This window comes from Chanos chanos, chromosome 7 (assembly GCF_902362185.1).
Source record: "Chanos chanos chromosome 7, fChaCha1.1, whole genome shotgun sequence".
Lineage (NCBI taxonomy): Eukaryota > Metazoa > Chordata > Actinopteri > Gonorynchiformes > Chanidae > Chanos > Chanos chanos.
In genome coordinates this window covers 37,201,997-37,274,085 of record NC_044501.1, presented here as the reverse complement: position 1 = coordinate 37,274,085, position 72,089 = coordinate 37,201,997, and the positions used below count along the sequence as shown (strand labels likewise).

At 39.0% G+C, this 72,089-nt stretch overlaps 2 protein-coding genes across 2 annotated transcripts; both read right to left on the bottom strand.

The window, feature by feature from the left end:
• Positions 1-5,889: 5,889 nt before the first annotated feature.
• On the bottom strand, positions 5,890-13,193 carry LOC115816315 (butyrophilin subfamily 1 member A1-like). The gene is made up of 5 exons (XM_030779273.1): positions 13,133-13,193; positions 11,328-11,675; positions 10,960-11,235; positions 7,349-7,372; positions 5,890-6,428 (listed from the first exon to the last, which is right to left on the bottom strand). Exons 1-5 carry the CDS (start codon positions 13,191-13,193, stop codon positions 5,890-5,892), a joined length of 1,248 nt encoding a protein of 415 aa, XP_030635133.1.
• A 16,544-nt stretch (positions 13,194-29,737) lies between these two features.
• Positions 29,738-50,521, bottom strand: LOC115816314 (butyrophilin subfamily 1 member A1-like). Its single transcript, XM_030779272.1, has 9 exons — positions 50,421-50,521; positions 46,531-46,693; positions 45,309-45,384; positions 35,850-36,197; positions 35,474-35,749; positions 33,086-33,193; positions 32,752-32,775; positions 31,295-31,324; positions 29,738-30,282 (listed from the first exon to the last, which is right to left on the bottom strand). Exons 1-9 carry the CDS (start codon positions 50,519-50,521, stop codon positions 29,738-29,740), a joined length of 1,671 nt encoding a protein of 556 aa, XP_030635132.1.
• Between the last annotated feature and the right edge of the window lie 21,568 nt (positions 50,522-72,089).

Below are 72,089 nucleotides of genomic sequence, written 5' to 3'. Positions count from 1 at the left end.
AGTGAATAGTGATACAGGTGTTACAGGTGTTATAGTGTTACAGTGTTTTTGCTGTAAGTATGTTTTTTGTTTATTTAATTCTGTATTGGTGTTGGGAACATGATGGTGGAAATAATTTGAGTGAACAGGTTACGTATGTGTTCCTCATAGCTAATGGGGGATGCACACTTTGACTTTTTACCACACACACGCGCGCGCGCACACACACACACCCCACCACAAGAGGTTATTTACAGTAATGATAAATTCTCTTATATCTCATTTGGACCGTTTTACCTCTATATGAAATATGTTAATAGAGCTGATTTGCCATTTCATCTACTGACATTAAACTGTGACTCCATCCACTTTTACAATAGGATGTAGATTTACCTTTTTGGATCTTCTTGGCAGAGTTTGTGAACAGACATACATCAGCAGACACTACTGACACGATTGAGTTCTGACACAGAACTACTATGCTGCACATCTACAGCACATTTCATTATTTCAGTTTTCTAGGGCCTTGTTACTCTTCAAGGTTCCTGGAAACCTCTTGGTGTTATCTTATGTTACACTGAGACACACAAAATTTGGCCACATGAATCTGTTTAATAATACTCACCTGCACGAATCCTCTTATACTCTGAAAGGACTAAACAAAACAAGACAAAACAGAACAAAAAAACTTGTTTAAGTTCCATTATCCACTATGTTATTCATGTTACTAAAAACTCTCTCTTGGCAGGATTCATCAATCCCATTTATAATACATTAAAAAACAACATTATGTAATCATGCTCATATTCATATGTTGGATGGTAAGGTGATATCTGTCTTGATCAGTGCATAAAAAGGCTCCATTTCTCTCATACTCTTCTCACACCTCTGTCTTCATACATGAAATAAAGACAACAGGGCTTCCTACTGTGAATAACTAGTCATGTCCTCATAGTCATGTCATGTAATCGACTGCTCTGGTCTACACGAAAAGGTTTCATCATTTTAGCTGTAACAAAAGCCTCACTCTCATCAAACCTCTGCCCAGATAAAGGACATGAGGAGGACTGGGCTTCCTGTTTCAGTCAAAAAAGGTAAGTATTCAATTCAGAACAAACATAAAGGTTGAGCATCCCAAATTCGAAAATTCAAAATCCGAAACCTTTTTTAGCGCCAACATGATGCCATTTTTTGTTTCATATTTTCATATTTTTTTAGTGCTTATGTGTGAATAAGTGTAAAAAAAAATGATTGTTTATCAGTAGCATATAAATGTAGAGTCAGGAATGAAGGTGATGCCAAACAACCACATATTGTCCACATGGGCAGCTGAGGTTGTGACACCATAGCTTTCTGATGGTTCGGTGTAAACAAATTTTGTTTCCTGCACAAAATTATTAAAAAGTTTCATGCACAAAATCATTAAATATATTGTTTAAGTCAGGGCTTCAAAAAACATTTTTTTTCCAGACAGTTTGGTGAGAGCAGAATCAGTATGTTTCTAGTTTTTCACTCCACCTTAAAATTATCGTTCCTGAACCGGTTGGAACCAAATGACATATCGGTTAATATCGTTCTATGTAGGGCATGTGACATGACAATATATATCTTTTGGGCAGTGTAAAAATGTCTGTCTGATAGATATTTTACTCCGTAGTCTCTGGTTGCAAATACCACACGTGGAGACCACACGACATTTCATTTTCACACTATATCACCGCCTGCCGCCGGAAAATTTATGTCCACTATCCGAAGATGTGAGTGACATTCAGAGGAAGACAGGAAGTAAAGTCCGCACCAAAGTTATTGCAAGCAGAAATATTTTAATTTGTTGCAATAAATGAGAGAGTGAAAAAAATTATGTTTAACCGGTTATCATTATTTCAAATAAATGTTTTTGTTCCAAAACATTAAAAAAATATAAAGTTTCTGGTTTTGTTTTTGTTCCTAGCGCAATATCGATTGTTTCTGGTTTTCGTTTTTGTTCATTGAACCGGTTCAAAGCCTCGGTATAAATGACCTTCAAGCTATGTGTACAAGGTGTATATGAAACATAAATAGTTTTTGTGTTTTCATGTGGGTCCCATCCCCAAGATATCTTATTATGTATACGCAAATATTCCAAAATTTGAAAAAATCCAAAAATCCGAATCTCTCTTCATTCATGATGGGTCATACCATCCCCTTCCACAAATGAAGGTATTGGACCCCAGTGACACCTAAAACTACACATCTGTATCCCTCCTTCCATTTTAACCAAAGATACTTACATAGCTAGTACTCCACCAGTTGTCCTCTTACCACTCATACAATTAACTTTAAGACATTAGTCAGTCTACATAACTGACTGCTTCATAGAGACTGATCTCTTCACTTTTACTGAAACAGTTTTCACACCAAGAGAGGTCTCATCTTCTGTCCTACAGCAACTCCCTACTCTTTTTCCCACAGCACTGAGAGGATGTCTGTCTGTCTGTCTATCAGACAGACCCACATGGATATATAACCATTGTCTTAAATATGACCTGGACAAGACAGAGATACTATTCCTGCTCATATAAATGATTCCACTGCAGGACCTCTCCACTGATGGACACTACGCATTTTACACACCACCAACAATCTCACAGTTGTCCTTTATACCCAGCTGAAGGTTTCTGAGCAAATCACTGGCAACGACAGTCTGATTGCTGCATTCTCTTCTCTCTCAGTACAATATTGTAGGACTACCTGGACCTACTATTCTCTAGATAACACATTATTGCCCAGAATAATCTATATGAACATTACTGTTGATCTGCACATGTGACATTTTCTAATGTTATCTCAAAGGCTGAAAGAAAATGACAAGCGCATGAAATATTATTCACGCAATGTTGTCATACAGAACTATTAATTAATCCTGTTCATAACTGAATAAAACTGTTGTTGACTGATGTTGTATGTTGCTGACTGTATATTCTTTTGCATGGTAAAGGGCGCTTTGTTGTGGTCTCACTGATGGGTCAAACACTGACCATGATCACATGATCAAAATAAGTTTATGAGCAATTATGGGCAGTAATGATGTCTGGTTGTTGTTCTTTTACTTCTCCTCTGGCACACTGCAACAAAGCCAGCAACACAAATTCTTCTCTCTCTCCCTCTCTGTTCCTTCCATATTACTTCGGAATTTTATTGTAGGATTCAATAAATTCACATATGTAACATGTTAGCAACTAAAGAAAACAATGCTGTTAATAAAACATCGAGGTTGAAGGATGTTTTCATCAACATCAATTTCCTCAGCATTTATGGTTGTCATTTTAATGATATAAGAATGGAGCCGATTACAGAACTGTTTCATTCTACTATTAAATCTTTACAATAATATTTAACACCTAACTGACACCAGACTCGACATATTAGTGCAACAAACCCCCTACCATTTGTTCACTAGTTGATAACGATCAATCACAATGAAGACCAGATCACCCCAGAGGTTAGTTTCCTGTGAGAATGGAATTCAGACTGTGCCACAGCTCCCATTTGCATCACTCCACTCGTGCACAAGCTATATAGAACAAAAGATAATTAAACTAACCTGTACAACATTAAGGAATAATCATGCGTATTGAACGTAATCAATGATATAGCAGTAAATGAGTTACAGGGTTTTTGGATAAACACTGGTTATATTATTAATGCTGTTAGTGTTCAGAGTGCTGAGTTATAAATAGAGATTTTCAGAATAACTGTGATTTCATTGGGTTCAGGTTCTTGAATAAGGTTATGGTTGCTGCTAAGTGATATTAGTATTAAGTCTAATTTTCACAGTGAACTATTAACCAGAACTTCTCTATACCATTGTAACAACAGTATTATAATGTCAGTTATTTCAGTGGAAATTGAAATTTTATGACTGGTATCTTGAACAAAACTCTATACACTGTCCACATTAGTCTCTGTGGATAAAAGCATCTAACTGACTTTTTAACCACCACAATACTACATTGTCCCCCCATCCTCCCCTGTTACAAACCCTCCCTCACTGAGTCTGTGGTGCATCATTGTAACAGACACAGGTGCACTGGCATGAACTGGCATCCTGGTGTCTGTGTCTGATTGGCTGGACTGTACAGCAGGCAGGACTATTGAGGTAATAGTGTAGGAATGCTAGTTTTCTCCCAGATCAGCTGATCACAGAGAGATAGTGGTTGGCACAAACAAAAATTGACAACATTTCTGGATTTGGAAACCAGTGTTTGTAGGCTTGATCTAAATTGTTGTATTGCTTATTTCAAACACAATGACAATCTCTGTTTAAATACTCTCACAAGTCATTTCTTACAATGGTGCTGTTTTCTGCTCAGATAACAGATTATGTCATCATTATGATGTAGTTTCTGCAATCTGAAACTTGCTCCCCCTACCTTCAGCTTTGTTCCCTGCTATTCTCTCCTCTATGGACAATCAGCATCTTATCAACAGACAGCAAACACATCATTTTCCTCATTCCACTTTGTTCCGAGATTACAAATACAGAGTATATGATTATTTATGCGTTGGTTTGCAGTTATTGCAGCTATGTGTGCTCATCGTACATTTTTATCATTTTCTCCTATAGACATCACATTCTGGAACAGAAAGACAGGACTTCTTACTCCTTCAGTTAAGACAAGAGTGCATGCTGCCATTGAAGCTCACTCTGTGCTGCAGTTGCAGCCAGCCCAATGCCTCACCAAGAGCTAAGTGTGAAACTGTTATGTGGCCATCATGGTTTGAGAAGAAACACGTCACTCAAAAATGATGTGATAATAAACACATTGTTAGACTTCTTTTAGTATGTCCAGTTTTAATTGTAATGAGTCAAATGTTCTGATAACAGGAAGAGGGAATAACAGTGAAGTATTTATTTGTTTGAATACATTTTTGGAAAAGTATAAGAATCAAAAGTGTCTGTTGCTCATCACATCTCAGTTGAACACTAACATGTAACATATAGAGACAGGTCATTTCATCTTGTCTCGTTGTTACACTGGCACTTAGAAGGTGAATAAACTAAGACAAGGGACTGATAGAGATATATTGCTGTTTAGCCCTACAAGCCTGTACTTCATCAATTCAGATATTTGTTTCCTTATTTACTCTAATAAACCCATTTAAAGGATGACTTAATAAAGGACCTGCTATATTATATGAGGATGAAATTGAGAGAGGCACAATTTTATTAAAAGTATTGCATCATTTAGTCAGTCATATGTGACAGATATGATTGTAAGAATATTTGCACTTTGTATGAATAAATGAATATGAATGCAATTTATATTGATAAAACAGTACTGTAACCTTGCTGGTAGATTGAGAGAGAGAGAGACAGACAGACAGACAGACAGACAGACAGACAAAGAGAGACAGAAGCTTGTGCTGTTAGACCCTATACCAAGACCTCTATACCAGACAAATAAAACACCATCAAACAACATTAAACATTACCCATAAACTTCAACACCATCTACCAGCATATAGTCTTACAGGCCCATAAAGCTATGTCTGGGATCCAGGGCCTTCAGATACATGATTATTCATATCAGTGAGCACTGTTATCTTGATCCCCTGTATTAGGCAGAGTTGACAAGACATTGAGGACTTTGTTGCAGTTTCAGAGGCAAAATCTACATATTAATTTTTGCTCTGTGGTAACCTTTGATCTCATTTAAAACAGAAAAAGACCATTTGCTCAATTTACCCTCTATTCTTGCAGAGAAACATTTCTTGAGAATTTCTGACAACACTTAAAAAACATTTTAACATTAGACATTCACAAAAGATTGGGAAAAAATTGCAGCACATGATTTCAGATTCACATTTACATTTTAATATTCTGCTGCTTGGAATTCAGGGGCCTAACTAAAACAACTTGTTGAAAACTCACTTATTGTGATTGACAATGGTGATGATCAGAGGAGCTGACTTTTTACCCTTATCGCTAGAATAGGGACTGAAGAATGGATAGAGTTTTTCAGTGAAAGTCTGACCAGTGAAAGAGCAGATATGAGACCTGGCCTCCACATCATAAAAGGAGACCACACCCTCCTCATAATCCACAAACACCCCCACCGTCTGGAGTGTTTGGGAAAGGGCAGAGTGACCATCAATACCCCTATACACTTTACCTTTCCACAGCCACACTGTCCAAAATCCATGCTTAGGGCACAGTGTAATGCACTTCTTCCTGTTTACTGATTCTTTGACCACTCCTAAATCCCACTCAGTCTTCCCACTGACCTGCACCTCATAGTAAAATTTCCCTGAGGAGAACCCCTCCTTTCCCAGGACACCAAAACAATAATCAAACCTCTCTGGATTGTTAGAGAGAACCTGTTTTGTGTCTCCAAGTTGCACTTGCTTCCTATCATCAGACAGGATGAGGTTTGGATGTGCTGTATCAGGATCCAGAGTCACATTCACTGTGGAAATGTAGAGAATATTGATTTAAATGTATGTGTTAATATTTATCAACTTTATTTTATGGTTTTATCTTGATTAAGATGATCTCTGATCTCCCACAAAGTATTTAGTACAGAAAACCAGTGTGTATTGTTAACCCTGTGTGGTGATAATGACATAGTGAGGCAGACTAGACTTATAAACTTATAAACTGCTGGTAGCAGGTATGCATCCCAAGCATGATCATTGTTGATGTGTTTGTGAGTTAGATACTGAAACCCATAGTATCTCCAGAGGTGTGTGTGTGTGACATAGACAGTTATAATCATAAGGTGCTTTGGTTAAGCTTGTCAGCTGTAGAACTGGAACTGGACCATTAGACATGATCAGCTTTTACATCCAGTGTGGAAAATGTAGACAATGCTGGTTTAAACATATTATCACTTATAGTTAGTGATTATGTAGGTTAATAATTCTTTGAATCAGACTGTTTTGACTAAACCATTAAAGCGCTGATTGCGTGGGTGTGCAGTTCACTATTGAACAGATTAACACTAGACATCGACGAGATCAGTAAAAATATCCCCATATGATATAAACACATTGTGTTTCTATATTAGAGATACAGAATGTTGAATAAATGAGTAAGAAATTACCTGCATATTTTCTTTGTGTCCTGTTAAACTCTGAAAACAGATAATAATCAGTATTTGCAGTGTTATTTAAGGATTTTATGTCTTTGATAAACACTATCTATTGTTATAGGTGTAACTCTTTTTGTGCACTAATGACTAGATGAATAAAACTTTTACCTGATTCATTGTAAAAAGTAATTTCATTTGAACAAATGAATGCATGTTGCACAGTAGCTTGATATCCCCACTCACATGTGAGCATACTCATACAAAGTTATAAAAAACTGGACCATAAAGAACCTCACCTTCATCAATGTGCCTCTCTTTCTCTGAAGATGGAAGAGAAAAACATATTAACATATCAACAAAAACAAAAACATTTTAACATATCATTCACATTCTCCAGCTCATTCGAGTGGATAGTGAGGTTTCTGACATAAGACTGTGTCCTTATTTCATTATTCTGATCTGACAGCACTGACACACTAGTTCATGAAATTTCTGTTAGTAAAAACACTCTGTTAATATGCTAAGAATTTAAATGTCATGCTGCTCTCTTACAAATAAATGCCACATTCATCTGTAACTGAATCTTACTAAATCCCTGTGGAGTGTAATTACACAGAGAAACAGAAAAAATACACTAGTACAGAAATGTACCTTTGAGTTGAAGAAAACTCCAGATAATCTTCAACAATACAATAACAATAACTAAAACCAAAACTGAAATCCAGATGATATGACTCCTCCAGAGTTGGAAAACATTACCTGAAATGCAAAAGCAAATGAGGTTATGAAGATTTACATTATCTACATGTTAGTTTGTACTAGATATATTTTTCCACATAAACAGATAACTATACAAGGAACATATTTCAGTTTCTGAATTAAATGTTCAGTTCAGGAGTTCTTTGAGATTAGCTTTTGACCTATCAAAGGAGGTTTTAAAATATATCCAATTGTGAGCAACTGTCACACCCCAGCTTCTCACTCCAACCCAACCCCACGCCAAGGTGACGTTTACATAGCCCATTAGGACTATCAAAAAAGTGTCCACCAATTTACACTGCATGCCCATGAGATAATGTGAGGTTGCCATTCAAAAGGACCACGATCCCAAAAAATATAAACTGAAGATGACATTCTCATCAAAAACAAACTTGTTGCAACAATATGCAAATCTATTCCCACAAGATACAGAATAATTAGAATAGGATAGTAAAGCATGGCTGTGAACTAAGGACAAAATAACAAGAGGAAACCTGTGGAATAAGGACAAAATAATAAGAAAAAAACCTTTCCATAGAGGACAAAATAATAATAATAATTAAAAAACAAGTCAATTTTCACATCTATGCCAGAATAACAATATACCCACTATGCAGCCTTTTAGCTTATTGTTAAAAAGGAAAAAATTCCTATCTACTTAAATTAATTAATACATGCCAAAACAAGCAGCAAGATTCACAAAGTCAGGGGCAGCTGCTGTAAACACAGTTCTACCCATGGTTTGTACAAAATTAATCGTCAAATCTGAAACAATTTTAGTGCGGATCACATTCAAGAGTTCAAGACATGTTATTAAATTATTAGGTGTTATTATCATCTCTGTTTCCCAAAGGTTCTTTATACCCTTTTGATGTAAAATTCACACACATAAGCTATGTCTAATTGTACTAGGAATAGATGTGAATTATCTTCAGACAACCAGGAAAATGTTAAGGTGTCCTTCCTCATTTGGATATTCCTGATAGTTACTGTATTATGAAAATTGAATCTTTGAATGTGGATGGGATTACTGTCAGGGAACAAGTTCTACAAATTATAGGCTTATAACAGGACAGTAATGTAAATCAGAATAAGTTATTGAAATCAAAACACATTTTCTCAATGTATTCTTGATAAGACTGAAGTTTTACACAGGGTTTAGGAAATCCTCATGAATAGCAGTTGTCTGAGCAGCTGACTTTGACAGGTTTAACAGCTTTTGGGCAGCATGGGAAAGGTATCCATAGAAGCTAAGAAGGGTTTTGAGGCTTTGTACAAGGTTTTATGGAAAATGTAACCTTTTCAAGTTTTATGCACTGTAGTATCTCCTGGAACCACCTGTCGTGTGTAGCTGGAGAGGCATGTTTCCATTTAAATGGAATGAGCTGCCTGTCCAGCTAAGCAATGAAGACAACAATACGTTGTATAGCTGGAGGTGCACTGCACTCAGAAGGGATCCTACACAAGTTAACAAGGGTATAAGAATCCATGGCACTGTTAAAGGCATTCTTTAGGGCATCAAATACTTTAGACCAGAATTCTCTTTCATTGTACCAGGTCATGCTGAGCACATATAGAAGAGAAGTGCACAAGATCAAGTATCTAAGCCCATTTGTCTTCAGATATCGTAATTCCCAGGTCCTGCTTCCATGTGATTTTTAAGGGTACAGCAGTATCTGGGATTAATGAGTTAATGGACTCATAGATAAGTGAGAAAGGCTGCTTTTCAGCTATCATAAAAAGAGAAGAGGGAATCAATTTTGAAGTTGGAAGGCCGATTGGGAAACAGGAGAAACTAAATGTGTGTTAAACGCCTGATCTGAAAGAAGCAAAAAAGGATATATTGGAAGGACTGAATTTAGCAGAGACATCAGCAAAATAAGAGAAAACCTCATTCTTAATGAGACCTTAGTTGGTCTAAATGCAAAAAAAAACAAACAAACAAAAAAAAAACTAGCCAAATAGCTAAATGCTCAATGGCAAGGGAACATAATAAGGTAGAAAGAGAACAGCCTTGGCATGTGCCACGGTGGAGTGGGAAGGGTGCTGATTGTATGCGATAAAATCTTTTTGGTTGGAGAGATTAAAGCAGATAGCATCTGTAGCAGACAGTGGAACAGGATGTTGGCTAGGATTTTAAGGCTGACATTTAGAAGGGAGATCATGCTGAAGTCCCTGGAAGTGGTAGACACCGCGTCTCTGGTGCCAACGTCCTTTCTAACATGTTTGGCTGACTTAGATGGCATAGCGCCACGTATACGATTTTAGTAATGCTTTTTTGTCCAGCTGATGGGGTTTAAAGAAAAAACAAAGAGCTTTAAAAATATTTTTAAAAGACATGTCATGGGAACATGACGCAGCGACATCTAGTCCTCAGAACCAGAAATCAACCTGACACTCAAAATCAGCATTTCTGATGAAAAAAAAGAGCAGTTCAATCGTAAGTGGTTTGCAAAAAAAAGAACTGTTAGCTGTTAAGACGGCTGTACATTTAAGATTCAAAATTGCTAGAACTGATGATGGGAGCTCCTCTGCCAGCACATTTATTCTGATGCTGTTATTGTTTTGTAGGTAAGCCATTGCTTCCCTGACTTGAAGAAACATCACTCAATCTTCAACAAATCTGTCTCAAGCCAACTATTAGTTCAGTCACTCTACCTCCATGATTTTAAAGAAGGCCTGTAGTCCAGTGTGCAATTTACATTACCGAAGCATTGTTCCTTTCAACTCTGTCATTCCTTGTTACTGTGTACCACTTCGCCTGGTTATTCGATATCTGCACTTTGATCTCCACTATGGATGTGGTATTCTCCCTATATTGCTGCTTCCTACTCATTGTGAACTTCAGCCTGTTCTATCAATCTCTGATTTTAGATTGTGTTTTGGATTAATTGATTCCTCTGTAATAAACTCTGTGAGTGTGCACTTGAGCCCTGACTCTGTCATTACAAAATACTCAAAGTACCTCTCCATTCGATGCCCAAAGGTGGTCAAAGAAGGACTTAAACTGTAAGCAAGTAAAGCAAGAGGTAACTGAAAATGGTCTCATCTTTCCCAATTTCCCATCCAGAGTCTGGTCAATGGCTTCTTCAAGAAAAAGTAATCTCTGGATGAAGCAAAATCCTCTTTTTAAAACTGAGTTACTTACTTGATATAACAATCTCTGACTCCTTCATATGATCTGTCAGGATTACTCTGCAGTAGAACCTGTTGATGTTAGTGTCTTGCACAGTGACATGTTTTTTAACATGGAATCTTTCTGTGTCTCTGAGTGTCTCTGTATCTTCAGCAGGGAGAAGGTTTCCATCACTGTCCAGCCACAGAACCTCAGGTTCAGGGTTCCAGCTTTTAATTTCACACAGTAGACTCAGTCCCCCATCTTTTCTATAGCCCTCTATAGAGATCACTGGGTAGGTTCCCACAGCTATTGAAAGCAAAAATTGTCAGGAATCATTGTCAGGAACAAGCATTAAAAATAATGGAACTAATCCATTTTTAAATAAATGTGTCTCTGACCTGAAACACTGATTTTAAAGGAAATATCATCAATCCAGTCTTTAGACTGTACAACACATCTGTATTCTCCTTCATCAGTAGTTTTCGCTCTGGAGAGTTTTAATGAAGCGTTGCCTTTCTGCAGTTCCTCTTTAAACAGTGATGTCCTCCCTCTGTAAGACTGAATCTGATCTTTACTCTCCACTCCACCCTCATAAAAATGCAACAGTAAATCTGATGTATGGAGCCTAAACCACTCCACTGTCATGTCCACAGCACTGATGTTGGGTTTGAGAGAACATGGCAGAATCACATCTTCACCAGCTCCAACAACAAGAGGACCATCTGGACCAACAACATGAAACTGATCTGGAATCAGAAGTACAAAGTTCAAAAATAGATTCCTCATTAAAACTAATGAGCTAATCAGACTAACTTGTACAAAACACATGTCTTTGGTGGGTATGTTTACCTGATTTGGACACTGCAATACAGTGAAGGCAGAGGAAAACTGCAAATGGTGACTTCATTCCTGAAAAAAATGGTTTCATAAAAAGCAACTAAATTTGCAGGTTACCCAAATAAAATACTTAAATATGTCAAATGTACTTTCTGTTTCAAACATAGTTACATCACGTTCCTGCACCCACCATTATCTCAACCCAAATTCTCAGTCTCAGCCTTTTCCTGAGTTTAATGCTTAAAGTGTTTGTGGTATTTGTTGAACATATTGACAAAACTTGTAGGCACAATGACTATTAGATTTTACAGTAAAGAAAATTATTACAATTTTTAAACAACGTCCATTTTTTTTTACAAGAATATGTTGTTCTGTTGTTGTATTGTCAAAAGTAAAAGGTCAACAGCTTATTTGACAGGTTTACAAAGTGCCTCAAAACTTTCAAACTGCTGAGTAGAGCAATAGAATAAACATGACAGATGTTCTAATTTAGCAGAACACTGAATATATTTTCTCAAAAACTACAGTTAAACACAATGAAACAGAATCAAATGTACCAAATACATCGGGTCTCACATATAGACCTAAAACATACTAACACAAAAAGCAAAGAGAAAGGGTGAAAGGAAGAGGTATAAATGTCTCAGTGAAGGTTTACCTGATCTGGACAGAGCCGTGCAATGAAGCAACACAGAAACAGACAAGTTTATAGAAAAAGAAAAAAAAAACTAAAAACTTGAAACGGAGAAAAAGCACAGACTTAAATTTGCATTCCCACTCGCTTCTACACTCTTCTACAAAACAAAGAGACACAGAGCACGATTTCATTTTCACTGTTTCATAATGCTGCTCAACCTGTAGAACCTGTTAGTACATTGATTTTACCATATGCAAACACACAGACACGTTAACATTGGCACATAGACTAAGTAGTAATATAAGCACATTCAACAAGTGTGTGACAACATGAACTATTTCAATGATTTTTTCAAACAATAAATTAATGTCCTTTGCTATTAATTCCCTAAGGACTGTCCTCTGATAGTTCACAATTTGCAAGCGCGTCGATATATTTACATGAAAAAACATGCACCCACCTACACACTGGCACACATTCAACAGTGTGTGATAAGATGAATTCTCTTTCTGTTCTTTCATGTCTGACCTTGTTCACCGTCTCTCCTGTAGGCATGGACATACCTGTAGTATCACTATGAGTAGAAACATTTAAACATTACCAATGAAATTAAATCATACTTCATTTTCTGAAGACTGATGGTGTACACAGTACAATGTAAGTAATAATGGGGTCATGCTACAAAATATTCCAGATCTTTACTGTAAATACTTCCCCTTGTGTTGTTACCTTGCCGTGGTGGGGAGGCTTGTGTGCCTCCATGACTGAAGACTATACCAGTGGGGGTCATAACCCCAGCAGGTCCAACCAAGCCCAGCAGGTTTCAGAGTAGAGGCCCGATGAAAAACAGCACCTGAGGGTTGGGTGTGGGGCTAACAACTCCACCCCGTAAAATACCATTGTGTTACAGAAACTGCGACAAATGCCAACTGTAAAACGAAACCACGGGCCCCACAGTGCACTTGAGCCAACCCACTGGCCATATGACCACTCCTGATGAAAACCTTCAACAAGAGGTGAGTAGTGTGATGGATAGTCTACTTGGGCCCAAAACAAAGATCCGCCTAGGCACATGGAATGTCCACACCATGTATGAGACATCTAAACTAGCCCAGGTCATCAGTAAGATGAAAAGGTAAAGACTGGATATTTTAGGAATTACTGAATGTTGATGGACTGGTTCTCTACACCAAGCAACCAGCGATGGATCAGTTATCCTCCACTCAGGGCACGAAGACAAGCACATACATAGAGTGACTCTTATAGTCTCCAAAGAAAAGACGAAAACCTTGGTAGAATGGGAACCTGTAAGAGACAGAAAGATCAGAGCTTGCTTCAATTCCAAACGCTGTAAACTGACCATCGTACAATGCTATACTCAGACAGAAGAAGCTGAGAAAGAGGACAAGGATGACTGGTATGAAGAGTTACAACGAACTGTCTCAAAGGTCCTTCAAAATGATATGCTGCTGATCATAGGTGACATGCACACCAAGATTGGAACTGATAATGAAAACTGTGACAGAACTATAGGGAGCCATGGCAGTGGTGTGAGGAACAACAATGGTGAGCGTCTTGTTGACTTTTACCTCGAAAATAACTGCGAAATTGGTGGTACCATCCTCTCACATAAGTATATCCACAAACTTGCTTGGAGGCCACCTGATGGTCTTACAACTAACCAGATTGACCACATCTTAATCAATAGGAAGTGGCGCAGGTATCTTCAAGATGTTAGAGCTTGTTGTGGTGCGGATGACAACAGTGACCACTATCTGGTGACAGCTAACATCAAGCTGAAACTCCGGAAAGTAAAACAGCAGGGCCTACGCAGATGACAATTTGACATCGGCAAACTGAAATGCTAGAATATCAGCAAACAGTTCGTGCTGGAGCTGAGAAATTGCTTTGGTGCTCTTGGTGCTCTGGCTGATTCAACTGATGAGGACCCTGATATTCACACCAAATGGGAAACCATCAAGAACACCTATGTTGAGACAGCAACCAAGGTTCTAGGCTACAGTGAAAAGAAAACCAAAGAGTGGCTGACACCTGACACTTGGCAGAAAATAGAACGAAGAAAACAACTCAAGGCCAAGATGCTGAACACCAAGTCACTTAGGCTCCAGAAACAAGCCCAGGAAGCCTAGAAGACGAAGGATAAGGAGGTCAAAAAGAATGCAAGGAATGACAAAAGGCCCTTTGCTGAGATGTTTGCTTGCAAAGCAGGACGGGCAGCTGCAAGAGGCAAAATGAGTGTTGTATACAAACTCACCAAACAACTCTGTGGCAAGAACATCAGCCAGTCTGCTCCGGTTAAAGATGGTAACAGAGGGTGAGCAGGCAGCGAGAGCACTTTTGTGAAGTCCTCAACTGCCCTGAACCAGAACATCCTGCTAACCCTACACCTGCAGGTAACATATTCAACATCAACACCAGCCCCTCAACTGAAACAGAGGTAAAGAGTGCCCTTAAAGCAACCAAGAATAGGAAAGCTGCAGGCATTGATGACACTCATGCCGAGATGCTGAAGGCTGATCTCAACACCTCGGTCAAGGTTCTCACAGACCTGTTCAGAAACATCTGGGACAGAAATGTAATTCCTGAGGACTGGGCCAAAGGTCTGATGGCCAAAATCCCAAAGAAAGGTCATCTACAAAATTGCAACAACTGGTGAGGCATCACAATACTATCCATACCATCCAAGGTCTTTTACAGAGTCTTGTTTGGCAGAATTGACAAGGTGATTGACACCAAACTGAGGCAGGAACAGGCAGGCTTCAGGAAAGAAGAGAGCACACAGACGAGATGTTTGCGCTAAGGAACATCATTGAACAATGTCTGGAGTGGAACAATCCATTATACATCAGCTTCATCGACTTCCAGAAAGCTTTTGATAGCGTACACCGTGACATCCTGTGGAAGATTGTGCAATCATATGGAATGCCCCCAAAGATGACTGCATTAATGAAGAAGTTTTACAGCTAATTTGAGTGTAGTGTCATGGTAAATGGCAACCTCACTAATTGGTTCCTCATGGAATCCAGTGTACGCCAGGGATGTATCATCTTCCCCATACTCTTCCTGATTGCCACTGACTGGACCATGTGAAAGACCACCTCAGACAAGCCCAGAGGCATCCAGTGGACTCTCTAGGAGATCTTGATTATGCTGATGACCTGTTTATTCTCTCCACAAATCACACTCACCTGCAATAGAAAACAGACAGGACTAATAGATTTGCCAAACAGATGGGTTTGAATATCAATATCTCCAAAACCCAAGTGATTTGCAAGCCAAAGGCCTGAGTTCTTTTCTAACGGTGGATCTCTCCTAATTCTTATAGTCAGTAAGTTTAATGATTGACTGAATTAAATAAATTACACTAAGAGTTACAGCATTCCTGTTTATGTGGCGAAACATATAAATTCATCATTTCAATATTTCAACACCTTGCAAGATATCAAAAATCCCTCGGCAATTTAAAATCTGCAACATCTTGACATCATTTATAGCAAATTTGAAATGGATCCAATGAACCGTCTAGGAGGAGAATGTCAAAATGTAATGTGTCAAAATGCGCAAAATCCAAAATAGCTCACTTCCTGTTGGGAATGGCTAATAAAACGTAATTGCAAATTTGTTCGTCTTGGGGAGACCCACATGCCTACAAAATGTGGTGCATGTAGGTGAAACTACATGCCAGGCACAATACTCAATGCCATATGGGGCACTATGGAGTCCCCGGGTCACACTCGGGGCCAAGCCTCCATCTCTGAGTATCTGTCACAAGCACTGATGTGTGTACCGAATTTCAGGAGTACACACATCAGCCGGTCATTATCTAAAAATAAATCCCTTCAGGACACAACAAGCATCTGTTCCTCCTGTCGGGATTTATTTTTCTTTATTATACGGCTTTGTTGAATACTCGATTTTGATTGGTCAGTTAAGGCATTCTACGGTCTGTTATTTCTGTAGCCGTGTAATAAGCGGGATAATGTACAACGAGCCGGTCATTATCGCGAAATTAAGCCCTTCAGGGTGATTCAAGACTCTCCGCTTTGCGCCGGGGTCCTGCATCACCCTGTCGGGGTTAATTTCGCGATAATGACCGGCTCGCTGTACATTATCCCTTACATAATGACCAGCTGACTATACATTATCCCTTACATATGATCTTCATGGAGCAATACACCACTGAATCCAGTTGACCGCCGCTGTGTGCAAACCCTTGTCGTACCAGAGCAGTAAAACTTCCCCATTCATTTTCATTTCAAAATAAGCGATTAAAAACGCCAATAAAAAAAAAGACTGGACCGATCAAAGAAACAGAAGTCAACAATCATAATACTTAAAAACAAGAGCAAATTGTCAGCAATCACATTAATAACTAAAAAACAAATGGTATTGTTAAAACCAAAAACACATTAAGAGAGTTTCATTACATTGGTTTTACATCATATCCCTTCGGCTCGCTGCTTGCCTCACACAACCTTCCTACAAAATACCAAACATGCATTTAAACCAATCATTATGACAAGAGCTAAACGCTGTGTTGAGTCGTGTTTTTTCCCGCTGGGTCCTAGTGTCTCCCGGTTATATTCAAAACAGCAATTTTAAAAAAATGAGTGGACTTCACATTAGTTTGTTTTAAGATGTCACAAATGCAGATTTAATTGTCGCATGTGTTATTTAAATGAGGACTTCTTTTTTTCCACGGATTTAAACACATTTTGTGCAGGAGCTCAGCAGAATAAACCTTACTCAGTAGCCATCTTGAAACCCCCTCGGTTAAAGCGGTTATTATCGTATGCACAGTTAAAACAACAATGTAAAAAATCAAACATTAGTAGAACGGATCGGGCAGTGTTGTAAAAGAGAATACAGACAGATTCAAAAATATCAGTAGAACAATTGAGAAAGGATACTCAGGGGAATGAGAATCTGATATGTTGACGAACTTTATATTAATTTATACAGGTTACTCCTGCTACATATAGCCTACACAACAAGGCAAAAGAAAGCCAGACTCCTGTCATACAAGCCAGACATGTCTGCATCTCTGTAAAACAATTTGGTAAGAAGATGTCTTTATGAGACAGAGAGTGAATCCCCACTACAAAACAATATGGTCATCTCTACCCTCTCCAAACTCATAAATGAGCGAGCAGACTCTATTGAAAAGCTGATAAGTGAAAACTCCAAGAAAATTGATGAAAACTGATGAAGGGTTGAAGAAAATGCTGGACTTTGTGTGCAGTGAAATTAAGGATATACAGAAGAAAATGGAGAATGTTGATACTTGTGTCAAAGAGGAAGAACATAAAATGGCCAAACTTCAAATGTGGGTATGTGAGTTTGAGTCCTATTCAAGAAGGTTGAATCTGAAACGTGAAGGATAAGGTTATAGAGATGCATCAGAACGTTCTCCCAGAGACAACAGTCACACCTGTTGATGCTGTCAACGTTGCACATCGCCTTGGGAAACAGATATAAACCAACTCCAAATCAAGAGCTATTATCATTCGTTTTTCTCAGAGGTCATACAGAGATGCCATTTGGAAATCTGCCAAAAACCACCCTTTCATGCATGAAAACGAGCTCTGCTTTGCTGAAGATCTATCTCAACCTGTCAGGGAGACAAAACTGAAGCTGTGGCCTGTGGTAAAGAAGGCACGAAGTGAGGGAAAGGCTGCATATTATGTCGGAGCACGGGCTTTCATCAATGGACAGGAAAATACATGAGGTGTATGTGAAATGATAAAGCAAATAAGGCGTCATGCTATGTAACCAGGTTTAGTTTCCAGGTTCTTTAATATTGATCTGCATTATCGTGATTGACATTGTGTCATTGAGAGGCCTGAGACTAGATCATTTTCTTTTTCTCATTTTACATTTATTAACTCCATTCCACTAAGAATCATTTGGACGATATGTCCTCTGTGTTATAAAGACTGGCAACTGGCACCCTTTTTGTTACAAGTGTTTAATGAGAGTATTTTAGCAAATGCCTTACCTTGGAGTATGATTCAAGGTTTAGTTACACTATTTCCAAAACCTCACAAAGATTTACTTTATATTGACAACTGGTGCCCTATTTGCATGTTAAATAATGACTATAAAATTTTGGCTCTTGTCCTTGCTAAAACAATCAAAGTTGTACTGGATTCTATAATTGATGAAGCGCAATCAGGGTTCATGCAGGCATATTTCTAACAATATAAGACTAGTCTTAGATTTACTTGATTATTCACATTTAATTCCAGGAAACAGTTTTATATATAGGCCTTTGATAGTATTGAGGATAATTTTCTTCACCATTCACTAAGGAAGTTTGGTTTTGGAGACTTCTTCTGTAATGCCATTAAAACCCTGTGCAATAATGCCAATTGCTCTATTAAGCTTAAATATGGGTCATCAGCAAGATTTGAAGTGCAACATGACATCTGGCAAGGATGCCAAATATCTCCTTATCTTTTTTTACTTGCTGCCCAACTAAGGCTTCTGGTTTTCGCCTTAATCTTAAAAAATGTGAATTGTTAGCCATAAGAGAGTGTAATATTGACTCAGTCTCCAATATTCCTGTAAAGAATTCTGTTACCTATTTAGGTATCATTGTAGTTAATAATGAGTCCCTGAGATGTCTTAATAACTTTAACCCCATCATTGAAAAAAACAAAAAAGAAGTTCAATCAACGGCTTTTACAAGATTTATACTTAAGGGGTAGGGTTCTACTTTCAAAGGCTGAGGGGCTATCTAGATTAACATATGCAGCACTGTATCTCCATGTTGATCATCATATATGTAAAACCATAGACAAAATCTTGTGTGATTTTGTATGGAAAAACCACACTCATTACTTGAAAAAAAAAAGTTTTAATGAACGAGTACAGTAGGGGTGGCCTTAATTTTCTGGACTTCACCACATTAAATTTTACTTTCAAAATCAATTGGATCAAATGTTACTTCAAGTGTCCGACCTCCTTGTGGAATTTTGTTCCCCATATTGTCTTCTCCTCAGTTATGGTCTCAATTTTTTGTTGCTATGTATTTAGAATGTTGATAAAATTCCCATCAAACTTTCATCATTCCATAAACAAATGCTACTGGCATGGTCTTTAATTTACAAACATAACTTTAGTCCCCACAGATTTTATATATAGAATAATAGATATGTCCTATATAAAAATAAGTCCATTATTCTTTCAACAGTGGTTTAATAATAATATTATATTACTGAGTCAGTTATTTAACCAAGATGGTCAGCTCTGTAATTATACTGAATTTATTCAGCAACATGGAATCCCTGTTCCTCCAAAGGAATTCTCAATTGTCTTTGACGCTGTCTCCTCAGGTGTTATTTCACTATTTAAAGGTTTTAAAGCAAACAGTGATCACCCTGTATTGGTTGATGCAACTGAAACAAGTGTGGGTAAAACCTGTTTTTCATTGCATAGTAAGAGTAAAAATAAGGCAAGTTGGCAACTTTTTCCACAAGAAGTCATCAATACACCTTCTTCCTTATCATTTTGGTCCAGTTTTGCTGGAGGGATTTGTTGGGACAAAGTTTGACTATTGCCACAGCAGTTTTTTTTTAACAAAGTTAAAGAGATATCATTTAAAATGCCTCACAGGTTTTATCCAACTAAACATCACTTACAGAAATTCAAGAAAGACACTGATGTAAGTTGTACTTTTTGTGCGGAGCACAGAGAAACGCTGGTACATTTGTTTTGGTTTTGCCCGCATACAAAACAACTCTGGAGTAAATTGTCCTGCTTTATTGCTGATCATATCTAACCTAATTTTACTTTGCTTTGAAAAAATGTTTTGTTTGGTTTCGTTGATTATGACAGGAATCTCAGCTCTTGTTTTTATGTGATTAATTTGATTATTATTTTGGTCAAATATTATATTCCTGAGTCAAAATTCTTAAACAAAAAGCCAAACTTTGCAGAGCTGACTGTAAACCTCAAACAGTACATTTCTTCTGTATCTGAATGCTCTAACAGAAAAGCTGTTGAAACGTATAACTCATTTAAGCTTTACAACACATTTGTGTAACTTTGTATTCTTGTTGTTATTGTTGTTTATTTACTTATTTATTTTATTTAATTTTTATATATTAGTCCCCTGGTGTATTTAGACTAGTTATATACTCAAGCTGTTGCTCAATAAAGTTAAAAAAAAAATAACTGCTTTTAACTTTTTGACTTTTTTTGACACCTGACTCTACTTGACACTCCCTTTTGGCTGGACAGTGGTTAAGTGTGGCTGTGTAGCTGTACTCTTGAGGCTAATATAATCTAATCTAATAAACAATAACTTTGTGTGTCAATAAATGTATATCATTTAAGTGTTGGTGTATGTCACATTTGTCTTTGATGATGTATGAAAATACGACTAAAACTTCTGATTTATTCTATGCCACTGCAGTTATCAAATCCTTAGGTAATCGATGTGTTTGATTAAGGTAACTGTTTGGTTGTTGAGAACACTTGCAATCCCCAATCGGTAAAGCTATGGTTATCTTCTGCTCACCTTGTGTAATTGGTGATGCATTAGCTAAGTGTCTTGCTCTGTAGTCCTGTTATTTTTCGCTGTTAGCAGAGGGATAGCAACAGACATATTTTAGAGATATAGTGGGTCTAAAGTCTATACAGAGATGACACACACATGCATTTTATTGAACAGAATCGAAGGTGGGTCAAGCAGTTAATTAACTACCATGGGCATTTTTTTTTATTGATTTTCCAAAATCCCATTACTCATAGGGATTTTTTTTAACAAACCGGAACTTGCAAAAATGCTAATCTGCAGCATACAAAATGATGACTGTCAATTGCTCACTCTATAACACATAGCTATAGAAACCATATCTGTGCTATGACAAGCATTAAATACCTTTAAACAGACTCTTGCTGGGATATGCCAGTTGTCTCCAGTTAAAATGTTCACACATGCATGATACAAATCGCGTAGGAATAAATTGGTTTTCTGATTAAGTAGTTACGTGCATGTGCAGAATAGAACTCGCTGTCTCCCATCTGTCAAGTGTGCAGGTTCATCGCCGTAAAATGTTTACACATGCGTGGTACAAATTGTGCAGGAATAAGTTGTGTTTCCGATTACGTCATTACGTGCATGTGCAGAACTGATCGTGCTTTCAGGTATGGATCGTGGACTTACAGCCCCTTTCCTGAGCCGTTGTTCTGAAAATTTGTCCTACCTATCGAGCGGTCCTACTGCACATGCACACAACACAGTTACATCATGTGATTTGGGTTTAGCGGGAAACCCATCATTTTATCCTACTTGGCGGAGGGCTACTCGTTAGAAGGTTACTTGTAGGTTTATGTTGGTAGCACTTTCTGATAAAGGATAAATAAATAAATGAATAAATAAATAAAATTCTGGTAAATAATTCAGACTATCAGAACATTCTATAGTTATATCCTGGTGGTCTTTCTACAATGGAGTATTAAGGCGACAATGAGAGGAAAAAAATCTGAGATTTCGAGAACGAGTTGTAATATTACATGAAAGAAGTTTTTTGAGAAAAATATTATATTGAGAAATATTATGAGAATAAAGTCATCATTTCCAGGAAAAAAGTCATAATATTATGGGAATAAAGTAATTTTACGAGAAACGTCATAATATTATGAGAATAAAGTCGTAATTTTAGGCTATATTTTATTTTAGAGGGGAGGTATCAGCAGCAGTCTGCTGCCTGCGTTAAAATGAGGAATATGGAGCATCTTGTGAAGTTATACTTTTAGTATAGTTTTCACAAATAACGAAATATTTAATCATCTGGCACATCAGCACCACATATCGTAAGTATCAGGGCTTTGAAACGATTGTTTAAGAAAATGTGTCTATTCCGAAGAAAGAACTGTAAATAAACTGTGTATATCCCTGTGTCTAAACACAATCAACTATGTAAATTCCTCTCGCCCATTTTACTGTTGGTTGGTAATATATTTTCTTTAAAATTACATGTTTTTTTTTCTTGAGTTTCTACAATTTAATTTACATGGCTCTGGTAGGAAATTTCAATAGGCTAAAGTAGGAATAATCATCAGAACACCATTTCTCAATATGTGTTCTTCTCTGTACTTGCGTTCTCGTGGACTTGTGAAATGTCATCAGTCAGGGCCGAAGTACTATTCCATCTCAAAGTTCACATCTAGCCAAGAAGAGATCAAATACCTGGATTCGTGGGTTTTATCAAGGATGCATCAAGAGATGACTTATGTGGATTGGGGCTGAGCCGTTGAGAGAGAGAGTTGCAACACTCCCATAGGGGACCATTGTAAAAAATGGCAGACACAATTCTGGCCAATTTCCAGGTCATGGGGACGGTGAATAGTTCCATACATTGACATTCACGGCATAGAACCACATGCATTTTCATTGCTAGCCAAGCGCTTCCAGCGGTAAGTTGATAAAATAACACAATTTTTTAAACATTTAATGCATTATCTGTCATTAATATAGTAAATATTGTTTTTTTGTACGTGCTCTGCATAAACTGTTAATGTTTATCTTAATTTATAGTTATAACCAAAGTTAGCTTAGCCAGCTATCGAGGGTAACATTTCCATTTCACTACCATGTTAGTACACCTGATTAAAATTAATGTGGCTAATGTAATTTGGCCAAACTGATATTAGCTAGTTAGCTTGTTAGTTGTAGACAAACTGAGGAAAAACAAGAATGTGTTCTTGATGAAATACATTTTATGGACATAGCCTATTTGTTGATTGCCAATTAATTTGTAGTGAACATCACACACGGTGGGAGAGGCTACCCTGACATAAGAGATCATTGCGGGATGCAATCTTTGTGAATAAGTAGGGCTTATTTACTCTGATATTTACTTTGTCCAGTATGGATAGTTCAAAAAGGCACCTAGGTTCATTATACTATGAGAGAGGAGATGTGGTTCCATCCATAAAATATTTTTTTATTAACAGAGTTAATGATCAAAGATAGAAAACAATTAAATAAAAATGGGAAAGTTATAAAAATAACATACAAACGTGTATTAATAAAAGCTACAAAACACACAGTAAAACAAAGCAATGGCGAAGCTGGCAGAGCAATGAATAGACAGAGCAAGTGCATCCATGGCAACGAGCAAGGTGCTTGGTAGTGGCATGGTTGTCATAGCCGTAGGTGCTGGAGGAGATTTGGTCTTCGTTGTCTTTCTGCTCTAACTCTTGCTTCCAAGATACCCACATTCAATTGACTTTTCCCCCCTTGCAGCTCTGATATTCTTGGACTCTAACCGTAACCTAAGCCTGATGTACCTGGTGGTAATTTTGTTTTTCAGATCGTGGAATGAGGGAAGCCTGCTATCCAGGAGCAAGGCCTCTCTTTCCAGCAATGCCATTGTATTGGGGAAGCTCTTGTCCTTGCCCGAAACAGCTGCTCTACTTTACAGACAAGGTCAAAGCCCTCACCTGATGGCTGGTAAAGAGCACCCCTCTTGAACTCTTTCATTCGCAGTAAAATACTGCGCTCTCCATCAGGATTCTCACTTGTCTGTAATTGCAACCCGGCATTTCTCACAAACTGCAGAGTTGCTGATGACTTTCTTAACAATGTATCCTGCAAGGTGGTACAGAACACAGGTGTCTGTTTTTGTCAATTCAGGTGCTGCTCTTGACTCCATCAGATCCTCCACTCTAAGGCCTGGGCTACAGAAGCTTTCATTTGTGTCCAAGAAGTCCACTAAATGGTTGCCATCATCCTCCTGGTGGCCTCCAGTTTTTACTGTCGACAGGAACTGTCCAACAGTAATTGCTCGCAGTGCATAACTGAACTCAACTGGAGTTGGGACAGGATTCCTCTTTGTTACACAGCTGAAGGTGTTTTCCTGGCAGTCTCATGTGAATCTGCTTATCAACACAAACTTGTGTCCCTGGCTCAGCATGTCTTGCTGGATTTCCAGTTTTGTCGATGTAGCCATCACCACTCCGGTTTGTACTGGTTTCCACCTTCCCTGACAACAGATCCTCAGGCTACGAAATAAATGGATCATATCCTGTAGGAAGCTGATGGCCTTTTTCTTCTGGTTTGAACTTGCTCAGGGCTGTGACGACATGGCATGAGGACATAAGGTCAAACCAGTGGTCAACCTGCTCTAGGAACCAAGGTACGATTGGGGGCGTTGTTCCTCTTCCACCAGGTACCTCACTTGTTGCCTTGCTGAAGACATGCATCGCAGAGCTCACCTTCATTTCTTCAAAGTGGCTGGGCTAAAGTATGTTCCTGGACAGATTTGGAGCAATTTTTAAAGTCATCCCCTCTTGAAATGTTACCAGATCCTGTAATGGACCAATGGAAACTTCACTGGAGGTAAGTTTCTCCTTTTCAACCACATCTGGTGGAACCATGAAAATCTGTCCATGGACCAGGGCACTTTTCACATTCTTTACCAGATGTGGGACACCTGGCATGAAGTCTAGCCTCCTGTGTCATTGGACTGGATGTGGGACCGATGTTTGATTGTAGTCCATTCCAAAGGACTTCCACGTCGCTCTGTTAGGGCTGCCCATGTCTGTCGTGACACTCACCACGTGAAGCCCTACAGAGGCTGCTGTTTCTATTATGTTATGTATGATTGGCCGATATACTGCCCCATCAGTGGAATTACCACTGTAGTGGTATGCTACTATCTGTTTCCACCGTGTGGTGATTCCTGCCAGCGTAAAGACAGGCACGGGTTGCAGCTCCTGTGTCACCAGGTAGCGTCACATCCCCATACAGCCTCCCTGTCCCCATGTGCAGTTCCACACTCGGGGTGATGGCCATCTCATCCAGAGTAAGTACACACTCCCTCTCCATCTTTGTCAGACCATCTGCCTTCACCTTCAGCATCTCAAACACCTCCCCTAATGCCCCTGGCTCCAGCTTAATGTGGTGCATCCTCCATTGTATTGTTCTTATATCCGGTAGTGGAATTTGCATTTCCTGTAGTGTTTTGTAGCCTGTTGTGCCCGTAGTGAAGTGGATTTTTTTACAGTTTCATATCCCCACCGCATCCCTCTTTTATTCTTTAGTCCAATTGCTTGGATTTGATCTTTTGTTAAAATTGCTGCAAATTTCTTTTGAATCATAATGTTTTTCTGCCTTAGTGCTGCATTCATTCTTTTCTGTTGTTTCAGTGCTCTCTCTGCTCTTCTTCTCATTGCTTTCTCAATTTTGAGTTCTTCCTTCAGATCTTCCTGACTAACTCCTGGCTGACTGGCTCCTGGATCACTGACTACATGCTCACTGACTACATGCTCCCTGGCTCCTGGCATATCTCTCTCAGCCATCTCACAATAACCACAATCTGTGCCCTCTTGACACAGTTTTCTGTTATTGTAGTCTCTTGTGAGTGTCAGGCAGAGGAATGGTCTGCTGACAATTGCTAACCATTTTTTCTTCTATCTTTTTCCTTTAGGAAGCCATACATCCACATGCCTTTCTCCAACCAACTGGTGCATCCAAATGCCGCACAGCCAACCATGGTATGACAATTGATCTATAAAATGTTAGATGTAGTCATTGTTGTAATACCTCGGATAATAGTGCAAACCACAGAGAGCAGGTGACAGCCTCTTCCTATCCACTCATGTCTCCCTGACTTAGATTAGGTGAGAGGCCTTACAACGTATAGGCAGTAAGTGTAAAGGCAGTTAATAATACATACAAATGGTTTAATATTTTAATATTTATCGTTTGATATTGCTTACGCTGCTGTCTTATAGAGAACTTGACAGCGCATGGTTTGTTTGGAACTATTGAAGGTGTACATGAACCACGTGATCCCCTGGCGGCGAGATCAATCAGTGTCTCTCTTTCAACGGCTCTGGACTTGGGGAGTCAAGTTTCCCAGAATGCATTTCACCCAAATTTCACAAAATATCTGCAATCGAGGCGGGCGAGCTACCACATAACTGTAAGTTTCGTATTACGACTGTTGTTCTGTCACCAAATGTAGTTTTTAAGATTTTTCAGGCGAGAAATTAATATTTCAGAATTCAAATAAGTATTGGCAGTACCTCCTTGAAAGTCCTAAATGTTTGGCGATGTGACATCTTGTGACAGAGGGCTCTGTCTCAGGCCGCGGGTAGCGTCTTTTCCCCACAAACTAGCCACTTCCCTCAGTTGTACTTTGTTTGTTCGTGTTCATGTCCTGTTACGTGTACGCCATTCATATCTATAATACACATATTCCGATAACATAATGCGTTAGCTTCGAGGGTGCACACTCGAAGCGCGCAGCAGGGTACCCGGTTTCATACACACAAACATATCCAATTCACGTTCACAATCTTACAGGTTAAAACACCCCACAAACACCCTAAATTACACCTAAATGTTTGTTAGCGTCTTTACTGTTGTTTGTTATACCGTTACCGTCTTTATCATGTTACAAACACGCACAATTACTCATTGAAATGTTTGGTCCCGTCTTTATTGTACTTAGCGTTTGGTTTAAATGTCTTTTGTTTTGTTATGGGATTTTGTTCGTTGTTTTGTCTTCCTCCGTTCCTCGTTTCTTCTCTCCGTGTGTCTGTTTGTCTGTACTACAGCGGGGTACCACTACCGGTGCAGGGGAGGACCAAACAGAACTGCAGAAACACGAGTTCATTTATTTGGGTTAGCTGGAGTGGCGCATGCGTGATACCCACGGCGGAAGGGGCCACTCCAGCGAAAAGGGGTTTTTCGTTCAAATGTGATGATCGGCTGTTACTAGCCACAAAGGGTACAAGTTGAAACATTATTGTAGAGTGTATATTTGTGTTGGTGATTATGTGTATGTATTGGAGGGGATAATTAAGGGCTATCTTATTTTAACTTAACAGAACGAATGTGGTATGTTCTGGGGGAGGGGCTTAGAGTACAAAGGGGGGTTTTTTTCATCATTGTAGGTTGAGGGAGTCAGGAGAGTGACAGAGTGTAGCTGTGGAGAATTGAAGTGAGTGTGAAAGTGAAATTGAAAGTGAAAGTAGCGATTTGTTTGTTTACTGGTTTATTTATTTGTTTACCTATATATTTTTTTGTTTTTGTTTTTTGTAAATATATATACATTTTTTTGTTTCCTGTAAATATTTGACATTTTGGACATTTTTCTTCACTTTTCTTCACTTTGGTTGGAACTGGGTTTTTTTTTTGCACTGTAAATAAAACACCTTGCACCTACGTGCTATTTGCGGCGGAGCCATTTTTTTTGTTTATTTTTGGTGCATTTTTGGGCAACCCGAACCCCTGTTCGGCTTCACCCTGCCACACATCTACTAGCGAACCGAGCTAGCTAGCTCCAGAGCCTCTAACCAGCAAGAACGCGGCTGTTTCAAATGCAGTTTGAGCGTACTGCATCTTCCAACGTCATCGGGAGTCCAGACTCCCGTGTTGAACTCGCAAGCTCGAACTCCCAAGAACGGGAGCTGGTGAAAGTTGGTAGCCGTTGGTTGTCAAGTTAATTGGTTACGTCACATCTCGTCCCCTTTCTTTAAAGTTCAAAGAAAACCCGTTCGCCTGGAACGTATGCCTCAGTTTGCCAAATTCGAACGCACTTCTGGTGACGAGTGTGGTACGTTGAAATACGAGCTCCGGTCATTGTAAATAGTTTTTAATTATCTTATAATTGATGGTATTCTATTTGTATGCACAGGAGCCGGAGACGTGCTGTATTATTGTACTGTACATTGACAACCTAAAGCTGTTTTATTGCTTAGTACGTTGAACTGTATTGCCTTTGAGATGTATTTTTAGCCAGCTAAGTGGCTGTATTCTGAACATTGCCAGGTAATTTGCACAAGTTTTGGCTCCTTTCTAGCTCATACCATGGCAGCCGAGGGACCACCAAGATGGGGATATCTAGGCACATTCACAGATGCATTCTCCTTCCTGAGTGTGTATGTGTTTTGGGATGAAAGTGCTGTCTGTGGATCACTTGTTGCTTGTCACAGCATCTCCCTCTTCTGCACCGGCAGGTAGTGACAGTAGCATATTTCCTCTCTCACATTCAAACATTTAATTCTTCATTATTTTTCAATCTCTAGTGTTCTCTTAATACTTGCCTTTTGACTGTGTTTAGCCTGCTAGAAGTTAATAAAGAAAGCCACTGTTTCTTTGTGGAGAGTTGTGTGTTTGGCCGTATATTCAACTATTATTTGCATATTTCAACACATTTATACATATTGTAAAACTGCAGTTAGATTCTTATTAAGTTTGTTAGAGGACACTGCTGCTCTCTCTCTCCTGGATGCTTTAATAAGTGTCTACAGGAAGTGCTCTCCGGTCAAGATGAGAGTTCATGGTGCCATTGTATGTAGTTTGCAGCCAGCACAATGCTTCACCAAGCACCAGCTATGAAGCCATTATGGATAAAGAAGAAAAAGTAAACCAAAAAAAAAAGAAAAAGTGATCAGCCCTTGTGATAACAAACATATTGTTACACAATTCAGATCTTCCGCATTTCATTTTTATTGAATTAAAAGTTCTGTTAACACAAAAAGGGAGTTACATGACAGGGAGTTGTAACATAATAATGTAATATGAGGATATTTGATAATATAAGAACAAGATATTAGTTTGCATGCTTGTAAAAGCCAGTTGAACATGTTTTGGGGTATGTGTGAGAAAAACAGAATGGGAATTAAAAAGGAACATTACTGGACATCTCATTTAGACACTAACATGTAACACATAAAGACAGGTCATGTCATCTTGTATCTTTGCTGCACTGGCACTGTGAAGGTGAATAAACCAAGACAAGGCAGTGATGGAGATACACTACTGTTCAACTCTGTCAGCGCAAACTTCATCAACTCAGATTTATGTTTTCTTATAAGAATTTTCTTGTAAGATTTACTGTATATACTAATGAACCCATTTAAAAGATCAGCTGTAAGAGAAGCTGCCATAGTAATGAACATGATATTGAAGGAAGCACAATTTTATTAGAAGGATTGCATCATTTAGACAATCACATGTTACAGATATGATTATTTGAGGTTAATAATTACTCATGAAATTTCATGTAAATTGGGTTATGTGACAATATACTACTGCAATGTGACTGGTGGGAGTGGGTAGGGGGGCAGAGAGAGAGAGAGAGAGAGAGACAGAGAGGCTTTTTAGAATTTCTAAAAAAAAAAAAGAAAAAAATTCTAATACTTTTCAACCATTGATCATAATAATAATAATAATAAAAAAACAATAAAAAAGAGAAAAATGAAGAACTTCACAGCAATACAATATTTACATTTTATCACTCTTTTCTGTGTAATTTGAAGAGTAGAATAAAGAGATTCACTGAGAATTCATTCAATTTGATTTACAGGGGTGATGATCAGAGGAGCAGAGTTCTTACCTTCAAAACTACTACAGGGACTGAAGTATGGATAGAGTTTCCCAGTGAAAGTCTGACCAGTAAAAGAGTAGATGTGAGACCTGGTCTCCACATCATAAAAGGAGACCAGACCCTCCTTATAATCCACAAACACCCCCACCTTCTGGGGTTTCTGTTTCAGAGAGAGGACAGGAGGACCAGCAAAGGCCTTATATCGAGTCCCATTCCACAGACACATAACCCAGTATCCATTTGTAGGGCTCAGTGCAATATACCTCTTCCTATTAACAGACTCTCTGACCACTCCTAAATACCACTCAGCCTTACTACTGACCTGTACCTCATAGTAAAATCGCCCTGAGGAGAACCCCTCCTTTCCCAGGACACTCAACTGGACTTTAAATCTCTTTGGGTTGTTAGGGAGGATCTGTGGTGTGAATCCATATGTCACTTGTTGTCCATCATCAGATAAGATTAGGTTTGGATGAGCTGTATCAGGATCCAGAGTCACAGCCACTGTGGAAATACAGAGAATGTTGTTTTACATGTGTGTGTTAGTGGAGCAGATTAGTAAACTAATGGTTGTAGGTTAGAATCCCAAGCATGATGGCTCATTGCCAGTTAGACACTGAAACCCCACGGTTACTTCAGAGGCGTGTGTATGACATGGAAAGTCATAACCATAAGTGGCTTTGGTTAAGCTGTACAATTGGAACTGGACCATGAGACATATTAGATTAGATTAGATTCAACTTTGTCATTGTGCAGAGTACAGGTACAAAGCTAATGAAATGCAGTAATATAAGTTCAGTTCCTAAATCCACTGTGTAAAATGTAGATAATATTGATTTAATCATGTGCTGTCACATTATAGATTATGCTTATGGAGGCTAACAACAGTTTGATTCTGGCAGTGTTTGATTGAGACAATAAAACATTGATTACTCTGTGTGACATGGTATTGTTAACCTAACATCTCACACATCCACACTTACAGGATCACATGATAAGATCAGTAAAAATATTGCTGGATGATATAAAATAATATAGAACTTCTGTATCGGTTGTTGGATTTTCTTGTGATTTTACAAGTAAACAAACCGGAGCAAAAGCGCACTTGGAGAAAAGCTTTATTTGGTGGTGGTGGAACCCGGCAGCAAGTCAGCTTGCGCCGCAGCTTAACTCAGAGAACTGTTACCGTGATCGGCCTTTTATACCATGAAGCAGACAGACAATAGGTTTACAACGTCGCTTGATGCAAATCAGAATCTAGGTGTTAATGCTAAATTCCCCTTTCGTCTGTGATGGCTGACATTCGCCCATTACCGGTTGTATTTTGCCTTAATCAATTGCTCTTGGCTGCAACAGTAACGCGGCGCCAAAGGTGTGAAGCTTACTCTGTATCTATGGTAATAAGACCATCAGGTTAAACAGTTCTCCTATCATGAACCATGTCTGTTCAGATGTCACTATAATCTTACATGGTGATATACAATCTTATTAATGATTCAAAATAATAGGGACTCACTTGCATATTTTCTTTTTGTCCTTTTAAACTCTGAAAACAGATAATGAACATTGTGAGTGTTGTGTCATGTATTGTATGTCTGTAATAGTATTATGTCATATGCATATGATTGACAGATTATTGTTCTAAACGTGACTCTTGTTGGGCAGTGTTGGGGAGATTAATAAAACTCATTAACATGAACAGCAAGATGTTTGTTTTCTAAGAGAAATTAGATCTAAATGAGCTGATTAGTGACACCATGGGATTCACCATGAAAATGAAGAATAAATCCAACTAATAGTCATAGAGTAAGTATCTGTTATGAGTGTATTGAAATCACTGAAGTGTACGCAAATTAAGAAATTAATATGTATCAGTATATAACTAGAAAGTACTGGCAGTAGTACTGTGTAAGAATCAAAGGGTCTGAAAATGTATCCAAAGGTTCTGTAGTCTTATATAACTTTTACAGATATGTTATGGAGAGGCCTCATCATCCCCCTTTCAAGTTAGTTTTCCCTGATCTGTCCAAAGCTGTTACTTTCTTTGCTTCCCACTCTCTTCCTCCCAGTTAACTGAGGAGATATCTTTCTGTCTGTCTGTCTGATTTATCCACATAGCTGACCAACTGTCACCTTAACCATGACCTGGACAGGACAGAGTTCACCTGCTTTCCCATTAAATCCACTCTGCTGCAGGACCTCTCCATACAGAAAAAGTATTCCTCCCATATCATCAGGAATCTCAGAGCTGATAATGTTTCACTGCTATGATAAGCATTAGCTGCTTCCTCCTCAACATCAGGAGGTTCTGGTCATTAGCGATTAATCACATCACCCGGCTCCTAAAACAATCAGTAATGCTCTGTAGACTAGACTACTGCAGGTAATGGGAGGTGATATAACTCTATTGTAATATGGTAGCATTATTAATGTGACTGTCTGTGAATTGCCCAAATTCTCCCTCACTGTCCCTCTGCTCTGATCATTCCACATGTCTTCTCTGTTTTTGCACCAATCCACAACATAGAAAAAATAATCATTACAATCTTCTTTACAAACATACAACATGCCAATAAAGGGACGAATAAGATTTGTCCTCCTCCCCCTATGGCAACAAATTACACATAGCGTTTAGTGAACTGCAGTAAACCAGACTACAGGCACTGACAACTGATGTTTACTGGTTTAATTTTAGTGGGATTTACTGAGTCGGAACTGTGAGGTACTAATAGTAAAAAGGTTTATTCTTCTGAAAAGAAAAAACATCAGATATTGAGTAATTCACCTGCCCAGACATCTCAACTGAGAGAAGCAACCCCCCCACCTCCTCCCCCAAGCTTAATTTATTCTTATCATGCTGAAGTTTGAAAGTGAAGAACATAATAATGAATATTCAAATCTATTTTTAGTTAGATAAATGAGAGTCATTAAAGCTGATACAGCATCACACAACAGAACTAAAAATAACCTCACCTTCATCAATTTGCCTCTCTTTCTCTGAAAATGTAAAAACACATATTGAGTATTAGCATATTGTCCACATCAGCAAATACTTTTCAGTGCAGTAAAGTTTACAGCATATAACTGTGTGCTAATTTTATTATTCTGATCTGGCAGGATAGACACACCGGTTCATGAGACAGTTGTAAAAACAGTACAGAACTGATAGTTGACGCTACTAATATAACAATAATTTAAACGTCATACTTCTCTATAACAAAAAAAGAAAAAACTCAAGGTGTAAATATGTTCTGGGTAACCCAATTATACAGAACTGTTAAGAAAAGACACAAATACACAAATTTACCTTTGATTTTAAGAGAACTGCAGACAATAATAATTAATCCAGTAATAATAACTGAAGCTAAAACTGAAATCCAGATCATACGACTTCTCCAGGTATGAAAAACTTGACCTGAAAGACAAAAGCAAATGAGATTTACTTTGCTGAGACTTACCAATCTTTCAAATCTTAGATTGTCATAAATATATTTTTCACATGAACAGTTCAACATATAAATGACAACAATGGAATCAGGGTTCTCTAAGTGATAACATGAATCTCTGATCTATTAAGGGACATTTAAAATATTTACAAATGTGTGCACTATACTCTCAGTGTTACATTATGACATTCTCAATTAAAATAGTATTTAGGAATAGCCCATCAGGATTGTCAGGTCTGTCACACCAGTGCACCATGTTAATTTCAGAGAATGTTTAAAACACAAAAGTAAAAGGATGCTGTGTAACCTCTTGAGGCATTGGTTCAAAGAGGTACATTGGACAATATTTCATCTAGATGGCCATTACCTAAAAAACAAACAGTACCTTAGCTCAAGCAGCCTGGCTTAAAAATCAAATGACTGATGATATTTCCTTTGACTTAATGCTAGGAATGAAGTGTAGAGACAGGTTCAAGTGACCAGTGTTAAGCCATAGCTACATGACTTACCTGCACCAACTTAAAGAGACTTCATCAAGAAAGTGCATGCCCATAAGATAATATGATGTGGCCACAAGAAAGGACAACGTTCATCCCCCAAAATTAAAGTTTGGTCATGAATTAAAGATCATGTCGCTGAAATACATAAGTTAAAGCATGCACAGCAATTGATCTTGTAGCAATATACTGTGTGACCCAGACGTAATAATAATAAAAAAAGCCCTTTCCATTTTCTATCATTTTCATATCCTCCCCAGGACAACAGTATACTGACTATGCAGCTTTTCCAATTTATTCGCAGAAAGAAAAAGTTTCATCTCACCTGAAATAAATGAGTTTTTCCAAAAACCAACATCTAGATTAGTGTAGTAAGAGGCAAGTGCTATACTTGTAGCTGCATCTCTGATACGAATACATTTATTGTCAAATCTGTAACAATTTTTTTTTTGAGGATCACATTTAAACGTTTAAGGAGAGATACTAGGATCTTTTTTGCTGTCTATGGTCCACTATGCTCTCCTGATGAGAAATTTACATGTGTGAGCTACACCTAATGTTTCTAGCATTAGACATGACAACTGAGAGGATGTGGGTTATCCTTCTAGATTTGATTAGACCTTATAGTTACATCAAGAAAAGCTATTCTTTGAATTTAGATAGAACTTCTGTAAGGGAGCCAGTTCTAAAAATGATAAGTCTAAGAGTTTGTTTAGTGGGAGAAAAGAGTTGTTAGAGAAGAAGGGGAAAGGATGGTTACGAGCTATGGATGTTGTAACAACATATAGCATGGCCCAAACTATCCTAAAAAGTCCTTTCCATCTTCTGTAATTTTCGCATCCTTCCCAGGACAAAATATATGCCTACTATGCAGGCTTTCCAGTTTAATCCTAGACAGAAAAAAGGTACCACTCCCAAATTTAATGAGTTTCCAAATACCAACATCAAGCAACTGTTGTAATCTTACCTTTATCTCTAATTTGTATAAATTTATTGTCAAATCTTTTGGTGGGGGGTGGGGTGGATTTTTGGAGGACTGTATATCAGGGGTATGACAGGATAAGAAACTAAACTGAATTTTCTGAAATTTTTGTAAATCATCATTCTGAAAAATGCAGATGTAGAATTTTTTAGAACATATGATGATGATGATGGCTCCTCCCTTGTCAGCATGTTTTAATTGTGATGTCCTTTTTGTTTTATTGGTCAGCCATTGCTTGCCTGTCTTGAGAAGAAAGATTGTTAAAAGGACTTCACTCAGTCTTCCACAAATCTTCAAAGTCCCACTCAGACATTCAATGTTGGTCACCAAAGAACTTAAGTTGAGATTGAGTAATGCTAAAAGTTGTTGAAATTGGTCTATTTCCTATGAGGATTCCAGTCAAAGGTTTCATATTCAACACTATCACAGAAATCTTTGGTTTTGCATCACCCATGAGGTCTAATGAGCTATTCCCCAAATAGCTCATTGCTCAGTATCTCCTGCTGAGCACAAGTAATGTGTTTATCTGAAATGTTTATGATAGTTAGCTCCTCCTCCTTTATGACCATCTCAGTAGAGCCCTTTCTACATCGTCTACATCTTGTGTTCTTTGGTGTTGTATTTTTTTGGATAAGGTATTAATTTTTCTTCAAGAAAAGTAAGTTGAAGCTAAACTGTCTGTATCACTCTGTTCACCAATTTTCTATTAATAGTTTCTATCTGTGCACTCAATATCTGATAAGCTTTGTTTTTAATATTGAGTTACTTACTTGATATAATAATCTCTGCCTCCCTCATATGATCTCTCAGTATTGCTCTGCAGTAGAACCTGTTGGTGTTACTGTCCTGTACAGTGACATGTTTTTTAACATGGAATCTTTCTGGGTCTCTGAGTGTCTCTGTATCTTCAGCAGGGAGAAGGTTTCCATCACTGTCCAGCCACAGAACTTCAGGTTCAGGGTTCCAGCCTTTAATTTCACACAGCAGACTGAGTCCTTTCCCAATACTGTAGCCCTCCATAAAGACCACCGGGTAGGTTCCCACAGCTGTTAAAAGCAATTACAAAAATTACAAACAGAGCCATTGATAAGAAGAACATAAAAAAGATCAGGACACTAATCTCTTTTAAATGAATGTGTCTCTGACCTCCAACACTGATTTTAAATGAAATATCATCAATCCAGTTTTTAGACTGTATGATACATCTGTATTCTCCCTCATCAGAGACTTTCACTCTTGAGAGTTTTAATGAAGCGTTGCCTTTCTGTAGCTCCTCTTTAAACAGTGATGTCCTCCCTCTGTAAGACTGAATCTGATCTTTACTTTCAGCTCCACCTTCATAAAAATGCAACAGTAAATCTGATGTATGGAGTCTAAACCACTGCACTGTCATGTCCACAGCACTGATGTTGGGTTTGAGAGAACAGGGCAGAATCACATCTTCACCAGCTCCAACAACAAGAGGACCATCTGGACCAACAACCTGAAACTTATCTGGAATCAAACAAACAGAATTGAAAAAAAACATTCCTCATACATTCCATGGATGAGTTAAGGAGACAGTATAATTTGTACAAAACATGCCCGTGCCTTTGGTGAGCATGTCAACACTACACACACAGTCTTATTAGGTGAAAACACACACAATAACACCACAGTGTAAAAATTCAAATGATGGTTTACCTGATCTAGATACTGTAATGTAGTGAAAGCAGAGGAAAACTGCAAATAATGACTTCATTCCTGAAAGAAATGGTTCCATTAAAAGAAATTTAATGTGCACATTACTAAACTAAAATACTTTTTACAGTTTCCATGTAAAACAGTTATTTTGTAATGACTCAGTATTAAACTACAAGCACATATTCTGAAGTATATTTATCTTCAGAAACCCCACAACTAGACTTTAAAAATTCAATGCAAATGTCAAAAAATGTTTGAAATGTACTCTCTGCTTCATACATAGTTTATGGTGATCATGTTCCTGCACCTCCACATTATCTTAACCCAGATTCTCCACCTTTTCCTGGGTTCAGATATCACAGTAAAGAACATTATTTTAATTCTTTAAATGGCCATTGGCTTACAAGAATATATTTTTCAGTAGTTGCATTGTTAAAAGTAACAGGTCAACAGCTTATTTGTCAGGTGCACAAATTGCTTCAAAATTTTCAAACTGTCCAGAAGAACAATAGAATAACAATAACACTGAACATATTTTATCAAACAAAATTATTTGAATTACTGATGCAGAATAAAATGTACTAAACACACCAGGTCTCACACATGGGCCTTAAACATGCTAACAAAGACACTAAAGAGAGGAGAGAAAGAGAGAAGTATAAATGTCTTAGTGACGGTTTACCTGATCTGATTCAAACAGTATAATGACGAAACACATAAACAGTCTCCATTCCAGACTGTGCCACAACCATAACTCATACACATTATATATTAAAACATTATATTAAAAAAAGTTTAAACAGACGACAAACAGCACAGATTTAAATTTGGATTCCTAACTTCTTCAAAGACACGGAGACAGAACATGGTTTTATTTTCATCTGTTCCTAATGTACTGTAACCTGTAGGACCTGATTCAGCCACATAAAAACATGCTCTCACACACGTTAACAATGGCACACAGTTATAAAACTCACTCAACAGCTGTGTGACCTGTGTGACAACAGAAATGATTTAATATTTTTAAATACTTATCTACTGTCCTTTATTGTTAACTTCCTACAGACTGTGCTAAGGACAGTTTACAACTTGTTGTAGCACATAATCTCATTTTCTGTATTTTGTTTTGAATGCAAGATATGTTCAGTACAGAATAATTTCTGTGTTCTCTCTCTCTCTCTCTCTCTCTCGATCAAAACAATCATCTACTGCTTAAGCACAGGCAGGCTGTGGCAGTGATTCCATCCCTCTCTCACACACACTCAGTCATTTTATTTTTCCTCCTTTTTGACAGTTATTAGCATGCTATTAAAACCCAGATAACGGTTTTAAATATGAACCTAACTGAATCAGATGAAGGAGTCATTACAAGGGCAATTACAGTTGAAAGTTTCATAAATTTTTGGCCGAACAGAACACACAAGACATAGTCTAGTGATTATACAACACAATGTACGTTGAAAGTGTTTGTGTGTACAACTCACACCATAAAACGCACCGCATAAAATAATTTATGCGAATAAAAAAATACAGAATAAAAATCAGTAAACTTACCGTGAGGTTGCGGTGCGCCGTGCAGTTGGTTTACTGATTATCTAATGTGCAGTATTCATTAGCGTATCTTACCGCATAAGAGAATTTACAAGTTCTTTTATTTTATATTTTATTCTGTGCCAACTTTCTACGTTCCACTCCCTAACGTCTCATTTATCGTCTATATCTCAGTGACCAACATGACAACATTCTCTAGTAAGGAAGTGAACGAAGATATCTCGTCATCCGAACACAATTTTTTCATTCAATCGTATTTTTTCCTCCAATCTTTTTAACGGACAATTTTGACATTCAATCACATACTCGAAGTTGATTTACGTCACCAGTCTCTACCAAATTTACTGCCTTTTGGGTTTCACACGGAGTTCTTCAGTTACTGTACCGATTTATGACCCACCCAGATAACAAGAGCCGCCTAGTGGGCATAGAAATTTCTATGTGGATATTGATCTGTTTTTCCATTTCTGAATGTAGTGTTGCTGTGTTGCTATAGATCTGCATTCTTGCTGAAACCACTGTGTGAAATTGTACAGTAATTTGAATCTTTGAATCTTAGATTAATTATATGTGTCAGAGCGGTGTTTATGGGCAGGCAGTCTGTATGAAGGCGACAGACAATTTGTGTTGTTTCTTGTGCATGTTGTAAATCTTGAACCACCTCGCTGAATAATCAAGCACCCCTGTAACACCTGCAAGAAAACGTGTCTGGTGGCATCACTGGGCTCCGTAAGAAAAAGTTCATCCAAAAATGGTGTCAATACAAACATAATGTCACACATTTCAGATTACTCAAATTTTATTTTTCATTGAATCAAAGGTTCTGTTAAGGGGAACAGATAGTTACAGGAAAGTACATAACAAGTAACAGAGATTAAAAAAAAAAAAAGAAACATTTGGATGCTTGTTTGGATGGGTCATGGGTAAAGCAACGTGGGAATTAAAACTTTGCTGGACCTAATATCTAATATTAAACATCACTGGGGTCTACTCCATTTCATCATTTCCTCTCCACATTTGCAGTGAAGACCACTCTCTGAAATATTTGTATCTGAATGATATATATATATATATATATATATATATATATATATATATATATATATATATATATATATATATATATAGCAAGAATTTTCAAATACTTTAACCTATGGAAAGAATAATACAGAAAAAAATGTGATACCTCCTTGCAACGTAATTATCACAGAGACTGAAGTATGGATAGTTACACAGAGAAAGACTGGCTAGTGACTGAGCAGATCAGAGACCTGGCCTCCACATCATAAAAGGAGACCAGAACCTCCTCAAAATCCAAAAAACACCCCCACCTTCTGGGGTTTCTGTCTCAGAGAGAGGAGGACCAGCAAGGGCCTTATAACGATTCCCATTCCTAAGACACACAGTCCAGTATTCATTCACAGGATACTGTTTAATATAACTCTTCCTCTTTACAGACTCTGTGGCCAATCCTAAAACCCATTCAGTTTTCCCACTGACCTGCACCTCATAGTAAAATCTCCCTGAGGACAACCCCTCCTTTCCCAGGACACTGAACCAATTATTAAACGTTTTTTGGTTGTCGTGGAGATTCTGTTGTGTGTTGCCATGTACAACTTGTTTTCCATCATTAAACAGGATGAGTGCAGAATGAGCTGTATCAGGATCCACAGTCACATCCACTGTGGAAAATGCAGGGAATATTGATGCAAATTAATGTGTTATATTAATCAATGCTACATCATTATTATAACTTGATTAAGCTCAGTGCACAGTATTTGTTAACACAGTGTGTGCTGTTAACCCAGTGTGGTTTTACTGACATATTGAGCAGATAAGTAAACTGATGGTTGTAGGTTTGGATCCCAAACATGATGTTTCATTGCTTATGTGTTAGCTAGACAGTAAACCACGATTACTTCAGAGGTGTGTGTATGACATGGACAGTCATAACCATAAGTGGCTTTGGTTAAGCCTGTCAGCTGTAGAATTGGAACTGAACCCTGAGACATATGATCAGTTCCTACATCCACGGTGTAAAATGTAGATAATATTGATTTAATCATGTGCTATTGTAGGGGTTGCCAGGCCCGTAGACCATACTACCCATAATTCTCTGCTTGACCGCATGGGTAATCTGAACCTATCTCCTCAGCTTTCACTGTAACGATACAGCAATGGAGCCAGATACCAGACACAGTGATGACGCAATTTTCGCCATAAAACCGCGGAAAATTCTAAACTCTCTCTCTCTCCAGCTCTTCAATTCTCCAACTCCCTAGCAGCGGCTCGCTCTAGCAGCAGCTCGCTAGCAGGGGTGTCTCTAGCGGGTGTTCTTCCCTGCATACAGAGACTCCGTTACTCCCTGATATTTTATTTCTCGGGCGAGTGATCCTACCTGGAGAAAGAGACACTGTTCCTCTGCCGAAGAAAAGAACAAAGTAACAACGAAGCGAGATATTTGTACGACCAAAGTTTTAATGTACTTTCTCTCGCGCAGTTGCAACTTTAACTTCAACCGGCTAATTACACTGTAACGCACACAGTATTCGACGGAAGAAAGGCGACCGGATCCCTTTTTATTTCTTTAAATATCGACGAACTAAATCAAGAACGTTTCAAGATCATCGGACGAGCAACGGAACCCCGAAGATCTTCAAGTGACAAGGACAGGAACTTCTCCCTGGACCTGCGAATCGCACTGCTCATCAGGCCACCAAAGACGCATCTTCGATCGCCGCGCGATGAGCTATTCAAAGTAAGGCTGGCACCTGGGCACACTTTAGTCTTAAGATTATATGCAGTTAAGGTGAAGGAAGTGTTGTTATTTGAATTCTTTTATGATTTAAATGTATACACTGTATTTCATGTACAATGCGGTTTTTAACGGTTTGTTAATTTCTTTTGGTTACAACTTATGAAGGATAGATCTGGCATGCATTCTTTATCTCTCTAATTCCCTTTTTCTGATTGCACACCTCCAACATTGGGCTTGCAGTGTGACTTAAGGGTTGGGTAAAGTTGTTGAGTTTAGGGCCTACTTGCTTGAGACTATCTCTAAAGTTAGAGATTCTTTGGTCTCTCACACACATGCGCTTCTCGTTGCCCATCCCCACTCTAGTTGGTGCCTAGCATGTGCGCTTGCGCACGACATCCTTATACCACGCATTCCTCTTGCCTGTGCGCATGCGCACAGCCTCTCTCCCTTGCACCTCCTTCTCTTTTCTGTGCGCCTGCGCATAGCCTCTCTCCCTCGCTCCTCCCTCTCTCTTCAGTGCGCAGCTGGGCACACGCCCACATACACGCACGCTCTCTCTCTCTCTCTCTCTCACACACACACACACACACACTCACGTATCTCTGGTCTAACACTCATTCAGTCATACACTGAATACTTGTACATAGACTCATCACCATTATATTACCATTTACCCTTTGATCATTCTATTTGCTGCTGATTAATGATTGTAGCATATCAGTATTCGTTTGCCAAGTAGTATTGTTTATGTTAATAAATAGTATCGTTGAAATAAACTGTTGTCCTGTCTGTTTCTGCCGCAGTATTCACTGAATGCCAACCTCTGCCATCAAAGTACTTCCAATTACCTTCATCAAACTTGTTGTTCATGAGTGTTATGGATTTAGTAGTGTAATTGTAATACATTAGTACTGCAATGCTCTCTAAGACTGTAGCACAGTGTTACAGCTAGCTTATCCCATTAATCTTAGTTGTTTAATTAACAAAATGTCCAAAATTAATGGTTAATAAATTATATGAGACTGATTTATTAATCCTATCACACCTACATCTTTTGGTGTCCCTGTGTTAGGATTGCAATTGTACCTACACTATCACATTATAGATAATGCTTATGGAGGCTAACAACAGTTTGATTCTGACAGTGTTTGATTGAGACAGTAAAACACTGATTACTCTGTGTGACATGGTATTGTTAACCTAACATCTCACACATCTACACTTACAGGATCACATGATAAGATCAGTGATCAGATAAGATCAAAATATTGCTGGTTGATATAAAATCATATAGAACTTCTGTATTGGTGATATACAATCTTATTAATGATTCAAAATAATAGGGACTCACTTGCATATTTTCTTTTTGTCCTTTTAAACTCTGAAACAGAAATTGAACATTATGAGTGTTGTGTCATATATTGTATGTCTAATAGTATTATGTCATATGGATATGATAAACAGTCTCTATTGTTCTAAATGTGACTCTAGAAAACACTGGCAAAGTGAGAGTCAGACTATGATCACTGAAGCCTATAGTTTTAAAGTCAGTGTTATTCTGATGACAAGCAATACATTCTTTCAATCCCTCTCTCTTCCCCTCAGTTAACTGAGGACTTGTGCTTTATCTACATAGGTGTCAGTAATACAAGGTTCAGTGACTCTCTAATGACCCTCCAGCAATTTGAAACAGTGCTGTTTGGATCACTCTGTATATTTCTCAGCAGAGTGTCCTTGTGCGTATTTTCAACAACTATATACATGTTTAATTATATTTATGCATGTTCTAAGACTTCACTAAGTTGTTCAGTTAGTTCCACCTGTGGTGAAATGTGCTGTTTGATTATGGCAGCTGTTGTATATTTATGCTGAGAAGCTTTGTATCATGATTGTCAGTATAAATTGTACTTTGCATTGTAAAGTCTTTACCTTACATTCCTGTTATGTCAAATGAAGGTTGTGTACTGTTGATGTGCGTTAGGATAAAAGCATCTGAAAAACACACACGCTACCTTACACGCACTAAGAAACTAAATGTTTCCCTTCATTAGACCGTAAATTCTTACTTCGGAATCTCTCCCTCAGCGTTATTGGGTCACTGCTACAACCGACGGAGTGAACCCAGAAGCAGGGCACAAATTCAGAGTGTAATTAAAGGGTAAGAATTTATTTTAGGTTGACGTTACGGAAGGGTGTTACGGGGCCCAGATGTGAAGATGGTGTCCAGGAGTACGGCAAGGGACGTAGCATAAAGAAAACCCACCACCAGTGCTGGTTTTGGGACGGTGCGATGACGAAAGGACACGGGAGCAAATGTACCAAAAAAAAGTGCGGTACATTAATGGTATTTCAGACAATTTACAAATATAGAAGAATATTTACAATAACATTATACACGGGGGGTATTTCAGAAAGCGGGTTTAGTGAAAACTCTGAGTTTGTTAACCCTGAGATGAAGGAAACTCTGGGTTTTCCGTTCCAGAAAGCGAGGTAAGTCAAACTCTGGCTCAGTTACCGCCGTAACTGACTCTGTGAACCTAACCTGCTCGCTGGCAGGTTTTCTTCAACAAACCCTGAGTTTCTCCCTATCTCCTTACTCCGGCTGAACCTGAAGCAGCTGTCAAACATGGCGTGTCCTTTCGTCGCTGACCCGATCGGCTTTGAAGCCAAATTAATTCGCATAGCCTTATGTCGGGAGAGGTTTATGAGACCCCGATTAGATGTTTTATCATTCCCTGATGACTACGTAATCGAGCGTTACCGTTTTTCATTATAATCTATCATTTATCCGAACAACTCCGGCCTACATCTCTAATATTAGACACCGTAGACTTCTTGCTCTCAGATCAGAATTTGTTCTTCACTTTTTTGCCGACGAGAGTTGTTTCCTTTATAACACTGGCGACGCCGAGTATATTGGGAAAGCAACTGTTTGTAGAGCCGTAAAAAAGTGTCCCTTGCACTTAAACGGCTCCTGCACATTTTCATAGTGTCTCCTGGGCACAGACCTCTAAGGACCATCAAAGAGGAATTACACAGTATTGCAGGTGACTAATGTATAATCATTCAGTTGAAGTTAATGATATTTTAAATTATATCGTGTTCATGACATTCTGCTGCGACCTCAGACTGGGATCAGTCGTTAGTTTTTATGTTGCAGGGTTTCCCATTTTCATGGGCTGCATCGATGGCACACAGATCCCTATCACTGCTCCTTCAGTTATTAAAGTAGAATATGTGAATAGGAAGTCTTTCCACAGCATTAATGTGCAAGTACACTGACTATTGTCTCACAATAACAAAGACTGCGCATCACAATATACTGCAACTAATATTTCTCATTCTCTGCACTGTCAAGATCATATGTGATGCAGCGCACTTGCTCACAAATGTTGAAGCCAAGTGGCCCGGCTCTGTACGTGATATACGAATGTATCATTAGTGTACCCTGAGCAGCAGATTTGCACATGGTAAGTAAAGCTTTGCACAAATATCATTCCCTTGTCTCCCTCTTTTACCACTCTTAAAATGTATCCACTGTATAATTACAGGAGAGTTTGATGGCCACATGCTTGGTGACAGAGAGTGCCCATGCCAGCCCTCTCTGTTGAGCCCTTACCCTCACCTGGGTCCCCAGCAACGTTCCAGCGTGGCCCACTGCAGGACTAGAGCCCGGGTTGAGATGACAATAGAGATGCTCAAAGCCCGGCTCCAGCGTCTGCGTAAAGTCAGAGTAACCCCAGAGATGGCGTGTTACACTATTTTGCCATGTGTTGTTCTCCATAATATTGCCACAATTACAGGAGAGTAGCACCCTGCCGCACAAATGAACGGTCCTGAGGAAGACAGTCCCATCCACCCTGCAGATGTCCTGGATGGAGGAGCTGTCCGAGACACAATTTGCCAAAAACATTTCACAGATTAAGATACCACCACCCCCAGCAGTCAAATATAGAAAAATCAGTCACATTTTATTTGGTCTTTATTTCCTACAAAAGCAAAAATTACTATATTTAGATTGTTCCAACAATTAACAATTCACCTGTGACCATGCACCCACCTCCAACTAGTGTTCCAGTAATTCAGTTTCAGGATAGGCCCTTCTAATCTGTCACTCTAAGTACACAATTTCTAAGTCAGTTTTAACCATTTTCTTCAGGAGATGCATTTTATACAACTCCTTAATTGGTAACTAAGAAAACATAAGGATGACATTAAATTCTACAGTTCTACATGTAGAATTAACCTGGCATGTACTGAACATCTCACTGTGTCAGTCTGTGCTGTGGAGGTTCATGGACTCTCTTCCTGGTAATGCCCAGTCATGCTCTGTTAAAAAGGATAAGAACTTGTCATCCCTTCAATGTGCATTTTAAACTCAAAACAAGAACACAAGAATGTAAAAACATTTTAATAGGGAGAGAAATATCAGTAGCTACCATACATAATATTAAGATGTAAACCACTGTAGGCCTTTCTGAATCCCTCTCTGTGGCAGCAGACAACGTGTCTTCATCATCATCCTGTGATGAAGAAGAGCATTCTATGATGACCTTTTTGACAGTTAACATACTATTAAAATCCAGATGGCAGTAGATAAAATATAAACCTACCTGAATCGGGTGAAGGAGTCAGTCCTAGTTCACTCTGCTTGTGTTTGTCTCTGTCAGTGGACTTGGGTGTCATTACCTTCACAACAATAGGTGAAAGTGTCAAATTTGTTAGTACATGAAGTAGATTGTACTTCTAAAGATCTAACAAATACAGTGAATCTTTTCACCTTTTCCTTCTCTTCTTACATGTCATTTATTCCTTTAAATATCAGTTCTGATTGCTACTTATTCAGACATTTGTCTAATGTGAGAAACACCAAATGATTTTGAATCTGATTATTATTTGTGAAAATTACTTCAGGGAATTTGGGGCTCCAATCGTAACTTTTTTCATATCCACCGGGAAGTCCAGTAAGACTCTGTCCAAGCTGATAATCAGTAATGTGACTCATTGCTCTGACCCAACGATTTCGAGATGCTGGAGACAGTATATGCTATAGCAGCAGCATGCTTTTGTTGCTTTACTCTGGGGATATTACACAGCTGACTGTGGAACACAAAGTGGTTCTGTAGCCTCTCTGATTGTTTCTCTGAGATTTCTCTGTATCTTGTATCTGAAATGTCCATAGTCAAAAACAATGCCGGAAGCGTGAACGTCCGTGATCTTCAGGGATCCAGACCTACTGTAGCCAACAACAGTAAGGAAAAGAAAACCCAAGATAGAGTGGAAACAGAACACACCTGTGCACAAGATGATATGATACTTTTGATGATATGGACACTCAGTCTGGTCCAGCACCCCTGTATCATGAAGTGGCAACTGAACGTTACTATGCGGTTGAACCAAAACCCAAGTGAACTAGAGGAGACATATCACTGAACGAGCTTAGAAATTATATCTTGGGGGGGAAAATAAATGAACGAGCTGATGGACCGAGGCGCATGGTAACCAAGAACAAAGTGAGCATTACTGAGCTGAAGTCCTCCTTTGAACAAGTCTTTGAGGAAAAAATCACAGCCATCAAGGTCGACATGGATCAAATATAGAGAGTGGAAGAGAAAACCGGCACAAAGTTGTCTGAGCTAGAAGAGAAAATAAATGAGACAGAAAGATATCAATGAAGGTGGAAACTTTTTGTCCAAGGACTGCCAGAAGAAGCAAATTAAGATATCCAATGAAAGATAATAAAGATCTGCAGGGCGATTGTGCCAGAACATAAGGATAAAGTTATTGGAGATACTGATATAGTCCACAGGCAGACATAAAGAAGAGGACAAATACCCGAGAACGACAATCATTCGTTTCACGACTAGAAGCACCAGGGATCTCATCTGGAGATGTGCCAAGAGGTCTGAGTACCTGGAGAAAGTCAAGCTGGGGTTTACAGAGGACTTGAGCGCTGCAGAGAAAGCAATAGGTAGCAAACCCCGGCCTCTGGTCAAAGCTCCCAGGGATGACAAAAAGAATGCTCTATGCTGAACCTACGTTGAACTTCGCTCATTCTTTGGCCTCGTTCTCATACGGGCTATAAGCCCGATGGTTAACATAAATTCTGTTTACAAAGTTTTAGATATTCTCACAGGTCAAAGATAATTACAAATAAATAAATAAATAAAAATTAATATTTTGCTTTTGAACGCCAAAAATCCACTTTACAAGAAAATATAGGCTATTTTTTTTCCTAATTCATTTTTAATTTATTTTTGCGTACCAACATTTTTGCATGTTTGGGACACAGTTACTTACTAAAACATTTGAATATTCTCCATGTATCACTGATAAGATAGCCATTATGACAAATGTGTTAATGTTAATTAGTTGGTGATTGTGTAACTTGTAGCCTTCGCTCTTGATTAAGTGGATGTGTGTGAGTTTGTGTTTGTGTGTGTGTGTGTGTGTTTTTTCTCACCCATGTTCTCAAGGTTATCTCCAGCATGTAGTTAGCTTATGTTATAACTAGCTTAGTGCAGCAGTGATGTAGCCAGAAATTTATCGGACGGGCCTTGGAAAAAGTGAGCGGGCACAACTTTCATTCACGGTCCATCACTAGCCTACCTTCCTCATAACCTACTGCTGAACTGAATGACAGGTCAGACACCTCGTATCGCAACTGTAGCGTACTCAGTAACCAAGCTAGTCCAATTTTCCGTTCTTTGTTTGCATTGAAACGTAATATGTAGTGAACCACAAAATACTGCCCGCATTTTTATGAATCAAGCACACTTTAACCAAAAGTAACGTAAAATGCATGCCCCGTCTCAACAAACGCACAGTATAATGCAGTCACAACACTAACTGGGTTTCTGTCCAACTATTTAATGCAAATAAACGCTTAGGCTAAACCTCGTGTCAAATCTTTTAAGTCGCGTAAGAAATTGATTTTCTGGAAAGAGGCGATTAGCATAGGGTGAAATGATACTGGTTGATGGAAACAGGTTTAGTTACATCAACAACGGGTTTGTTGCGATTTTATCATGTATTTCCCTTGAAATTGCCCTGGGCAAATTTTAAACCGGTGAGCAAAACCGAGAGACACTTGACCTAACAATACCTCTCCTAGATAAGACATGAACTACTATGGTAATCTCTGGACTTTCCCCAGTTCAGTTTAAATACTATGTACATAATTTTTTTTTCTTTTTACAACAGACATTGTCACAAGACTGCTTGATCAAATGCCAAGCCGGAAGCTTTCAATGGACAGGCCTAATACAACAATGATGAGGAAATGCTCTCTTTGGTTACTACAGAAACCTTGAGGGAACCAGTCAGTGTTAGGCAGGTAAGAGGGTAATCTGTCCAAGTGATCTGCCATTCCTGCAGTTCAGTCAAGCATCATGTGCACTTGTTTGACTTCTCTCTTCACTCTTTTTTACTCGTTGCTCTTTATCATTAGTAATGCTCTTATTTCTATGTTAATCATTTCTTCCTTTATTTGATTATAAATACAGATGTTTCTATATTCTAAATGTCTAATATTTATGGGACAAGAGGCAGACACAGTGTTAGTAAAATGAAAAAAAAATTAGACGATGTTTCTATGATTTAGTTAAAAGGTTCAGTAACATGGCAGCAGCTATGGTAGAAACAATCCAACTGATCCAGCTGAAAGACCAGCTGATCTTAAATTAGATAAAAATAAAATTTAAATTTAATGCAAATGAATCAGGAGAGAAGCATCTCTGTAATTTTGTCTAATCCAAACCTCATATAGATGTGTGAAGGAAGTGGAACTCCTGCCTCTGTTATCAGATAACAGAAGAGATGAGAAAAAAAGCCTCCAGATTTCTCTCAGTGTGTCTGTGGTGAGTTACTGTTACAGACACAGGTGCACTGGCATAAACAGGTATCAGCTCCTACCGTCTGGTTCTGACTGAGGAGGCCACTGAGGAAGTAAAGTGGGAATGATTCCTTTGATTTATTAAGATATATATAAAAATGAGTTAAACTTGCTCTTCATTAAAGCCTTATCTAAGGCACAGCTTTCAAACTTTGGTGCTTGAATCCAAAATCACTGCTGTTTTTCCCTCTTCTTATTTCAGGAGAGGTTCACTCCTTGTAAAATACTCTCAAACATTTCTCGAGACCAAATATATTTGTTAAATTGAACAGTGAAACTGAATTTGAAAAGAAAAGTATTTAAATAATTATAGTAAAACATTCTTTAAATGTTATTCTTTAATTTTGCATTCCTGTGGCGATACAAACAACATTAATTAGCACATTATTAATTATAACTAAACAGTGTAAAGAGCTCTAGTACAGTGAAAATGTATTCAGTGTGATTGACAGGCGTGATCACTAGTAGTGAAAATGATTCTTCACAGGGGCTGAAGTATGGACTGAGTGTCTCAGTGAAAGTCTGAACAGTGAAAAAGTAGCTAAAATATTTAGCCACATCATAAAAAGACACCAGACCATCTTCATGATCCACAAACAGCCCCACCTTGTTTGGCCTTTGTTTCAGGAAGAACTGGACATGGGTGGAGTCTAGAGTTATACATATACTGTATGGTCGAGTTCCCGCCTCACAGTCCAGAATCCATCCTCAGGGTAACCTTCCCTCAGGATAACCTTCCCCTTTCTGTTCACTGATGCTTTGGCTCCTCCTAATTCCCACATGGATTTCAAAGAGACATCCACTTCATAATAAAATCTCTTTTAGGAGAATCCCTCCCTTCACAGAACACCAAGATGATGGTCAGATCTCTCTGGTTTTTAAGGGAGATTCTGTTGCCTGGCTGTGTATTCCGCTCCTTTCCCTTCATATGACAGGAAGAGTCTGGGATGTTCTATATCAGGATCCAGAGTCACATTTTCTGTGGAAAATACAGAAAACAGAGACAGAAATGATATATATATATTAGTGTTTCATCCTTAGACATACTAGACGTACAGGATCACATGCACAGCTTGTATAAACTTAAACACTGTCTCTCATTAACACTAATGCTGGACTTACAATTTCTGGTAGCCAATAATGTTCTGCAAACAAAGAAGGAATATTGTCAGTTTCATTCCAACGTTGTATGCCTTTCATGAACAGTTTTCATTCTTATCAAAGAATTGTTTATAGGACAGTACTGCAAGGGAGTGGAATGGAAAATCATCCAAGATACAATAACACACACTAAAGTAGTAATACAAGTTTTCACTGTCAAATAAACTGGTTCATATAGACTCAGATGAATTAGTCAGTTCAACACACACCATTCCATCCACATGTCTGTGCTGTTCGTACAAAACAGGATTAAAGAACTAAGAGAATGAAATGTAATAGAGTTGATAAAAAGAAGATTTACAAATATATAGTATCACAGATGTACTCGCTACTGCATTGTGTGTGTGTGTGTGTGTGTGTGTGTGAGAGTGTGTGTGCGTGCGTGCGCATGCAAGTGAGCGTACATTAGCAAGTGACTGAATGTAGGGTGGCTGTTTTGTCTTTTTTACCATTTTTATTCTCTAATTTTGGCTTCCATATGTTATATAGACTGTGTCTTTCCTAAACCCCTATTTCTGTGTCTTGTAGGATTGCTGGGATATTATTGTTTTATCTCTGTCACAGCCTGCACCTCATTTTGGACTTTTAGTTTGATTTTTGGGGGATTTTTTGGGGTGGGGCTCCCAGCCCTAGACCCAGGCACCACATGGACTATGGTGCTGGGTCCAACCATCTCTGGGGCTGCGTCCGCTCCTGGGTCTCCGGGTTCTGTCTCTGTCCCCCTGGATCCCAATAAGAAGCATCCTCAAGCAGTGTCTCCGAAGGCGCCATGGAGGATGCGCTGCCCAGCGCAAGGAATGCGCTGCCCAGCGAGGAATGCGCTGCCCAGCGCGGCATGGAGGATGTGCTGCCCAGCGCGAGGGATGCGCTGCCCAGCGCGCCATGGAGGATGCGCTGCCCAGCACGCCATGGAGGATGCGCTGCCCTGTTCCCGAGGCCGCTTTCCCGAGGCCGCTTTCCCGGCCCATGTCAGCTCCCATGCTGACGCCCTGTCCTGTTCCCGAGGCCCTTTCCCCGACCCAGCTCAGCCCTCTAGCCGACGTCGAGGTTGTTTGAAGAGTCTGCTCTGTTCCTGTTCCTCTGCCGGTTTGGAAAGTCTGTTCCAGCCAACCCTCCCACCTGCTCGGCCGCAGAGGGGACCCGTCTGCAGCAGCACCTTCGGTCATCCCTCTGTGCGCCCCCCCACCCACCCGGTCTGTTCTGGACTTTTGTTTTTTTTGTTCTGGGGGACATCTGGGAGCCGTCCCTTAAGGGGGGGGGGGGGGGGGGGGGCTCTGTCACAGCCTGCACCTCATTTTGGACTTTTAGTTTGATATGTCTTTGTGCTCTTGTTCTGTGTCTGTCTCCGCCCCTCACCTGTTCCTGTTTGTCTCATTATTAACCTTGTTAATTTCAACCAATCCTGTTTTGCCCTGTTTAGTTCTCCTTCTATTTAAGTCCTAGTGTTTGCCTTGTACTTTGTCTGTCGTTGTTTGTGTTTTATGCACACTGTTATGTTGCACGTTTTTGTTATCAGTTTGCACTTGTATTTTGATCTTCATTTTAAGTAAAGTCCTCCGTTTTTGTCACCTTCATCATCATGTCTCTGCACTTGGATCCTGCACCACACCACCAGCATGACAATCTCGCTCTAGTCCTGATTCCCCCTTTCCTCTTAATGTCTATTCTGAATACAGGACAATGAAGAGTGATACAGGTGTTATAGTGTTACAGTGTTTTTGCTGTAAGTATGTTTTTCGTTTATTTAATTCTGTATTGGTGTTGGGAACATGGTGGTGGAAATAATTTGAGTGAACAGGTTACATGTGTTCCTCATAGCTAATGGGGGATGCACACTTTGACTTTTTACCACACACACGTGCGCGCACACACACACACACACCCCCCACTTTACCATTTCATCTACTGACATTAAACTGTGACTCCATCCACTTTTACAATAGGACGTAGACTTACCTTTTTGGATCTTCTTGGCATAGTTTGTAAACAGACATACATCAGCACACACTACTGACACTATTGAGTTCTGACACAGAACTACTATGCTCCACATCTATAGCACATTTCATTATTTCAGTTTTCTAGGGCCTTGTTACTCTTCAAGGTTCCTAGGAAAACCACTTGGTGTTATCTTATGTTACATTGAGACACACAAAATTTGGCCACATGAATCTGTTTAAAAATACTCACCTGCACGAATCCTCTTATACTCTGAAAGGACTAAACAAAACAAGACAAGACAGAACAAAAAAACTTGTTTATGTTCCATTATCCACTATATTATTCATGTTATTAAAAATTCTCACTTGGCAGGATTCACCAATCCCATTTATAATACATTAAAAAAAACCATTATGTAATCATGCTCATCATACTCATATGTTGGATGGTAATGTAATATCTGTCTTGATCAGTGCACAAAAAGTCTTCATTTCTCTCACACTCCTCTCACACCTCTGTCTTCATACGTGAAATAAAGACAACAGGGCTTCCTACTGTGTCCTCATACTAGTCATGTCCTCATAGTCATGTCCTACCTATCAGTAATCGACTGCTCTGGTCTACTGGAAAGGTTTCATCATTTTAGCTGTAACAAAAGCCTCACTCTCATCATATCTCTGCCCAGATAAAGGACATGAGGACTGGGCTTCCTGTTTCAGTCAGAAAAGGTAAGTGTTCGATTCAGAATTTTATTACAAAACATGTTTAAAGGATTTGCTACTCTGAATAAAGGGCTCTAAGAGATAAGCCACTAATAAAAATAAAAAGACTTGAACAAACATCTTATACATGTTGTCCATCCCTAATCCAAAAACCCAAAATCTGAAATGCTCCAAAATCCGAAACCCTTGACGCCATTTTTTTTTTTCATATTTTCATATTATGTGTGCTTGTGTGTGAATAAGTGTAAAAAAAAATGATTGCTTGAACCGGTTCAAAGCCTCGGTATAAATGACCTTCAAGCTATGTGTTCAAGGTGTATATTAAACAAAAATAGTTTTTGTGTTTAGATGTGGGTCCCATCCCCAAGATATCTTATTATGTATACGCAAATATTCCAAAATTCGAAAAAATTCAAAATCCAAAACACTCCTGGTCCCAGGCATTTCAGATGAGGGATACTCAACCTGTATGTAGAGATGACTCACTAAAGTGTCTCCTTTCTTCTCTCTCTCTCTTTCGGACATATCACAGAGCACCAGTCATGCTCCTGGGAGATTTCAACTTGCCTCCAGATACAGTCCAGTTTATCAGAGTCATAATACACCTGCACTGATCCAACCTCATACAGTGTCAGGGTTCCTGCATGAACTGCTTTCTCTGTTGTGTCCCTGCTGGTCATGTCTGGTGTTAGCTGTCATTTGTTTTTGGTGTTTTGTCATGTGCTTTTGTTTATTTTGGTTTTCCATGTGCTGTGGCCCCACCCCTTACTTATTGTGTCATTGTGTTCACCTATCGCTCGTTGAAGTTGTATTAGTCTGTCTTTTTAAACCCTGCCTGTTCTACCCTTTGTTTGTCAGTTCGTACCGCTTTCCCCAGTGTGTTGTCCTAGCCTTCTGTTATTCTGATTGCCTTCTGTTATTCTGATTGCCTTCTGTTATTCTGATTGCCTTCTGTGTTTGACCTCTGCCTGTTTTTTGACTGTTTTTGCCTTTTGGATTTTGCTTCCTCTGCCTTCCTGTCTTGCCCTGCACCTTTTTGAACCTACTGTCTGTCCCTGGAGTTTGCCTTTGTCTTCTGTTTTGGATTGTTTGCCTGCCTCTGACTGCTCTTTGGTACGACCTCTGCTTGTTTTTTGGATTCCGCTTTTCCGCGTATTGAAAGACTGTTGCCTGGCACAATAAACATCTCTAATTCATTCATTGGTGAGTCTGCAACTGAGTCCTAAGTTTTCCCTGACATACACTCTCAGTCTCCAGATATTTACAGGAGGAATCAACAACTCCTCCGTTACCAGTCACCTGAATCTGTCTTTATTCATGATGGGTCATGCCATTCCCATTCCACAAATGAAGGTATTGGACCCCAGTGACACCTAAAAGTACAAATCTATATCCCTCTTTCCACTTTAACCAAAAATACTTACATAGCTAGTACCCCCCTAGTTTTTCTCTTACCACTCACACAATTAACTTCAAGACATTAGTCAGTCAGTCTACAGAACTGACTGCTTCATAGAGACTGATCTCTTTACTTTTACTGAAACAGTTTTCACACCAAGAGAGGTCTCATCTTCTGTCCTACAGCAACTCCCTACTCTTTTTCCCACAGCACTGAGAGGATTTCTGTCAGTCTGTCAGACACACCCACATGGATATATGACCATTGTCTTAAATATGACCTGGACAAGATAGAGCTGATCTTCCTTCAATATAAATGACTCCACTACAGGATCTCTCCACTGATGGACAGACACTCCACACCTTACACACCACCAACAATTTCACAGTTGTTCTTTATGACCATCTGAAGGATTCTGGGCAAATCATTGGCAACAACAATCTGATTGTAGCATTCTCTTCTCTCTCAGTGCAATATTAATTAATCCTGTTCGTAACTGAATAAAACCCAAATTTTGTTTTGGGTGGCTGGTGGTGTTGCAGGTTGTTGACTAGTGTTATACAATTTACAATTTGGTATTTAGCAGATGCTTTTAGCCAAAGCGACTTACAATAAATGCATCAGTCAGATCCTATTACCTCATAGGCAGAGATCACAACAGGTTGTTGACTAATGTTGTATGTTGCTGACTGGATATTCTATTGCATGGTAAAGGGGGCTTGCTTGTGTTCTCACTAACTGGTCAAATACTGACTATGATCACATGATCTAAATAAGTTTATGACACAGGGTAATAATGAACTCTGGCTGCTGGTCTTTTTCATCTCCTCTGGCATGCTGCACCAAAGCCAGCAACACAAACTCCTCCTCCTCTTCCTCATCTCTCTCTCCCCCTCTCTCTCCCTTCCATATTACATTATTGGCATTTTATTGTAGGATTCAATAAATATTCACATATGTAGCATGTTAGCACAAAGAAAGCAATGCCATTAATAAAGCATCATTGATGTTGAAGGATGTTTTCTTCAACATCAATTTCCTTAGTACTTACGGCTGTTGTTTTAATGGGATGAGAATGGAGAAGAGTGCAGAACTGTATCATTCTAATATTACATCTTTACAATAAAACTGAATGACTACAGTAAATTATAAAGCCACTTATAATCTGAGATGGCACATTAAGACTTCTTTATCGGTCGCTCTCTTTCTCTTTGTCCTTCTGTTTCTCTCTCTGTCATGTGTTAACACATGTGTTTAGTGTAGGTCACTTAGAGAAGGAACCCAAAGGGTTTTGAAAATTCCAGACCTACATCTTATTCCTACTATTTTTCTCTTATTTTTATTTGAAAATGACCTCATCTTCCTTCTCCTCCTTCTACACTGATATATATAGAATATGAAAAAAAAAATAAAAAAAAATAGGAGTTTATAAAGTACCTTTCTTTGTGCGAATACAGATATAAATTCCAATTAATCCAACGATGATGACTAAAACTGCAACCGATATGCAAACAACAGCAGTTATCCAGGTATGAAAAATGCTATCTGAAACACAGAGGCAAAATGGGAAAAAATGTCACCAAAGTGTTCAAAGTGTCCAGCAGAGCAATGGAATAAAAATGGCAGACCATCTGTTTTAGCAGAACATTGATTATTTTTTCTCAAACACTCCAGTTTAAGTCACTGAAGCAGAATCACATGCAACAAACACATCATGTCTCACACACAGACCTAAAACATGCCAACACAAACACCAGAGAGAGGAGAGAAAGAGAGAGGTATAAATGTCTCAGTGAAGGTTTACCTGATCTGGACAGAGCCGTGTAATGAGGAAACACACAAACAGACTTCATTCCTGATTGAGCCACAGCCAGCACTCAGACAAATTTATAAACAAAACAAAACAAACTCTTTAAACAGAGAAGAAAAAGTACAGACTTAAATTTACATTCCCAACACTCTTCTTCTTTAAAGACACAGAGACATAGAACACGGTTTTATTTTCATTGCTTCATAATGCAGTTGAACCTGTAGGACCGGTTAGTAAACAGATTCAGTCACATGTACACACACACACACACACACACAAGGATGTAGGTTTGGTCTCAACATTGGTAGGGAAAGAGCACCCCCTTCCTGTCCACCACCACCACACATTGCAAAATGTGTAATGCAAGACCAATCAATGGGGAGGGTGTCACTGCAAAGGAAAAAAACAAAACAAAACACTGTTTCATGCTGACAACCAAATGGTTTATTAACATTTAGAATCTGTAACTGCATTTAAATAAAATCTATACACAGTAACAGGTCAAAGGCTAAAGGAGAGTAAACTTTAGGACATAACTTGTTAACGAAGGAGAGACACTAACGTTTTGGGTTTCCACGTTGCCACCCTTCCCGTATAATACGAGATCGTCTCGTATTAAAAAAATAAAATGCACTGTCCCTTACTTAATCAGTACGAGACGCGATTTGTCCCATAGTTTCGTGCACAGAACTGTTAGGACAACGACAGCGTTCTTCTCACCCAGCCTACAGAAATATCTACTTGAAGGAGCTTGGCGCTTATTACGAGTATGCAAATACAGCCTCTCACACGTTAGCAAGAAACAGGGCTCACGGTAGAGAATGAGATCTGTTAACCTTTTGTGTACCAAATACATTGATTAGACACTGACGGACATCAGTGGTTATATTTTAATTCTTCGATCAAAATTATTGCCAGGGACAATTGAGTAGTCGCAGGATTGGTAGGAACACGTCCCTACCGTCCCTACCAAATTCTACGCCCTTGCACACACACACACACACACATACTCTTTTGCTGCGTAACCCCTTAGGGACTGTGCTAAGGATAGTTAATGACTTGTTATCACACAAATTCAGTGAAATGAAAAATGTGCACCCACCTACACGTTGGCACACATTCAACAGTTTGTTTAATGAGATGAAATGTTTTCTATTCTTTCATATCTGATTGTGTTCACTCTCTCCTACAGGCAGGGACAGATCCACAGTATCGATATGAGTAGAAACATTTAATCACTACCTCTGAAAACGCATATTTTATTTCTGAGACTGTACAAGGCACAATGTAAGCAGTAATGGGGTCATGTCATGGAATATTCAAGATCTTTATCTTATATACACTCTTTTTGGTTGGAATATAAGAAAATCTGTGAGTCTCTCTGAATTTTCCCTCTCTTCCTGCATCTCATCTGTGTTTGTACTCTCTGAAAGAGGGAGTTCAAGCCAAGTTTTTTGTGTGAATAACTGAGCAAGGCTGAAAGAAACGTGACCTAATGTGACCTCTCTTGGGTAACACATGAACTATTCTGGTAAACTCTGGATTTTTCCCACTGAAAACTGTTTTACAAGTTAAAGTAGACCAGCGATTCATATGAATTCACTTTGAATTAAATACTATATGCAGACATTGTCACAAAACTGCTTTACCAAATACCAAGCCTGAACCTTTGACTGGGCAAGCCTAATACAACAATGATGAGGAAATATTTTCTTTGGTTACTTTAGAAACCTTGAGGGAACCAGTCAGTGTTAGGCAGGTAAGAAGGTAATCTGTCCAAGTGATCTGATATTCCTGCAGTTCAGTCAAGCATCATCTGCATTCCAGTTTTGAAGAAGCTTGTTTGACTTCTTCTCTCTTAGCTCTTTTATTCTTACACCACACAACCATATCTACTCTCTGCTTATTAACTCTGGCCTTTGAATGAAAATGCACTGCTACTGATTAATTCAGGACCAGTTGACTCCTGAGAAAAGGCTCACTCACTCACTCAATCTAAGCCACTTATCCTAATTAGGTCGCGGGGCGTGCTGGAGCCTATCCCAGCGCTCATAGGGCGAAAGGCGCGGAAACACCCTGGACAGGTCACCAGTGCATCGCAGGGCAGACACTCATACCCAGGGGCAATTTAGTGTCTCCAATTCACCCAACCTACTTGTCTTTGGACTGTGGGAGGAAACCGGAGCCCCCGGAGGAAACCCATGCAGACACGGGGAGAACATGCAAACTCCACACAGAAAGGACAAAACTCAAGACCTTCTTGCTGTGAGGCAACAACGCTACCCACTGCGTCACCGTGTTGCCCTGAGAAAGGGCTCTCTAACATTTACTGAAATTAAACAGATTTCTGAAAATTAATAGTGAAATGGAATTTGAAAAAAAAAAGATTTAAAATATTTAAGAACAACATTATTTAATTCTCATTCTTTTAATTTTCATTCTTACAGTATCACACACAAAACTTCAGACCATATTCTGCTCAACTGATTGTGACTAATTAAAAAGAATAAAGTGGTCTAATACAATGAAAACTCATTCAGTCTGTTTGACAGGAGTGATGAACATTGGCCACCGCTCTCTACAGGGACTGAAGTATGGATAGAGTTTCTCAGTGAAAGTTTGACCAGTGAAAGAGTAGATAAGGTAATTGGCCCCCACATCATAAAAAGACACCAGACCATCTTCATAATCCACAAACACCCCCACTCTGCCAGGCCATTGTCTCAGGGGGAACTGGACATGGGTGGAATCTAGAGCTGTACATTTAGGGCCAGCTTCAAGCTTCACAGTCCAGTATCCATTCTCAGGGTTTAACATAACCTCTCCCTTTCTCTTTACTGATTCTTTGGCTACTCCTAATTCCCACTTCCATATACCACTGACATCCACTTCATAATAAAATCTCTGTGAGGAGAATCCCTCCTTTCCCAGAACACCAAGATGATCATCAAATCCCTTTGGGTTATAAGGGCGATTTTGTTGCCTGGTGCTGTATTCCATTCTTTTGCCCTCATCAGACAGGAAGAGACTGGGATGAGCTGTATCAGGATCCAGAGTCACATCCACTGTGGAAAATACAGAAAACAGAGACAGAAATGAGTTTGTTTTCAACTTTATCTCTATCAGTGTTTCACCTTCAGACACACCGACACTTACAGGATCACACAAACAGTTCATATAAAATGACAAACTGTCTCTCATTAACAGTAAAATTAAACTCACCAGCATATTTTTGTTGTTTCTGGTCAAGTTCTGTAAACAAACAAATATTTTCAGTTCCATACTAGCATTTTGTGCCTTCAATAAATGGTTTCTTTGTTGTTAAAACATTGTTTGTAGTTCAGTGCTGCTAGGGTGTGAAATGAAAAATCAACACCCAAGATACAGTAACACACACACACACACACACACATAAAAGTAGTAATACGAGTTTTCACTGTCAAATTACACACTGGTTAATTAAAAAAAAACAAAAAAAACACACACATTAGACTCAGATGAATCAGTCTTTGATGGCTGTATAATAAGCTGCACATACAGCCTTCTATATCAGTCCAGTTTTCATCCCATTTATCATTCTAATACATATATACATATAATTTAAAATAATTCATTACACCGTTTGTCTGCCACATCTTTTTATTTACTCTCATGGAACTGAGTTTAGTGACAAACTTAGTTAAACGATTTTGATCTTTGCAGATGAGTCCTTCAGATAAATGGGATATGAGTGGAAACAAGGCCTATTTACGTGGTTCCTTAGAGAGGGCAGAGCAAACCACCACACTAATGACCTGAAGGGACTGACCATCGACTTTCATTGTCTAATTATTCTTTAAACATGTTTGTTTGTTTTTTTTTATGTAAGACTAATCATTAACTAATACATTATAAATGTTTATTTTATTATCATTCCATAAATCTATGTATTAGTTCATTTCTACTGTACTGTCAGCCCTTTGTCTGTTCTTTGGTGCTGGCCACCACAGTATATGTGCAGTACCAGTCAAAGGTTTGGACACATCTCTAATTCAGTGGTTTGATTTTAGTTTTCTACATTGTAGAACAATGCTGAAGGCACCAAAACTATGAAATAACACATATGAAACGCATTATTCATTAATTCATTCATTCATTTTCTAAGCTGCTTATCCTAATTAGGGTTGTGGGAGCCTATCCCAGGGTACTGGAGCCTATCCCAGTGTTCACTGGGTGAAAGGTGGGGAAACACCCTGGATAGGTCATCAGTCCATCGCAGGGCAGACACACAGACAAACACATTCACGCACACATTCACACCTAGAGGCAATTTATCTCCAGTTCGCCTGATCTGCATGTCTTTGGACTGTAAGAGGAAACCAGAGCTCCTGGAGGAGACCCACACAGACACAGGGAGAACATGCAAACTCCACAAAGTCCTCCCTGAAGGAGACCTTTGCAGACACAGAGGGAACATGCAAACTCCACAAAGAAAGTACCCTGGCCACCCAGCCAGGAACTGAACCCAGGACTGTCTTGCTGCGAGGCAACAGTGCTACCCACTGTGCATCCTGTCGTGCCAATGGTATGAGGAAAATCTGGTTAATGGTTCACTGTGAATATTAGACTTAATACTATTATCACTTTGCTGCAACCATAACCTTATTTTGGAACCTGAACCCAGTGAAATTACAGATATTCTGAAAAATTCTAGTTATAGCTCAGCGCTCTGAACACTGAAACCTAGGAATTATTTAGAATAACTCCTCATTAACCATGCATATAATAATTAACAGCATTAAAGTAGCAAGTACAATAACACTCTTCGAATTCAATACTCCTAGCGAACTAAGTTCCTGGATCACCACATTCAGTAACTAAGAAATAACTTATCACTTACTCAAGGAGCAGAAATACGGACGTACACGTTTATTACAACGATCAAATTCATACGGTACAGAATGAATCTAATGTCGAATACATTGGAACTCAGGTGGGATTAAGGCACATCCGCTATACACACACATATAACAGCATCTAATCTACTAACAAGAAGACAAACAACTAACGGTAGACAATAACAATATCCTCGTTACCTAGAGTATGTATGAATGAACAACTATGTATGAGGCATTACTCACGAAGAGGCACGCTTAACCAAAAGAACTATCTGAGTGATGTTCTAGTGGAGTTACTTACACACAAAAAAGGGGTTGTGAGGAAGAGAGAGAAAAGGGATGAGGAAGAAGAAGAGCAGGCCCAGTCACACTCAAGTCGGAGAAACCGGAGTTACTGAGGTTGGCAGTCAGAGACCGTGAGCGAGACTTCGTGTCGGTGCCGGGAAAAGTCTTTTAGCATCGCGGATCTTCCGTAGCGGTGAGCCTGGGCCGATTCTTCGTGGAGACGAGCAGGACAGAACGGACGGACTTACATTACGGCTGATACAACCGGAGCTCAACGGGAGCTGAACCTTAGCGCAGCTGAACTGAACTTTGGCGCAGCTGAACTGAACTGTAGGATAGCAGAGGGTCTGGCATTTTATCTGATTTGTAGACGGCTTTTGGGGGTGTCTCTGCCTGAAAGGAGAAGACACTCCTTGGAATTTGGGAAGTATTAATTTGAGCTCAGTTGAAATAATTTCACATAACTTTTTCCCATTAAAGAATAGTAAAATTACGTCCGCGTACACGAATCTACCGCATTTTACGCTCCCGAACAAGACCAAATATGGTTTCTTTACCATTAAAAACAGCACAGTTAGACCGATGCTCATACTGCTCATGACTTGGCTCCTGGCTACTTTTAAGTTTTACCGTGCATTTATGACTATACGAAGTTATGACTCGATATGTATTTAACTGATAATATCGTATGGTAAGTTTCATTTTTCTTTTGTTCTACATAGTTTGTTCCCGAGTGGAGCAGTGCAGATGGGGCCTGTGACATGGTCTGAATTCCATTCGCACAGGGAAACTGACCTCCCGAGGTGATCTGGTCTCCCTCGCAGTTAAACGTTATCAGCATTTGACCAAATGGTCTGGGGGTTGCTGCGCTAAAACATCGAGCCTGGCATCTGTTAATTGCAGTGGTGGAATGTAACGAAGTACAAGTACAAGTACTTCGTTACTGTACTTAAGTACATTTTTCATGTATACTTTACTTAAGTAGATTTAGGTGTGGGTACTTTTGACTTTTACTCCACTAAATTTTACAGCAAGTATTTATACGTTCTACTCCACTACATTTCTATAATGTGTTAAACGTTACAGTCACATTGCGTTTTTTTGTTTGTTTGTTAGTTTTAAGTAATCAATGGTGAGAGGGGAATTGGTTCACTGAACCAATCAAAGCAGGCAGGTAATGTTAGACCCTCCTTCAACAAGAGCGGGGCGCGCCCGCAGCAGCAGCATCAGCACTAACCGGTGATAAAACACCCAAAATGGATTCTCGAGAGGCCACCACAGAGATTCAGCCATTAGACATGCGCCACCCATGGCCTTATTTAAAAGAGTTGTTTGAAGTAACCGGTTCTAAAAATGATTCATGGAGATTCCGGTGCCATCTTTGTCTCCGTCAAAAACACGAGATACTAGCTTTCAAAAATTCGCCGTCAAATCTGAAGAAACATATTGAGGTAAATTAGGTTGCTTAACGCTACCTGACTTTTGCATGTTAAATTAATTTAGGTTAGTGAAGTCTTATGTAACCTTAGCCTCTTGTTCAAATGCACCACTAGCAACAAGTAAACACGATTAAATTATTATAATCTAGCGTTAACTGGCAAGTAACACATGCATGTTGCTAACGCAATGTAGTCTGGTCCTGGGTGTTTGCTTGGATGCTAGATCCCGGGAACAGCGGTGGTTATGTTGCTTGTGTGGCTAGGGGCTCTTTAGCAGTGTGCTCCTTCAGAGTTAAGGTTTAAAATTAGTTGGTATTATAGAATTACAGGATTAACATAATTACTTTAAAATAATTACTTTAAAGATACCTTTGTCTTAATTACACTAAAATGGAATTTAAAAGTCAGACTGTCAACCCTACTTGGCATGCTTATACTGAGCCAAACCAAATGTCCATCTCCTGTAAGAACAGTCTGGCAAAAGTATACATTTTGTAATAGATAATTTGTTGAAATCCTGTGTTAGGATCAATGCCTATTCCTTTGTTTGGTGTGTTTAATGCCCCTTTTTCAGGCAGACAACTCTGACTTGAATGTGTTTACTGCAGTCAATATAAAACAATGGTTTTGCATTGTGTTATATTGTGTTTGGTTTTATTTACAGTTAAATAAAAACTTTCAAAGGTATAATCACAGTCCTCTTTCTTATTTTGCTTAATGGCATTTAACTCTGCAGGTCACCCCTGAAATTTTGATTCACAGAATCGTAAGTCCAAGTGTGAACTGTGTCACAGAGGGTAAACACAATAAAAACATGAACTTTCAAATAATTGATAAGAGATTGTTTGCCAGTGTTATCAGTAGCATCATCTGCAGCATTGTTAATTAAAATGGCACAGCCCATACTATTGATGTATTAAACAAATATACATACAGTAGGCACACAATGATATTGTAGACCATTGGATTAGGGAATACATTCAGCAAGTACTTTTACTTTTAATACTTTAAGTATATTTAAAAGCAGGTACTTACTTACTTTTACTCAAGTAAAAAGGTTAATGTGGTACTTTTACTTTTACTAGAGTACATTTTTGTCTGTTTATTTGTACTTTTACTTAAGTACAGTGTTTGAGTACTTCCTCCACCACTGGTTAATTGTTACTGCGAGTGGTTTCTGCTTTGGTGTGCATTGGTCTTACACGCAGGGAGGCCTGGGCAATAGAGAGAGAACTGGGATCAAAGGGGATAGGGATAGAGAGGCAAAGTGAGGGTGATAGAAACAGACAAAGAAGGGTGAAAAAGAGGAAAAGAGTTTACACAACTGCAACTTTAATTACTAAGGAACACTTAAGGTTAACAAATGTCCTTTTCTTTCTGAAAGTGCACAGTGTCTGCCCGACAATCCATACCGCCCATAAGGAGTTATGTAGCATGCAAGAAAGTGTAAACAAAGCACAATGTAGAAAATAGTAAAAATAAAGAAAAACCCTTGAATGAGCAGGTGTGTCCGAACTTTTGATTGGTACTGTATGTGTGTTGGAGCTCCATGTCTTAGTCTACCTTTTGATGTCCATGTGTCAGTGTGTTAGAGAGCTAGAGTGTTTGTCATGTGTGTAGGAGTGAAGTTGTTATTCTGCTGTTGTTTTAGACCTCTGTACTGAGGCAAGAGCAGACTTAACTCATTTTTCTTTATTTGAACATTTTAGTGCTGTGTATATTTTTTTTCATAGCACTTTGGGTTTTCTCTTGGTTCAGTGGAATTTTATTTCACTTATTCCTTCACTTATTCCTTTAATGAAGCCCCTAAGTTTTGTCTCTCTGCCCTTCTTTTGGTCTGTCCATTCCACAGTTCAACATCCTATTCCAATCACATTTATACACTGCTCCTGTGAAACACCATTAAAGAACTAGAAATGTAATGTTATGGAGTCCATCAGAGGCGTTGTTAGGATCTTGAAACATTGGGGGCTTAGCCCCAGGGCCGGCCCAAGCATTTATGGGGCCCTAAGCAGAATTTGATTTGGGGGCCACTTACCACCTTGACGCCACCAATACTGTTGACTATTGTCAATGCTTGACCAGTCGCATACCTACTGTAAATCTAACACACCCATTATCAATTTTATTAGTTGTAGCTGTGTCAATTACATTATACCAGTGTCTGCCTGGCAAGTTTTTACCCTTCTACAGTTTTTAATCTTAAAAAGTAGTTAACTTGCAAGAGTTTCAAGTTTCAAGTTTAAGTTTATTTAGAGCCCAATATCACTGTTTACAGTCTCAAAGGGCTTTACATGCCCACAGGATTACAACAAAACAGAGCAGGGTGGCACCCCCTGACTTGATCCTCATAGCGGGCAAGAAAAAACTCCTCAAAAAACCCAGACGTTAGGGAAAAATAGGAGAAATCTTGAGAAGGACCACAGAGAGAGGAGACCCCTTCTAGGCCAGCCAGGCGTGCAGTAGGTGCCAGCCCAGAGGGCAATTTACAAAACAACAGAGTGATAATAAATGAGAACACAACTGGTAGGTAGTATGAGGAATGACACAACAGCATGGGGCTCAGTTGGGGTGGACGGCACAGCTGTAGCAGCGCAGGAGGACACGAAGCCGCAGCAGCCATCGGGATGACGGTGAAGAGGGATGGCATGGAGGGTAGGGGGGGGGGGGGGACACCTAAGAGAAAGTAGCCACATTCACACCAGACACTCATGCTCAAACAGATGAGCCACAGCCATGCAGGAGATGAGGGAGGGAAGGAGAGCAATTGGAGTAGCGGCACTTAACAGATGAAATAAGAAAAGTAATTTTATAGATAATTTTGTATTGAAAGTTGCAAGAGTAGTAGCTGAGGAGGGCGCAGGAGGAGCAGGGCCACGTGGGGGAGCAGGGCCAGGGACAGCAGGGCACAAAGTCATTCAGCCGGTCAGGGGAAGGTGCCACATCCAGGAAGCAGGCGCAGACATCGACCACTCACACAAAGAGAAGAGAGCAGGTTAATGACAGCAACTGATCAGATTAAGATAAGAGCAGAGGAGAGGAGAGGGAGGAGGGAGAGAAGATGAGAGGTATCTAAGCCGGTAGCTACTAAGCTAAACTATGCCAGGAGAGACTACAGCAGAGACTGAGCTATACCGGAAAATTAGTTTGAGACTATGCTATCATACGACACGGAGAATAAATGAGTCTTAAGTTTGGTTTTAAAGGTAGCAAGACAGTTTGCCTCTTTAATATCTATAGGTAGGCTGTTCCAGAGAAAGGGTGCGCGGTAGGCAAAGGCGCGATGGCCAGCAGACTTCTTTTTAACCTTTGGAACAACTAATAATTTAGCAGCCTGAGAGCGCAGGGTGCGGGGGGGGGCGTAGAGTGTAATTAAATCAGAAAGATAGGCCGGTGCAAGCCCATGGAGAATTTTAAATGTTAATAGGAGGACTTTAAAATCAGCCCTCATGTGAACTGGGAGCCAGTGAAGGGAAGCCAGGACGGGAGTGATGTGATCGAACTTCCTAGTTCGGGTCAGGATTCTGGCAGCAGCATTCTGGACAAGCTGAAGACTTCTGGTGCTAGAGGCGGGCAAGCCAGAGTACAGAACGTTACAGTAGTCGAGGCGAGACGTGACAAATGCATGGACAATGGTTTCTGCATCAGCTAAACATAGTAGGGGCCTAATTTTGGCGATATTGCGGAGATGGTAAAAGGCCGTTTTGGTAGTGTTCTTGATATGAGTGACAAGCGAGAGACTAGAGTCAAAAATCACACCAAGGTTTTTAGCTGTAGAATTTTGCGAGAGATTAAGAGTGGTCTGGTGTTAATTTGCACTTTAATATTCAAGGTTATACTTTAAGAGTCATTTTAAGAGACTGATAGTTTTCAGTATAAGTTTGCTCTTTTGTTGAATTTAATCATTTGTAAAACATTAATGTAAATGTTTGGCATGATATTGACTTATATTGCATGTTACATGAATGTAGTCGGACCCAAAATGGTAGAAAAAACACTCACTCTCTCGGCTCTGGCTGGTGCAAATAAACCACTGCAGACCATCATTTGAACACTCTTTTAAACTTTTGAGCTAGGTGACAGGTTTATTATTTTCATGAATTTCGCCCTAGAGCGAAAAGCTTTTGGGCAAAATTCGTGAGGTGTTTCGCTGTGTGGAAGCCTAGCATAAAAGTAAAAATCAAGCAGATGCGTTGTGTCCAACATTATTTTTTCCCCACGGAATTTACCCAAACTTTCGCTACGTAGCATTCGGTTCCCAAACCTGTGGAAATGCGGGCCGGTTCTCAAAAGGCACCAAGGCAGCACTGGCTCCGCATGGGCACGGGCACGGGCACCAGCGCCGTCCTAGTGGAAAAGCGCTAACAGAGAACCCAAAACGTACTTGCGTTTCTGATTAACGATATCATATTATTTTCGAGGGTTAATGTATGATCGGAATGACAAATTAATAGATCCGGGGCTATTTTTTATTATTTTTATTGTTGCAAAAAAAGAGAGAGAGAGATCCGGGGCTATTCATAAGACATTCGGGGCTGTAGCCCCAGACGCCCAGGCTTAACGACGCCACAGGAGTCAATTAAAAGAAAAATTACAAATACATAGCACAAATGTGTTCTCTACTCCATCTGTGTCATGGGCTGACCATCGTGTGTGTGTGTGAGAACATGCATTTGTGAGTGTTTGAATACAGATGGCTGGAGTTTCCTCTTCTTTGGATTTGCTGTTGTTTTACTTATTTTTATCCTCTCATTTTGGTTTCCATAACTCGTGTATACCATGTCTTATTTAGGCCCCTTTTTCTATCTCTTTGAGGACTGTTGGGATGTTACTGTATTATTTCATTCTCCCCCTCTCCTCCCGATGTACTGTCTTCTTAGCAGACAATGAACCGTGCTACAGAGATGGGTGTAAGACCCTGGTCCAAATTGCTTTTAGTAACTGCAGCTCCTATTGTTTCTCTTGCCAATTTTAAGTTATCAGTCAGTGTGTCCAGGGTTTGGACAGAGAATCTGACAGCTTCTTTGGCACCATAAAATGTAATTTTTTGTTGAAAGATCAATCTTGAATTTGGTATTGTGTTAATGAATAACTAAATATAAAACAGTGATAAGTTTTAATCATAGACTTTCTGTGAAATATATATACACTGTTTTATATACACATTATTTTAACTCATCACTGTTTCATATATATTTATTCATCATCCACTATATTATTATTATTACTGTTATTATTAGTATTATTATTATTAAAAACTCTCACTTGGCAGATTCACCAGTCTCATTTATAATATATTTAAGTAAACACCATGTGATCATGGTCGTAATATTCGTGTTATGTTACACATGTAGGACAAACAGTAACATAATATCTGCCTTGATCAGTGTATGATAAGGTTTTATTTCTTCACCTGAACAAAAAAGCCTCTCACACTCTTCCACATACAGGAAATAAAGACAATAGGGTATTTCAGAAAGCAGGTTTACTAAAAAGGCAGTAAGTTAACTCAGAGTAATTAGTAAACCTCTTAATAGAAAAGCCCTATGGCTTCATTCTCCTAGCCAAACAAAGGCATAGGGCTCTTCTATAAAGAAGTTTACTACTTATTCTGAGTTAACTAACTCAGAGTTTTCACTAAACCTGCTCCCTGGAATACCCCCCAGGGCTTCCTATAGTGAAAAACTAGTCATGTCCTCATCTAAATCTACCTTTCAGCAATCGACTTCTCTGGTCTACAGGAAAATGTTTCATCATTTTAGCTGTAACAAAAGCCTCACTCTCATCACACTTCAGATGCAGGACATGAGGACAATTGGGACTCTTGATTCAATAAAAAAAATAATGGTAAATATTCAATTTGGAATTTTACTCAAAAAATATTTTTAAAGGATTTGCTATACTGAATGGAGGGCTTTAAAAGAGAAGCGACTAATAATAATAAAAGACTTGAACTAATATCTTATATTTAGAAATGGCTCACTAAAGTGTCTCCTTGCTTTTCTCTCTCTCCTTCATGCATCACAGTACACTACTCATGCTCCTGGGAGATTTCAACTTGTTTCCAGATACAGTCCAGTTCATCAGAGTCATATTACACCTGCACTGATCCAACCTCATACTGTCTCAGTCTCCAGATATTTACAGGAGGAATCAACAACTCCTCTGTTACCAGCCACCTGCATCTGTCTCCACTCATTATGGGTCACGTCATCCCTCCTCAAAAGGTGACTCTGGATCCCAGTAACACCCAAAACTACACATCTGTGTCCCTCCTTCCATTTTGACCTTAAACACTTAAATAGCGAGTACCCCACCAGTTTTCCTCTTAGCACTCACACAGTGAACTTCTAGACATCAGTCAGTCAGTCTACATAACTGACTGCTGTACAGGGACTGATCTCCTCACTTTTACTGAAACTGTTTTTACAGTAAGAGAATCCTAATCACCTTCTGTCCTGATTCTCCTTCTTCATCTACTCACTACTGATTATACTCAACCCTCTTTCTCCCAAATCACTGACAGGATTTCTGTCTGTCTGTATCACATATACCCACATGGATAAATGGCCATAATCCGGTCATACATTGTTTTGTTTTTTTTTATAAAAATACATCAATATGAGATGGTCACTTTAAGGAAATCCAACTGACAGAAAAAGAAAAATTACTCACCTCTTCGTATTTCTTCTGCAAAATCTGTCAACAGATATACAGGTTATTAACTGCATTATGAGTAGGAGAAGCATAACTGTCTGGTCAATATGCAAAACATACCTAAATATGTATATTAATTATATACATGAACCAATCCTCTCTCTCTTGTTTAAGTGATGATGTAATTATATCTGGGTCTCCACTTCTTGAGATCAACACCATAAACACTCAAATATAAACACTCAATATTTGTTGCACTGTGTTAAGCATATGAATTTGTTGTCAGACACATTTACTTCAAAGTTGAGCGGCTCAGGGTTACGAAACTGAAAAATCAATCACATTAATCTGTTAAGAATGCTCACCTGCACATAGTTTGTCAGATACTGGAATAAAAAGAGAAGCATATATTATTTTTGTAAAAGTGACGTTATTCCTGTTCTTCAAAATCATCTTTTGGAAGGGATTGTTCAATCTCATTTATATTACATTAGAGTGAAACATCATGTTAACAACATGTCATCACAACAAAGCCCTCACTCTTTTGTCACACCTCTACTCACATACAGGACATAAAGACCACAGAGCTTCCCTGTAGATGAATGATCAGGTGATTAATAGCTATGAATCTCTTCTGTTACTCTGTATATTTGGAGAGTTGATGGTGTTGGAGGCTAGTAGCTGTATATTCCTTTGCATGGTAAATGGAGGGTTATTAGCTGTGGCCTTTCTGATTTCTCCATTTCTGTTTATAGTCATCACACAGGGAAAATATTGGCTCACACCGTCTCACACTGGGGCTCTGGTTGTCACTTCTGTCTTACTGTTCTTCTCCCTTTCCTCTGCTGAACTCTAAAGTATATGAGCTTTCCATGAGGGCCTCCCTCCTCTCTCTCCCTCCATCTCTGCCTCTTCATCTTAATGTAGTACTGTGTTGTAGGATCCTTTTCTCTTACCACTCATACAATGAACTTCTAGACATCAGTCAGTCTGTACTCATAACTGACTGCTTCACAGAGACTGATCTCCTCACTTTTACTGAAACTGAAACTGTTTTCACAGCAAGAGAACCCTGATCACCCTCTGTCCTGATTCTCCTTCTTCATCTACTCACTACTGATTATACTCAACACCCTCTTTCCCTCAACCCTCTTTCTCCCAGATCACTGACAGGATTTCTGTCCGTCTGTATCACATATACTCACATGGATAAATGGCCATAATCCGGCCCATACATTGTGTTCTTATTAAAAGATTAAAAGACATCAGTATGAGATGGAGCATCATTTTACAGCCTCAGAGAAAAATCACAATCAGTGAACTCTTCATATGTCTTCTACTTTTTGTTTGTCAAACTCTATCAACAGACATACAGGTCATTAACTGCATTGTGAATAGGAGGTGCTTAACTGCCTGGTTTATGCCCAATATATGCCTAAATATGTGCATTAACTATATACATGAACGAATGTTCTCTCTCTTGTTTAAGTTATGATGTCGTTATATATGAGTCCCCACTTCTTGAGATCAACACATTAAACCCCTGAACACTCAATATTTCTTACACTGAGTGTATGAATCTGTTGTCAGACACATTTACTTCAAAGTTGAGCAGCTCAGGGTTATGAAACTGAAAAATCAATCACATTAATCTGTTAAGAATTCTCACCTGCACGTAGCTTGCCAGTTACTGGAAAAGACAAGTAAAAAAAGTTATTTAAATGTTGTGTTATACATGTTCCTCAAAATCTTCTTTTGGAAGGGTTCATCAATCCCATTTGTATTACATTAGAGTGAAACATCATGCTAAGAACTTGTCATCACAACAAAGCCCTCACTCTCAGATACAGGACATAAAGACAACAGAGTTTCCCTGTAGATGAATGATCAGGTGATTAATAGCTATGAATCTCTTCTTCTGTTACTCCGTATATTTGGAGAGTTGATGGTGTTGGGGGCTGGTGAGTGTAAATTCATCTGTGAGGTAAAGGGAGGGGTATTAGCTGTGGTCTTTCTGATTGATCCAGTCTCTGTTTATAGTCATCCCACAGTGAAAAGACAGGTTCATTACTCTGGATCACACTGGGACTCTGGCTGTCACTCTTCTCTCTTACTGTCTTCCGCACTTCCCCCTTTTCTTTCCCTCCCTTTCTTCTCCCTGACTGTTATGTTAATATAGGACTTTATTTTAAGATCTTTTACTCCTATCACTCACTCAGTGAACTTCTAGACATCAGTCAGTCAGTCAGTCTACATAACTGACTGCCTCACAGAGACTGATCTCACTTTTACTGAGACTGTTTTCAGAGTAAGAGAATCCTAATCACCTTCTGTCTTGATTCTTCCTCAGATATTTATCACCATTGTTAAGATTATTAAACTCCCTGCTCTCTTTCCTACCACCCTCTTTCTCCCAGATCACTCACAGGATTTCTGTCCATCTGTATCACGTATGCTCACATGGATAAATGGCCATAATTCAGCCAGAGACTGTTTTCTTATAAAATATTGAAAAAGACATCAGTATGAGATGGAGCATCATTTTAAGGCCTCAGAGAAAAATTACAATCACTCACCATTTTGTATTTCTTCTGCTTTTCCCTTGTCAAACTCTGTCAACAGTCATACAGGTTATTAACTGCATTATGAAAAGGAGGTGCTTAACTGCCTGGTTTATGTCCAATATATGCCTAAATATGTGCATTAATTATATACATGAACGAATGTTCTCTCTCTTGTTTAAGTTATGATGTCGTTATATATGAGTCCCCACTTCTTGAGATCAACACATTAAACCCCTGAACACTCAATATTTCTTACACTGAGTGTATGAATCTGTTGTCAGACACATTTACTTCAAAGTTGAGCAGCTCAGGGTTATGAAACTGAAAAATCAATCACATTAATCTGTTAAGAATTCTCACCTGCACGTAGCTTGCCAGTTACTGGAAAAGACAAATAAAAAAAGTTATTTAAATGTTGTGTTATACGTGTTCCTCAAAATCTTCTTTTGGAAGGGTTCATCAATCCCATTTATATTACATTAGAGTGAAACCTCATGCTAAGAACTTGTCATCACAACAAAGCCCTCACTCTTTTGTCACATCTCTACTCAGATACAGGACATAAAGACAACAGAGTTTCCCAGTAGATGAATGATCAGGTGATTAATAGCTATGAATCTCTTCTTCTGTTACTCTGTATATTTG

Coding starts and splice junctions, on each gene's coding strand:
- LOC115816315 (XM_030779273.1), bottom strand. CDS start 13,193: ATGACCCCCACTGGTATAGTCTTCAGTCATGGAGGCACACAAGCCTCC. Junction 11,236..11,327: donor CTTTAAAATCAGTGTTTCAG/GTCAGAGACACA, acceptor TGCTTTCAATAG/CTGTGGGAACCTACCCAGTG. Junction 7,373..10,959: donor GTCAGAGATTGTTATATCAA/GTAAGTAACTCA, acceptor TTCCATCTTCAG/AGAAAGAGAGGCACATTGAT.
- LOC115816314 (XM_030779272.1), bottom strand. CDS start 50,521: ATGGCGCCTTCGGAGACACTGCTTGAGGATGCTTCTTATTGGGATCCA. Junction 36,198..45,308: donor GACTCCTTCACCCGATTCAG/GTAGGTTTATAT, acceptor GTTTGATTCCAG/ATAAGTTTCAGGTTGTTGGT. Junction 32,776..33,085: donor CAGTTCTCTTAAAATCAAAG/GTAAATTTGTGT, acceptor TTACATTTTCAG/AGAAAGAGAGGCAAATTGAT.